This window comes from Cibotium barometz, chromosome 44 (genome assembly GCF_041138505.1).
Source record: "Cibotium barometz isolate CiBa-2024 chromosome 44, ASM4113850v1, whole genome shotgun sequence".
Lineage (NCBI taxonomy): Eukaryota > Viridiplantae > Streptophyta > Polypodiopsida > Cyatheales > Cibotiaceae > Cibotium > Cibotium barometz.
The window spans coordinates 42,960,157-43,032,245 of record NC_141089.1 but is presented as its reverse complement, the minus strand read 5'-3'; the positions used below and the strand labels follow the sequence as shown (position 1 = coordinate 43,032,245).

Below are 72,089 nucleotides of genomic sequence, written 5' to 3'. Positions count from 1 at the left end.
AACACTGAGCTAAAGCCTATACAAATGCCCCACAAACAACACATCTACCATATGCAAAGGGGCTAGAGGCAGTGGAACTTAGCTAAATCAACAAGAGATATTATGGGCTAATATAGCAAGAACACATCTCATGTGCCTTAGATCTAACAACACTGAGCTAAAGCCTATACAAATGCCCCACAAACAACACATCTACCATATGCAAAGGGGCCAGAGGTAGTGGAACTTAGCTAAATCAACAAGAGATATTATGGGCTAATATAGCAAGAAGCTCTAAGCTCATGATAACCCATATCTTGCTGACTTGCTAGAAATTAGACTTGTCACATTCATGATTGCATATACTTTACAAGTGATGGAAGTGGGAGCATTCAAAAGAGTCACAAGGTGGCTATGAGGACATAAAGGCTGATGATGATGGTTAAGTATAGAACGATTTGGTATCTAGCATGCCTAGAGGGTGCTATTTCTCGCCATCAAGCAATATGCTGACATCTACAGAGCCTCACCACGGCACCTTAGAATTGATCCTTTGTACATGCCAATATCAAGGAAAGGAGAGCCCGAGACTCACATTTCATTTATAACTTTCCTTACTTTGAGCATAGCAGGTTTGACACTCTAAAAAAGCAAAGTTATTTTATGCTCACAACATCACGTGCATGGAGGGACATCCCTAATCTAGCCATAGTTGCCACCGTTAAGTTTTTTTAAGTTGGTCATGGTTCTGATTGACATACAGAGGACGACTATGCTCAACCAAGAAGGAATGATGTTTGATCTTAACATAGGGCCCTCGAATGTTTGATCTTAACATAGGGCACTCGAATGGTGGTATCATGTACTATTATCACAGGCTTCGATGTCTTCCATTATACATGCTTATAACTTTTGAAGACATGATCGACACAAACTTTTGGAAGACACTTTACTTTCTAAGAAGAACCCTTCAAGTTCTTCAAACAAGGAAGAGCTACTATAAGGAATACCTAGAGGAGGATGCCCTATGGCAATAGATTTCAAGGACGATGGATCCTACATTAGGTAGGGGGATGTTAACTCCATTTTGAAATCTAAGAAGGACCCTTCAAGTTCTCCAAACAAGGAAGAGCTACTATAAAGAATACCTAGAGGAGGATGCCCTATGATAATAGATTTCAAGCACGAAGGAATCTACATCAGGTAGGGGGATGTTAACCCCATTTTGAGGTTGACATAGCATCTCTCTATTACATATGAGAGATAGCATAATAAGTATCATACTTGATGTAGATTCTGAGGACAATATCTACATCATCCAGGTGGGGGGGGGGGGGGATATTAACCCCATTTTGAGGTTAACTTAGCATCTCTCTGTTACATATGAGAGATAACATAATAAATGTCATAAAATGACACTATAAAAGTTGTGATTATAATAACGACTGGCCATGCCCAAGCCTAAGTAGCTTTTATAATCATTTGGTGCATCTCTTTTTAAGTTTTGCGAATAAGGGCCATATGTAAATACCAATTTCTCATAATGTAAAGGGAATCCCCTTTGTGCCAATTAAAGCTTGTGCTTATCTGCTTGCTCTCTTGTGTGTCTATGGTGCATGTGATAGAGAGAGACAAAGAGATAGAGAGAGAAAAGAAAAGATATATTAACGTCTATAGAAGGCCAGGTTGGCCTATGAGACAAATCTGTATACAACAAGTCCATGTCATGAGTATCATGGAAAGAAAAACTAAAATGAAAAGGTAATCCTAGTCATATGTAGCTCACTATGCAATCACTCTCTAGCATGCTATAGATGTATAATCATAATAGGTTGTATACTAATAATTCCACCCAGTGGAGATGGCGGGTGTAGTACATCATACATGGGGCATGGGGCGAGGAGGACTCTCACATTTGTTGTGCCCTGGTGTAGCCTCTAGACTCTCTCCTCCATAGCTCTGTGGTATCGTGCCTAGACCTAGGCAGATTGGGCCTGATGGAGTAGTGGTGGTCTGCATCCAGGTAGTTGTGTAGTCTCCTGGTAGCTCTAATCTCTGAGGCTCTCTGTAGTGTGAGCCCTCGTCGATACAAGGGGAGGGGGATGTGGCTCATTGATAGGCCTGAAGAAGCTAGTGATCTGTGGGGCTGGGATCTCTAGCTTTGCACCTATAGAAGCCTCTCTATGCTGGTGTAGCTCTAGGAGGAAAAGGCCTAAGCATCTCTAATTACCATACTCCATCACCCAGCTAAGTGGGCCAAAACAGTCTCAGAACAAGCATTGGTATCTCCCTATTATGATCTCATAATATATAGGGCATCTACATATGTAATTCTCCTTTGTCTCTACATCTTTGTGTTTGCATACTCTATCCTCTCTAAGGGTCCATTCTGCTATCCCTGCCTCAATCTCTGGAGTGTGAGAGGAAACTTTGATCTGACCAATAGTCACCCTCATAGCGTGAGATGTATATCCATATAGGATGGGCGTCTGACAAATCCATCCTCTCTGTGAATCTAAGGAAATGATCTCTGTACTACATCTTGGTGGGAAGGAGACCTGACCAAGTCTCCCTGCTAGTGTGCATTTGGATCAAATCCTATCTCAAAACTCTCTTCCTCTCCTCTCAAGAGAGTGTAAAGCACGGGGAGTCATCATCATACTAGAAGGGTAGTAATCTACCATGTTAAGCCCATGTGTTGAGAACCACTCATCTACTGCAGCATGCCATGATGGGTTATGGCCCTTTGTGGCAATACTCTATGAGGACTCCATGGCCAAGCGGGGTAGTCTCTCTGGATCCATGCCTCTGATGTGTTTGATGTAGAATATGGTCTGAAATAGATCCTCTACTATCATGGGGGGAACTGCAAGCTTTGCTTTGACGATCTCATGTGGTACTGATGGTTTGCTCTGCGAATTATCCTAGAGATCATGAGGATCTTTGGTCTCTCCATCCAATGCCAATCATATGTGGAGAGGTTAGGGGTCCATACCCATGCTGCATACATCATAGGTGGGGTGACTAAGGTGTCAAATAGCCATCCCTTCGTGCAAGGCTCCTGGAAGTCAGCCTGATGACACTGTCGCTCCATCAATGCAAGGGCAGCATAACCTCGGGTGAGCTTGTCTTGTGAGATGCCTGATCACGATACACCTCAATGCCACAACTCACCTTATCCATGGTACCCTTGAATGTGCTTACATGCATGCAAGCCAAGGCAGGAGAAACAGTAAAACATAATGCAAAAGAACACACTTTAAAATGGGTAGAAGAACATGTTTTGAAGCAAAAAAAAAACGGAAGCAAAACCTTCTAAACCCAAGAAAAACAAGGGGCAAAAAACTATCTAAACAAAGGTAGAAATAAAGAACATGGGAATGGAGCCTATGGACAACCTAACCCCAAAAGAGACAAAAGATACACATGATGCGAATGCAACCACCTCAAGGGCTAACCCTGAAACCACAAAACCAACGAGTAAGACAGAGAACAAAAAAGTAAAAAAGAAAGTTCATTCTCATCGCATGGGCAGACATAATGAAAACCTGATGATCCAAGGAAAATCAAAAGATGAAACAAGTTCTAGTACGTCACTTTAGTGAGGACGAAACAAGTTTTGATTCATCACTTAGTGTACCTCATAGACCAATCAAGAAATAGAACTTGCTCAACCATCCCATATTAAAAATTATGATCACATGACATATGCGGAACACAAAAAGCGAGCTCAAGAAAGCATGCTTAGCATTGTTGAATATTATACAAGATCACCGGTTGTGATAGAACCTCATAATGTCAAACCTAAAAAAGCAATCGAATACAAAAACTAGAAGAGTATCGCTTCCCCTTTCAAGAGGAAGACGTGCTTCCTACAGAGATGAACTCATCAACAAGCCAAGAAGAGTCCCTAGAGGAAGATTGCATGAATAATGTAGTTGAAAAAGCACGTGAGGAATTTGATGAATCCCTTACTAAATTAAAGCAGTCTCTCAAATCCTCATTTGGAGGAGCGCTCTTCTCTCGTGGAAAGCTAGCATAGCTTCAGTCCTTGCACCTTTAAAGGCTAACCATGAGTTATACCAAGACATAAAGTGCTATGTAGAACAGGTCTATAAGGATTCACAAGTTTTCAAACATATCTCACTTAGAGTTGTCAAAGCAAGTGTACCATTGTACACAATGGGCACTCTTGAAAATGCTAAGAGCCAAGAAGAGGATGAACGTAAATGGGAATATGAAACCGAAATGGGAATTGAAGCTGAAACCAAAACTGAAACTTTCATAGTTCCACTTGAAGATTCTATCAGGGTATGGTTAGATTTCCCTATGGGCAATGATGTTAAGCACAAACGCTAATGGCACGGAAGCGGTAAAGCTGTTTACGCCTTTATAGAATGCCACACTTCCACACACGCATGCAAACACACCAGAACACCAGACCAAAGAGCATGAACAAGACTTATATTTCAGAAAGGACCTTGACCTTTATAGAGGTGGATATCCCAAAATATCCCAGACACCAGCTTCACCAAGCACCCGCTCGCAATCAGCCCTCTCCAGCTCTTGGTCGCTCCCTATCCGTTCCTTCTTGGTTCTCTGCACCCGACCTCTTCGTTCTCTGTTCAGCACCTCAGCTGAAGGTCACTCTCTCCTACACCACCAGCACACTGCCAGTCCTTCGTCTCGCACAAGCCTGCAACTGCTTCCACTGCAGCTATCACCAGTCCATCTCAAACCACAAGGCGTCAACTTGCAAGAGCACCTCACCCGTGCTTTCTCTCGCTGCAGCTGTAACACAAAGCTCCTCTAAACAACACCAGGTGGCCATCTCACCCTTTTCGCTGTCTCCAGCCCCTCACCTTACAACTGGTGCCTTCCACACCAGCTTCCACTAGCTCCCACAAGCTCCCACACGTCGGCTCCTTCAGCCAACCTCATACAGTTGGCCTCCTTCTTTTGTTTGACGCCCGAGCGGCTCCCCTTCCAGCCGTTAATCACCAACCGTAGCCCACGCCTGTCCTCTGTACTTGGTTCCTCCAGCTGCTGCTCCTCTCAGCCACCCAAACCAAAAGCCACCCAAAAACACACCCCCAGCGCTTCTTCACACCTCTTGCAGCTCTCCCCTGTACTTGTAGCTACCCACGCTCCAAAACCTCTCCGGCTGTGCTTCTCCTGTACAGTCACCAGCCATCTCCAATAGCTAGGCGACCAACTACTCTGCTTCCTCTGCAGCGCCACAGCAAAATCGTCGCCTTTCTGGACCCGGCTCCAGGCTTTCGAAGAGGTCACTCCTTCCACCAGCGCTCCTCTCATACAGCTCCCCTTCTCTCCTTTTCTGCAGCGCCTCGCACCAGGCAGCTATGAGGCCCCCAGAAAGTCTGTAGCTGCGCCAATTGTTTTTTTGCCTTCGCTTGCTACACAGTAGCACCTGCCCTTCGAGGCGTTCTCTGCAGCCTCCTGCTACGCTCGAGGCCCCCACCCACCACTGCAACAACACGGGGTCTTTACTTTATCTGCATCTCGCGCATCTCCCGCCAGCTCCACGCTTTCCACAAGTTTCTGGACTCCTTTGCTGGCGCCCTCTCAAAGCTCCACGCAGCATGCTTTTTTGGCCACCTTCATATCATAATTTTCATTTTGCTTAAAACCTATGGATGGCCACCATTACATTTTATCCTTTTACACCAAAGCTCAAAGCTACTTTATCCCCTTCATCTTTATTTGCCCTTGTCCACATACTTCAAATGCGACCTTCCAAGTACCCATTGTTTTTTGACGCGCCCACACATATTCAGACATCCGAGCAGCTGACATCTTCTCTAGCCGACCACGCTCCGGACAAGCTGTGTTTCCAAAATTTGATCATTTTTCCTGCATGCATGTATACTTCCATCAAAACCCTGTGCTTGATTGCCGCATCCACGACGCCCACACTGAGTCAATGGGTGCTCCCATGACTTTATTACAACACGAACATCACTCATGTACACATGTACAAGTTGAGGTTGAGGTTCCCCAAAAACTTCACACATATTTAGCAACCCCCTTTTTTCTGCTGAGACATTTATGTCCAGCAGCTGCACAAACAGAAACCATTTATCCCCCTGTATCAAACAGAAATCTTGGTGCATCTACCTTCCAATCCCTCAAGCATTTTCCTCCATCAAACAACCATTGATACACCCTGTTATGACCTTCTACTTTCAGCAACCCCCTGGGCTCTTTATATATGGCCTCACCACCATCCACTGTTGCACTTCCTCCTCCAGACCAGCTCACATAATCTTGTGGTGACGGAGACAACCACTCCTCACCTCTACTCCCCTCTGACACATCTGATCCCCACTCATAATCATATTCCGAAATAACAGACATCTCATCATCAACTCCCATCTCATGGTCACAATCCAACTTGCAGCCTACATCATTGGCTTCCAACCCTTCCTCTGGACTAACTGCCAGACTCAAACTATAACCAAACCACTCATCCATATGCTGAGCATCCACATGTGGTGTGTCCTTCATAAACCCACTTCCCTTCAGCCCATCAACATCACACACAGCAACTTCATGCACTGTAGACTCATCATTGTCGCTTTCCTGCAGTTTCTCTAGCTTCAAGACCATTGGCGATCCTTCAAGATTCTCCACATCTTGCACAGGCATCTCTACCAAGTCCAAGCTCCCCAAACTACCAGGCAAAGCATCTTGGTCCCCCTGACCACTACTACTGACAACTGACGACTTGTTCTCTTGGGCATGACAAGGAATACACACCTTATGATCAGCATCCGCACATCCAAAATCCATCACGTCATCATCCAAAGGAGCATCCAGCTCACCATCAGTCACACCATCACTCTCTTCATGCACAACTGGCATGCAAGTATTTGTTTCCTTCTCCAAGGAAGCCAACTTCAACAGATCATCTAGTGCATTATCCAGAACACTGTCCAGCTCACCATCCACACTCTCACAGGCTGCAATATCCAACTCATCACCTGGATCATCAACACATACTCCATCCATAGTACCTTTATTAGTGACACCTTGATCATCACACGCCACCTTGACTGGCTGAAGTACTGGCACCTGCAATTCATTACTCTTTTCTAAATCAAAAAGATCATCCAAGTCATATCCATGCTCAAACTCATCAGGCTCCACGGCACTAGCATCACTTTCACAATCCACAGCACCATCAATAACCTTATCCTTCTCCTCCTCACCTTCTGAAGGCTCTTTAGGGCTAATTCCAGAAACCTTATCCTTATCCATTTCCACCCCAACAGATTAATCTGTCCCATACCCTGCTCTGCAAATGTGACCTTATGGGCTTCACAAACATTGGGCCGAATTGCATCTTTCACCTGCATATTAGGACCACTCATTCCCAAAGACAATTGATATATGCCACCATTAGCTTTGGCTGGTCTCTCACATTGTGGACTGATATGACCCCACTCACCACAATTCCGGCATTGCACATCACTCAGATACCCTCTCCCTCTTTCAATATCTGCTGAATTTCCTCCAGAACCAGATGATGCATCAGTCTTCCTTCCCATATCACCCATGCCTCTTCCTCTTCCTGTAGACTCTATCCAATTCACGCTTAAAGACTTCATGAGCTCCACTGCTTCATGAACCTCTCTCTTCAAAGAATCCTCCTGTTTAGAAACATTAGCTCTGGCATCTTCACAAACCTCTTTGGCTCTTCCTGCATTCCCAACTGCCTCAGACGCTTCACCTTCCACTCCTTCTCACGAGCAATTCTGACAGCCTCTTCAAAGCTATCCAGGTTCTTCAGTTCCACCTTCAAACGGATTGTTGGCTCCAGACCAGCCCACAAACTGCTCTCTCTTTATCATCTGCGGGGGTACTTCAGGAATCAAAGCCTCACACCATAGACTCCACAGTCTACCAAACTCTATCAGATACTGATCCACATCCTGACCATCCTTCTGCTGAATGTTACACAACTCCTTCCACACTTCATTCGGACTCTTCACATGGACAAACTGTGCCAAAAAGGCAGCTCTGACTACACGCGGTACTCAGGATCCTGTCGATGAACATTCTTGTGTGCAGTCACAAACATCTGTAGCCATGTTTTTGCATCACCCTGCAAGCAATAAGTCAAAATATGAAAGAGGATCTCCGGGGTTGCCCTGTCTTTCATCAAAGCTGTAAACTGCATCTTCTCTTGAAACTTGGTTGCATTCTCCTGTGGCAATCCCCAATACTCCGGAAAATCCTGAGCCATCTTTCCAAATCTTTCTTCACATAGCCCTTGTTCTCTTTCACAAACCAGAGGAAATCTGCTCCTCTGTGGTGGAGGCACCAAAAAGTGATGGCACGGAAGCGGTAAAGCTGTTTACGCCTTTATAGAATGCCACACTTCCACACATGCATGCAAACACACCAGAACACCAGACCAAAGAGCATGAACAAGGCTTATATTTCAGAAAGAACCTTGACCTTTACAGAGGTGGATATCCCAAAATATCCCACACACCAGCTTCACCAAGCACCCGCTCGCAATTAGCCCTCTCCAGCTCCTGGTTGCTCCCTATCCGTTCCTTCTTGGTTCTCTGCAGACCTCTTCGTTCTCTGTTCAGCACCTCAGCTGTCTGAAGGTCACTCTCTCCTACACCACCAGCACACTGCCAGTCCTTCGTCTCGCACAAGCTTGCAACTGCTTCCACTGCAGCTATCACCAGTCCCTCTCAAACCACAAGGCGTCAACTTGCAAGAGCACCTCACCCGTGCTTTCTCTCGCTGCAGCTGTAACACAAAGCTCCTCTAAACAACACCAGGTGGCCATCTCACCCTTTTCGCTGTCTCCAGCCCGTCACCTTACAACTGGTGCCTTCCACACCAGCTTCCACTAGCTCCCACAAGCTCCCACACGTCGGCTCCTTCAGCCAACCTCATACAGTTGGCCTCCTTCTTTTGTTTTACGCCCGAGCGGCTCCCCTTCTAGCCGTTAATCACCAGCCGCCGCAGCCCACGCCTGTCCTCTGTACTTGGTTCCTCCAGCTCTGCTGCTCCTCTCAGCGACCCAAACTAAAAGCCACCCAAAAACACACCCCCAGTGCTTCTTCACACCTCTTGCAGCTCTCCCTTGTACTTGTAGCTACCCACGCTAGAAAACCTCTCCGGCTGTGCTTCTCCTGTACAGTCACCAGCCATCTCCAACAGCTAGGCGACCAACTACTCTGCTTCCTCTGCAGCGCCACAGCAAAATCGTCGCCTTTCTGGACCCGGCTCCAGGCTTTCGAAGAGGTCACTCCTTCCAGCGCTCCTCTCATACAGCTCCCCTTCTCTCCTTTTCTGCAGCGCCTCGCACCAGGCAGCTATGAGGCCCCCAGAAAGTCTGTAGCTGCGCCAGTTGTTTTTTTGCCTTCGCTTGCTACACAGTAGCACCTGCCCTTCGAGGCCTTCTCTGCAGCCTCCTGCTACGCTCGAGGCCCCCCCCACCACTGCAACAACACGGCGTCTTTACTTTATCTGCATCTCGCGCATCTCCCGCCAGCTCCACGCTTTCCACAAGTTTCTGGACTCCTTTGCTGGCGCCCTCTCAAAGCTCCACGCAGCATGCTTTTTTGGCCACCTTCATATCATAATTTTCATTTTGCTTAAAACCTATGGATGGCCACCATTACATTTTATCCTTTTACACCAAAGCTCAAAGCTACTTTATCCCCTTCATCTTTATTTGCCGTTGTCCACATACTTCAAATGCGACCTTCCAAGTACCCATTGTTTTTTGACGCGCCCACACATATTCAGACATCCGAGCAGCTGACATCTTCTCCAGCCGACCACGCTCCGGACAAGCTGTGTTTCCAAAATCTGATCATTTTTCCTGCATGTATACTTCCATCAAAACCCTGTGCTTGATTGCCGCATCCACGACGCCCACACTGAGTCAATGGGTGCTCCCATGACTTTATTACAACACGAACATCACTCATGTACACATGTACAAGTTGAGGTTGAGGTTCCCCAAAAACTTCACACATATTTAGCAACCCCCTTTTTTCTGCTGAGACATTTATGTCCAGCAGCTGCACAAACAGAAACCATTTATCCCCCTGTATCAAACAGAAATCTTGGTGCATCTACCTTCCAATCCCTCAAGCATTTTCCTCCATCAAACAACCATTGATACACCCTGTTATGACCTTCTACTTTCAGCAACCCCCTGGGCTCTTTATATATGGCCTCACCACCATCCACTGTTGCACTTCCTCCTCCAGACTAGCTCACATAATCTTGTGACGGAGACAACCACTCCTCACCTCTACTCCCCTCTGACACATCTGATCCCCACTCATAATCATATTCCGAAATAACAGACATCTCATCATCAACTCCCATCTCATGGTCACAATCCAACTTGCAGCCTACATCATTGGCTTCCAACCCTTCCTCTGGACTAACTGCCAGACTCAAACTATAACCAAACCACTCATCCATATGCTGAGCATCCACATGTGGTGTGTCCTTCATAAACCCACTTCCCTTCAGCCCATCAACATCACACACAGCAACTTCATGCACTGTAGACTCATCATTGTCGCTTTCCTGCAGTTTCTCTAGCTTCAAGACCATTGGCGATCCTTCAAGATTCTTCTTGCACAGGCATCTCTACCAAGTCCAAGCTCCCCAACCTACCAGGAAAAGCATCTTGGTCCCCCTGATCAACAACAATAGCCTCACATGCATCCCCACTACCTACTGACAACTAACGACTTGTTCTCTTGGGCATGACAAGGAATACACACCTTATGATCAACATCCGCACATCCAAAATCCATCACGTCATCATCCAAAGGAGCATCCAGCTCACCATCAGTCACACCATCACTCTCTTCATGCACAACTGGCATGCAAGTATTTGTTTCCTTCTCCAAGGAAGCCAACTTCAACATATCATCTAGTGCATTATCCAGAACACTGTCCAGCTCACCATCCACACTCTCACAGGCTGCAATATCCAACTCATCACCTGGATCATCAACACATACTCCATCCATAGTACCTTTATTAGCGACACCTTGATCATCACACTCCACCTTGACTGGCTGAAGTACTAGCACCTGCAATTCATTACTCTTTTCTAAATCAAAAAGATCATCCAAGTCATATCCATGCTCAAACTCATTAGGCTCCACGGCACTAGCATCACTTTCACAATCCACAGCACCATCAATAACCTTATCCTTCTCCTCCTCACCTTCTGAAGGCTCTTTAGGGCTGATTCCAGAAACCTTATCCTTCTCCATTTCCACCCCAACAGATTAATCTGTCCCATACCCTGCTCTGCAAATGTGACCTTATGGGCTTCACAAACATTGGGCTGAATAGCATCTTTCACCTGCATATTAGGACCACTCATTCCCAAAGACAATTGATATATGCCACCATTAGCTTTGGCTGGTCTCTCACATTGTGGACTGATATGACCCCACTCACCACAATTCCGGCATTGCACATCACTCAGATACCCTCTCCCTCTTCCAATATCTGCTGAATTTCCTCCAGAACCAGATGATGCATCAGTCTTCCTTCCCATATCACCCATGCCTCTTCCTCTTCCTGTAGACTCTATCCAATTCATGCTTAAAGACTTCATGAGCTCCACTGCTTCATGAACCTCTCTCTTCAAAGAATCCTCCTGTTTAGAAACATTAGCAGCTTTTCTTCCAGGATGCATACTCTCAATCTCTGGCATCTTCACAAACCTCTTTGGCTCTTTCTGCATTCCCAACTGCCTCAGACGCTTCACCTTCCACTCCTTCTCACGAGCAATTCTGATAGCCTCTTCAAAGCTATCCAGGTTCTTCAGTTCCACCTTCAAACAGATCGTTGGCTCCAGACCAGCCACAAACCGCTCTCTCTTTATCATCTGCGGGCGGGGGTACTTCAGGAATCAAAGCCTCACACCATAGACTCCACAGTCTACCAAACTCTATCAGATACTGATCCACATCCTGACCATCCTTCTGCTGAATGTTACACAACTCCTTCGACACTTCATTCGGACTCTTCACATGGACAAACTGTGCCAAAAAGGCAGCTCTGACTACACGCGATACTCAGGATCCTGTCGATGAACATTCTTGTGTGCAGTCACAAACATCTGTAGCCATGTTTTTGCATCACCCTGCAAGCAATAAGTCAAAATCTGAAAGAGGATCTCCGGCGGGGTTGCCCTGTCTTTCATCAAAGCTGTAAACTCCATCTTCTCCAGAAACCTGGTTGCATTCTCCTGTGGCAATCCCCAATACTCCGGAAAATCCTGAGCCATCTTTCCAAATCTTTCTTCACACAGCCCTTGTTCTGTTTCACAAACCAGAGGAAATCTGCTCCTCTGTGGTGGAGGCACCAAAAAGTGATGGCACGGAAGCGGTAAAGCTGTTTACGCCTTTATAGAATGCCACACTTCCACACATGCATGCAAACACACCAGAACACCAGACCAAAGAGCATGAACAAGACTTATATTTCAGAAAGAACCTTGACCTTTACAGAGGTGGATATCCCAAAATATCCCACACACCAGCTTCACCAAGCACCCGCTCGCAATTAGCCCTCTCCAGCTCCTGGTTGCTCCCTATCCGTTCCTTCTTGGTTCTCTGCAGACCTCTTCGTTCTCTGTTCAGCACCTCAGCTGTCTGAAGGTCACTCTCTCCTACACCACCAGCACACTGCCAGTCCTTCGTCTCGCACAAGCCTGCAACTGCTTCCACTGCAGCTATCACCAGTCCCTCTCAAACCACAAGGCGTCAACTTGCAAGAGCACCTCACCCGTGCTTTCTCTCGCTGCAGCTGTAACACAAAGCTCCTCTAAACAACACCAGGTGGCCATCTCACCCTTTTCGCTGTCTCCAGCCCGTCACCTTACAACTGGTGCCTTCCACACCAGCTTCCACTAGCTCCCACAAGCTCCCACACGTCGGCTCCTTCAGCCAACCTCATACAGTTGGCCTCCTTCTTTTGTTTTACGCCCGAGCGGCTCCCCTTCCAGCCGTTAATCACCAGCCGCCGCAGCCCACGCCTGTCCTCTGTACTTGGTTCCTCTAGCTCTGCTGCTCCTCTCAGCGACCCAAACCAAAAGCCACCCAAAAACACACCCCCAGTGCTTCTTCACACCTCTTGCAGCTCTCCCTTGTACTTGTAGCTACCCACGCTAGAAAACCTCTCCGGCTGTGCTTCTCCTGTACAATCACCAGCCATCTCCAACAGCTAGGTGACCAACTACTCTGCTTCCTCTGCAGTGCCACAGCAAGGTCGTCGCCTTTCTGGACCCGGCTCCAGGCTTTCGAAGAGGTCACTCCTTCCAGCGCTCCTCTCATACAGCTCCCCTTCTCTCCTTTTCTGCAGCGCCTCGCACCAGGCAGCTATGAGGCCCCCAGAAAGTCTGTAGCTGCGCCAGTTGTTTTTTTGCCTTCGCTTGCTACACAGTAGCACCTGCCCTTCGAGGCCTTCTCTGCAGCCTCCTGCTACGCTCGAGGCCCCCCCCACCACTGCAACAACACGGCGTCTTTACTTTATCTGCATCTCGCGCATCTCCCGCCAGCTCCACGCTTTCCACAAGTTTCTGGACTCCTTTGCTGGCGCCCTCTCAAAGCTCCACGCAGCATGCTTTTTTGGCCACCTTCATATCATAATTTTCATTTTGCTTAAAACTTATGGATGGCCACCATTACATTTTATCCTTTTACACCAAAGCTCAAAGCTACTTTATCCCCTTCATCTTTATTTGCCCTTGTCCACATACTTCAAATGCGACCTTCCAAGTACCCATTGTTTTTTGATGCGCCCACACATATTCAGACATCCGAGCAGCTGACATCTTCTCCAGCCGACCACGCTCCGGACAAGCTGTGTTTCCAAAATCTGATCATTTTTCCTGCATGTATACTTCCATCAAAACCCTGTGCTTGATTGCCGCATCCACGACGCCCACACTGAGTCAATGGGTGCTCCCATGACTTTATTACAACACGAACATCACTCATGTACACATGTACAAGTTGAGGTTGAGGTTCCCCAAAAACTTCACACAACGCGCATTGATTAGCCCTCAAGCTAGTCTCATAACAACATGAAAATAGACACTTGGGTGTCATTAGGATAACCTAAAATCATCCTTGAAGACAATGGTCTTGCAAGAGGTGCCAATGGACAAAAAATTGAAGTTCCAAGTTGCTTTAGCTATGCTACTCAAACAATCAGTGGAAAAGTAGAATTTAGATTCTATGTTACCCCAGATCCCCTTGAGTATGATCTCATTCTTGGTGGAACTTGGATACGTGACTCGTGGTATTCAATTGATGAATCCATACAAATAGTCACCTTGAACACTCCAATAAGCATTGTGAAATTGCTATTGTTACGGGAAGAAGAGACGTTGGAGGAACTGGAACTTCCAACATATCTTACTATCCCAAGAATTACGGTTGGATTGGAGCTTTCCAATAAAATCACCAGAATCGAAGCACAAATTTATCCACAACGAGAGCACAATCTCATGACCCTTGAGTTATGGGATTTGTTAGGTCAACCAACACTCATGGCTCATCCTCCTGAAAGAATTCCATTCACACAAGACTTGAACATGCCATGTTTGGGGTAATTTGAACAAATAATGTATATAGAATCTAACCCCCTTATGTGTAAGTTTTTTGTGGGGGTTGAGTAGTTTTTTGTGGGGGTTGAGTATGTGTTGGAAGCAGATGTAATCTTGGGGCATAAATGGACTATTGTTGTCCAAGCACCACTGTGCTTTGCTAGTGATAAGGTCATCATGATGGTCAACGACACAAAGTTGACAATACCATACTGCACAAAAGAGAATCCAACCCTAATGGATTTCTATGATGATAAACGTAAAAAGCTACAAGCCTCTTCCTTGAAAGCCCTCTACATGAAGACCTACTAGCTCCGTCAATGACCAACTTGGACAAAGCATCTACTCCTCTGACTCCATCTTTCACCAATAAGAGAAAGAGCTTCTATTTCCAATGTCAAAACCTATCCATCAACAGCCACTCTTGAAGAAGTCCCCCATGCACAACATCTATTTCTAAAAAGGACCTCAAAGGAAAATCCTCGACCTCGACAATTCCTCATCAACAAACCTCACCACCCAAAGGTGAAAGCTGCATGCTCAAAAATCTCAACATCATTAACCAACACCACTCCACAAGAGACACAAGCCTCATCTCAAAACCGAACATTAGCGCCAACTAATGTGAAGGAGGGTCCTAAATCTTCCACTTCAACCAAAAAGAAAACTCCACCATGACAACCAAAATTAAGGTATCTATTAACCCATTCCTAGGGTTAACAAGAGCTACCACCATTATCTTACATCAAGGACTCAAGGTAGATACATCGAAAGGTCATACATTCAAGGTATGAAGCAATGGTGTCCAAAGCTACAACTTGGACGGGCGCTCATAATGGTCTGATGGAATACTTAAGGCGATTTCCGTTTCAAGAGTGTGTGATAGCAAGTTAGGATGAAGTCCCAAGTGATGTACTTCATGGATATATTATGAGAGTAGTCATTGTTATAATAGCATTAGGCCTCTTATGTAATAGCATTAGGCCTCTTATGAGCCTAAAGTGCCCGACCGGCCACAGTTTAAGTGAGTGTGAACACTTATGTGTAAGAATATGGCACATCAAAAACACATACAGTAAGAGAAAGTACAATAGACAATGCAATAGAGAGAATGGATAGAATTTTAAAATTCTAATTATACTAAACAAGAGATAGGTACAATATGATGGTGATGTCTACCCGTGCGCTCTAGTGTAGGGCATAGATTGCGATCTAGACAGACTCTGGATGGAGGGCGTACTAAGAGTATAGGGAATATATGCTCACAAGCATTGGATACCTTTACTTGTGCCAACTATGTCCATTTATAGTGCTACATGTGGTGCGATGGACGCGTCCAAGACGTGGGTGGCTACAGTACATTGACGCAGCTCATCGCCCGCATATTCATAACGCGTCCCCACAAACCACTGCCCACTAATGATGAACTTAGTTCCCCCAAGGGATACCATTTCAGGCCGGGGCACCCCTCACATCTCCTAACCATCAATAGTCACAACTACAACCCTTTCCAGCATCTAAGCTGGATATGTGCACCAGTGGCTTCTTCTCATAATGGGGGCCGTACAAATGTGCACCACACATCAATGTGAGATACATGCTGAGAGGTGGGCATTGAACATATACTAACATTATGGCCATGTATATAAGTGAATTTATCTCATAATACAACATACTCTCCCATTGTGCAATAGGGTCTTTCTCTTGCTAATCTCTCTCTCTCTAATGCATGCTAGTGAGTGTGTGTGAGTGATGTGAGGTGAGGAGGAGAGACGAGTACACGTAGTCCAACGCGGTAGTGTAACAACACTTATGGGAGGTGCAGTAGAATTGCTTCTCAAAGAGTTGTGGAGCTTGGAGACCTCAAGGGTTATGAGCTCGCCATTGGAAAGATCCTCACGAGGGACAGTTGCGGTTCACCTGGTAATCTCTTGTTGGATGTGTTTCAAGGGAGGTTAGGGTGAGCCATAACATTATTCGCGTCAGCCCCGAGGAGTTATCCCTTGGCTTTTTCCATCGTTTTTCTCTAATCTACACATTACCCATTGCCCATTGTCTTGATTAATGGTTTCCCATGAAAAAGATGTGGATTAATGGAGATTTGTGTGTGGTTGTGTGTAAAATAGCTCTCTCTTTTGTTTTGTAAACAATGCTTTGTTGCTTAATTTTTAGCTTAATTTGTTGTTTTTGTTGTTGATAATGTTGTTTTTAATGTTCCTAGGGCTTGCACATAGAGTGTATTAGGTTTAGTTTGCATCCATTGCATCAAACAATGCAATAGAATGTAATTTTTAGTGAATGTTAGCTCTCTTTTAGTGTTAAACATAGAACTAGAATCATTAATTTTAGCTTAATTTGTGTGTTTTTTGTTGGAATTGTATGCAATAAAGTGTTAGCAACCATTAGGAGTAGCTTAATCATTGAAAAAATTTCTCCAAAACATAAAAAAAACTCTTAAAAATGACTAATTTCTCTTAATTGACTAGTTTTTATCATTACGGATGATTAATTTCCAAACAGAACTCGGTTAGAATTGTGAGAGGACCAAGTGTGCCATTCTACACATTGGGTACTTTTTAAAAAAGCTGAGAGCCAAAAAGAGGACCAAAGTGAATGGGAATATGAAATAGAAACTTAAAACATTGATGGTTCCTCTTGAAGATTCTATCATGGTATGGTTAGATTTCCCTAAAGGCAATGATGTTAAGCGCAAACATGCATTGATTAGTCCTCGAGCTAGTCATAACATCATGATGACAATAGACACTTGGGTGTCATTGGGACAACCTAAAATCATCCGTACAGACAATGGTCTTGTAAGAGGAGCTAAAGGACAAAACATTGAGAAGTTCCCAGTTACTTCTTTAGCTATGCTACTCAAACAATCGGTAGAGATGTGGAATTTAGATTCCATGTTACCACAGATCCCCTTGAGTATGATGTCGTCCTTGGTGGAACTTAGATATGTGACTCATTGTATTCAATTGATGAATCCATGCAAATAGTCACCTTGAACACTCCTGGAGGCATTGTACAATGCTTACAGGAGGAAGAGACCTTGGAGGAGCTGGAACTTCCAACATATCTTACTGAAAAGAACCCTAGGATTCTGGTTGGATTGGAACTTTCTAATAAAATCACTACAGCTCAAGCATAGCTTTATCCAACATGAGAACACAATCTCATGACCCTTGAGTTATGGGATTTGTTAGGTCAACCAACACTTACGGCTCATTCTAAAAGCATTCCATTTACACAAGACTTAAACATGCCATGTTTGGGGTACTTTGAACATAAAATGTATATTGAAACTAACTCCCTTACTTGAAAGTTTTTTGTGGTTGAATATGTGTTGGAAGCATATTTGATCTTGGGGCATAAATGGACTATCAGTGCTACCCAAGCAGATTTGATCTTGGGGCAGATTTGATCTTGGGGCATAAATGGACTATCAGTGCTACCCAAGCACCACTTTGCTTTGCTAGTGATAGGGTCATCATGATGGTCAACGGCACAAAGTTATCAATATCATATTGCAAGGAAAAGGATCCAACCCTAATGGATTTCTATGATGCTGAATGCAAAAAGTTACAAGCCTCTTCCATGAAAGCCCCTCTACACAATGACCTCCTATCTACGTCAACGACCAAGCATCTACTCCTTAAATCCCATCCTCACCAATGAAGTTTGATGCCAAAACCTATCGACAACTATTCTAGAAGAAGTTTCCCATGCGCAACCATCTATCTCTAACAAGGAACTCAAAGGAAAAGCCTCGGAGCCTATGCCTCTTCATCGACAAATCTCACCAAAGGAGACAACTACATGCTCGAAAGCCTCATCATTGATAGCCACTTCACATGAGACTCTAGCCTTATCATCATCAAAAATACCTATGAGTCTCAAACCTATAGCCTCAGCGCCAACTAATGTGAAAGGAGGACTCATAACCTTCCACTTTAAACAAAAATAAAAATCCACCAAGGCAACAAAAATCAAGGTATCTTAATGGTATCAACATGTGGGTGGAGAAGCAACTACTTGTTGCTCAAGGCTACTATGAAGGTGCCAATCAAATTTGGGTGCCTCGATAGTCAAAGCCTCTTCCTCAACGCAGTACTCAGAGGCCAAGGAAAAATAAAAGTACTCCATAACACCGTCCACAAAAGCCTATGTGAGTTCCTCAAAGAACTCCACCAAATCAACAAGTGTGGGCACCAAAAACATTACTACAAGCACAAGGATACTACCAAAGTAATACCAAAGCTTGGATTTCCAAGCACATCAAAAAGTCCCCTAAGCATGTTCAAAGAAAAAAACATCAACACCAAAGGCATGAGCCACACCAATTTATAATGTTCATCAAAGATGGGTGCCTGTGCATGTGCTTCAACAACAAGAATACTATGATGGTAATCCCATCATATCGTTGCCAAAATCAAAGATGGGTGCCTGTGCATGTGCTTCAACAACAAGAGTACTATGATGGTAATCCCATCATATCGTTGCCAAAATCAAACAAAGTGAAGACAACCTCGCTATTGACTTTAACCCCAACAGCTTCACCTAAAGTTCGACAAGAATGGAGACCCAAACAACACCAAGTAAGTCACTCAACCACTCTTGTGCATTCAGTACCTACACAAGAGCTTGTGTGTTAAAGCAACCCTAATGGTGACCAACTAGCAGTCTTATCTACTGCCTTGACAACATTTGAGCCAAAAAATCAGGAATCAATTCCCACATCTACACAACGGAGACTTATGAGCTCATCAAAGACAAACTCACAATGCTCTTTTCACCCCTCTAGATGTGAAGTATAAGTGCAAAAGCTACGAGGCAGACATAAGGAGAGCAGCCACAAGAACCTATTGCTCGCAAGGTGGTAACCCAAAAAAAACAAACAAACACAAGGGAGTCACACATATGGCCTACCTAAAAGTGGTAGAATAACACAAACAACTCCCAAGGATCTTAAATAGCCATTCCATTTTTGTTAAGCTTATAGCTTACTATTATTTTGGCTAAGCTAATGTAGCAGTTGCTCCATGAGTACATATCCATACTCATGCACTGGAGGATATTTACACCAAAGCCTCACCATCGATAACTTCCAGGTACATCTTTAGATGGGGGGGGCATGGTGGGCGAAAGCCTAGTCAATGGTACAACCCATCACCTTGAAACTTTCTTTCAAATTGCAAATCTCTCTAAACAAAAATCTTCACAACACAATGATCTCTAATCCTTAATAGAGATATCTTAGCCTCGCAAGTCGATGTAATTCTTTCAAGTTTCACCAATGAGTAGCTACGTCAACACAGAGTAGTTCAATAAGAGTCTATATGACTCACTTCTTGTACTTCATGTGTATCTGCTTCCTAAGAGCACTTGAATATACACAAAAGCATAAAAATCATATGGGAAGAAGCATGCAGGAATAGGTCCTACCCAACAATAGGTCCTACCCAACAACATTTGACAAGAATCCTGCCACACAAAGGGACTTCATCGAAGGCAAATCATATGGGAAGAAGCATGCAGGAATAGGTCCTACCCAACAACATTTGACAAGAATCCTACCACACAAAGGGGCTTCATCGAGAAGGCAAATTTCTTCAAATAATGAATGTCGCTTTAATGAATCAAATGAGGAATTGAGAATCACCATCTCGTTCTGATGATTATGTTTATGTTCCCATGGATAATTCCCTCTCTTCTCTCCCACTAACGCAAATCACATGTAACCTTGCTTATGATCGCCAAAACAAAGTGAACCAAAAACAAACAAAAAAACATGCTCACACAAATATAAAAATGTAATCACTTACAAAAAACCCCACCCCCACTCCGTTAGGAATTCACAATAAACCACTAACCTTTTCATTCATTAACTAGCTTTTCTTATTCCTTCCAAAGGAACAAAGACCATTGAAGGTCACTCAACATCAAAGCCATCTACAAGCTTGTCAATTCTTCCCACACAAAAGTCTTCAACGCGATCATCACGAGGATGCGATTGCCATCACGAAGGGGGGAATGTTAACCCCCTATTCCTAGGGTTAATAAGTGATACCACCATTATATTACATCAAGGAGTCAAGGTAGATACACCAAAAGGTCATACATTCAAGATATGAAGCAATGGTATCCAAGGCTACAGCTTGGACAGGCGCCCATGATGGTCCGATGGAATACTTAAGGTAATTCCCAATTCAAGAGCATGTGATAGAAAGTTAGGATGAATTCTCAAGTAATGTAATTCATGGATATATTATGAGAGTAGTCATTGTAATAGCATTAGGCCTCTTATGAGCCTAAAGTGCCCGGATGGCCACAGTTTAAGTGAGTATGAACACTTATGGCCACAGTTTAAGTGAGTATGAACACTTATGGCCATGTATATAAGTGAATTTCTCTCATAATACAACATACTCTCCCATTTTACAATAGAGTCTTGCTCTTGCTAACCCCCTTATCAATCTCTCTCTCTAATACATGCTAGTGAGTGTGTGTGAGTGATGTGAGGTGAGAGGAGGGATAAGTACACGTAGTGCAATGTGGTGGTGTAACAATTCTCATAGGAGGTGTGGTGGAATTGCTTCTCAACAAGGAGTTGTAGAGCTTGGAGACCTCAAGGGTTACGAGCTCGGCCATTGGAAAGATCCTCATAATAGTTACGGTTCACCAGGTAATCTCTTGTTGGATGTGTTTTAAGGGTGGCTAGGGTGAGCCATAACAGTATTTTAATGGTATCAAAATGTGGGTGAAGAAGTAGCTACTTATAGCCCAAGGCTACTATGAAGGTGTCGATCCAATTTGGGTAACTTGATTCAAAGCCTCTTCCTCAATGCAACACTCAGAGGCCAAGGAAGAATAAAAGTACTCTACAACATTGTCTACAAAAACCTATGCGCGAATTCCTCAAAGAACTCCAACATCTCAACAAGTGTGGGTACCAAAAAGATTGGTGTAAGCACAAGGGTACTACCAAGGTAATACCAAAGATTGGATTCCCAACAAGCGCATCAAAAAGTCCCCTAAGTTTGCACAAAGAAAAACACCTCAGTACCAAAAGCATCAGCCACCAATTCATAATGTTCATCAAAGATGGGTGCCTATGCACGTGCTTCAAGAACAAGGGTATTATAATGGAAACATCATATGGTTGCCAAGAGCGAACAAAAGGAAGAACGCTTCACCAATACATTCAATCCCAAAAGCTTCACCTAAAGTTTGACAAGAATGGAGGCCCAAGCAAGCTACTAAGCCCATCTCGTGTATACGAAGTATACACATGAGCTTGCGTAATCTGTCAACCCCAATGGCAACCAACCAAAAGCTATACCACCGACTCGACAACAATTAAATAAAAAATTCAATTCCCATATGAGCACATCAAGGACAAACTCAAAATGCTCTTCTCACCCCTTTGGATGAAAAGCATGAGTGCACAAGCTATGTGACAAACATAAGAACCTATTCTCTCAAAAAGAGGAGTAGCCACAAGAACCTGTTGCTCGCAAGGTGGTAACAACCAAGAAGAAGAAGAAGAAGAAGAAGAAGAAAAGAGACAAAAACACAAAGGAGTTGGCCTACCTAAAAATGGTAGATATCATAAGAAACTCCTAACGATCTTCAATAGCCAATACATTTTTGTTAAGCTTATAGCTTACTATTCTTTTGGATGTAGCAGATACTCCATGAGTACATATCCATACTCATGCACTGGAGAACATTTGCACCAACTCCTCAACATCGATAACTTTCCTCGTACATCTCTGGATGGGGGGGCCATGGTGGGCGAAAGCCTGGTCAATGGTACAACCCATCGCCTAGAATTTTCCTTCAAATTGCAAACCTCTCCAAATGAAACTTAAATCTTCACATCACATGAATGTCTAATACTCAGTGAAGAATTCTCAAATAGCCTCACAAGTCGATGTAATTCTTTCATGCCCCACCAACCAGTGGCTACTTCAACAAGCAATAGCTCAATAAGAGCCCATTTGGCTCTTTCCCATAGAGTACTTAAATATACATAAAAACATTAAAAACACATGGGAAGAAGCATGCAAGAACAGGCCCTACTTAACAACATTTGACAAGAATCCTGCCACAAAAAGGGACATCAACGAAGGCCAATTTCTTCAAATAATGAATGTCGCTTGCTTATATTTTTTGAAGTGTATAACTACCTTACACCCTATTGCCTTCATATAAAAAAACCTTGTAACGTATTGAAGGTTTTCTTCTATGTGCCTACCTCTCAGATAATTATTGCAATGATTCCTCACTTGTGATACAACCATCCCTTTTGTAACATAAGTGTTTGTGGAAGCGTGTTTATGAATTAATTGATTGCAATTAGTACCTAATCAAAGACAAACCCATGTTCAAAATGTTTCTTCTTCATTCTCTGTTGTAGAGGGATGACCTAATCTACCATGTATTACTAAAGAATTTCTCCTAAATTCCCAATGACTTAATGATGACTGACTGATCAATGAAAGAATATGGTTAAAGCCTAGACTCCTATTTATAGTGTCTAATGTTGGTGAGTTGGCTACAAGCTCTACTAACCATAATAATAGTGTCTAATGTTGGTGAGTTGGCTACAAGCTCTACTAACCATAATAATATTGTCCAACCAAGTGTATTCACCCAATAACTTTGTTCATTGGACATCGGGACAAGATTACAAAGACCTGACAGAATAGCCCTTACAAACACATGAATCCAGCCATGTACTCGACCTTTGGGCTAGTCAATGGTAGAAGCATGTCCATGGGAGAGTGTGTGCGTGATGTCTCCTCTTGCTCAAATTGGAGAATTGGTGCAAATGGTGCTCCCATTACTCCAACCCGATATGATACTTCTAGTGAAGTCACTCTTTGCTCCACACACCAGTCCAAACTCTAATAGCATGGCTACTTTACGTACCAAAATGACGTATCCACTACTACCTCCTCAGGATTACCTCCTCAGGAACTACGAGCATTGGAACTAATCCCTCTGGCTTGGATGCTTAGGTAGCATGGTAGACGTGTTGAAATAATACACCAAAATACCATGTGACATTGGGGATACGAGCATCTGGTCGTTTGGTTTATAGCCAACTTGGTGTGAGCACTCTAGGTGTTAACAACCTCTTAGTTAGAGTCCAAAGATAGGGTTTAATGCCTATAAAAGGGTACTGTACTTGGTGGTTCATTCATCTCATTCTCATTCATTCATTATACAATCACCTTGTGTTGTGCCCAGCTTGCTCTCTCTTCTTCTTCCTCCTCAACCATGGAGAGATTTCATTCTCCATAGCTCCATGGTTGAAGCTGTGATTACCAACATGGTATTAGAGCCATGATTTTCAATTTTTAATCTCTACTTATCATCCACTCCACTCTCTTTCAACATGATTAGCTTCATCTTATCATTTGAACTAATCATAATTAGTAGCTAATCACTTTTTTTTACCATTTTTCCTTTTCCTTTTGCAAAAACGCAACTCTAGCCTCAGTTGGTCTTTTGATTGGTCCTCCCTCCACACATAACATCTTGGCAAACCCTCTTAGGACCTCAAAGCCAAAGATTACCAAAAACCGAGCGAGGACCCAAACCGAGTGGCAAGAGACCGAGCAAGGTGTTTTGACAGTGTCATTTAGAACTCGTAGTCATATCTTAAAGTTTTAGATTCTCAAAGAAAGTGCATACACAAGCCTAGTAATGGAATTCTCCCTCATAAGCACAACACAGCAACAACTTACAACATAGCAACAACTTATTGACATTAGCAAAAGAAACTTATATTGTCTCAATCAAGAAAGCGCAAACATAATTCAAAATGCGACTCAATTTAATGAACCAAAAAAGGAATGACAACATATAACCATCTATAAGACACTAGAAGAAGAAATTACAGATGTCCCAAAAGTTACTGACTTATCTATGGCGCAAACCTAATTTTTGCTTTACATAATTTCTTGCTTCCCTGCAATTTTCACATTTCTGCAATGGATCAAAAAATCCAACCAAATGCCAAACATCCCTTATACATTCCTTCTATATAACACTAGTAGAAGGAATATTGCGGTGTCCCGAGAGTGCTTGACTAAGCTCTAACTTTGTAATTGCAGCTTGGTGCATAAATTTGTGTATTGCAGATTGCAAACCAAACACCCTAATGAACACAAAATATATATGCTCACATGGCACGTATGACTCTTTTTTCAGATCCCTCAAAGCAAACTCTAGACAAGAGCACCTTGGAAATTTGCATACATTAACCGCAAAGGAGATTCCAGATTTCTTTGAACCAGTTGTTGAAATCCAAAAAATGTGTGACTCTGCTTGACTGACAACTGTACGCACTACCTCTCCTTCCATTATAAGTGCTCTGTTAATGCAATCTTGGCTTGCCTTGCTTTCCTTCCATCTTACAATGTGGCCATCACCTCTGCTCGTTGGGCGAACATTGCATGGTGTTGTCTGAATATTGGAAACACTGTGTTTTACACCCTCCAAAATAAAACCCGCGTTGATGCATTTGGTTGTCTCTTCCGCAGACAAACATGTGCCTGGAGCTGGCCCACAAGACTTTTGAATCTGCTCATCCACTCTAGCTGAATGAATTACACTCGATGGACAAAAGTAGAACATCTGCCAACTCTCCTTATCCTTATACTAGACGTCCTTTGAAGCAAGGTGCAGGAATACCCTTCAGTGGCCCTTCTTTCTTGTCAAGAACGAAAGCTCCATAGCGTTTAGCTCTCCCTTCCAAAATACCCCAGCATGTAGATTGACATTTGGGTGGTGTTCTCCGGATAGCCCATTCTTTCACATCAACCTCACTTTCTTTTGGGGTCCCATGAATGCATGAAGCACCCCCTTTTGGTCTTGGAACATGAATAGTAACGTTCTCATATTCTGGCCGATGACTATCTGTATCAAGTATAATTTTTGCATCCATTTTTATTCTCTTGCGCATCACACTTTTTAGGAGTGTCCTCTGAACATCTGGAGCAACAATATCTTGTTCCTCCAACACAGTTGATGCAAAGTCCACAAGATTTTTTTTTGCTCGAACCCTTCGTCTCCGGACATAAATCTTTTCTTAATTTGATTTAAACTCGGCCCAGACCCCTCATGTCTTCCTATCGAGTAGGCCTAATAATGGGCACTTTGCAAGACTGACATGGCAAGGTCTGCAGAGAACAAGCTAACTTGTTGAGCGTATCCCAAAGCTGCTCGCATGGATGCATGCTTAGACTTTGAGAGATTAACCGTAGGCACAAATGGACCTCCACCCCCTTGTGTCAATACCCATTTTGCCCAGTGAAATCCCCGCACATCCCACCAAGATAACCATGTCTCTAATGAATGTAGCTCTGTCTCATGCGCATGTCCCAAACTCCAAAATGTAACAAGTTTGTCCTTTGCTGATGCGGCTGACACTTCACTTGGTGCATCTCTCCACCGTCAACACAAATCCTTATGCTCTTCTTGAAATTGTGGTTTGATATAAACTCGTGTATGTTCCAGCATACTCTTTTCCCAGTGAAAAGAACACGAGCGTTCCTTGAACATCATCACATTCCTTTTACCTTTATTGAAAACAGTACGCACTGCAAGCCAATTTCCTTGTGCCTCATCAGCCATGAAACCTGCAAACTCTACACTCTCAATTCCACATTGCTGCAACCTTTCATTCATCAAAGTCCAAAATAAAACCTGTGCATTTGTATTCTCCACCTTGAACTCACCTACTACAATTGTAAGCAATTCTCTGACAAAAGGGTGATAAACATGTGCACTCTCATTGTGGTCCAGCCACTTGTCCTGTGCACATGATCAAAGTGGACAAATTGTTTCTCTAATGGTCCACCCAGCCTCATTTGATTAACCAAGTCGATCCCACTTCCAGGACCCACAGAGGACATCTTAAATACATGAGACTCCACATTGCTTGCCAGCTGGTTTGGAAATAAAAGGCTATGAAAGAAAGGGTATCGCCTATTTGTTTTCTCCTTAAGATCCAGTAATGCTTCGAGCCCAAATCTTGAGTTTCAAAAAAATGTAAACAAAGTTTAGACCTAACCTTTTTCTTTGTACAAGAGGTGTAACTCTTTCCAGAAGCTGCTCGACCCCCAAATCTCCCATATCAGGAGTGATATCAGTGTCATCAAAGAGTGATATCAGGAGTGATATCGGTGTCATCAAAGAGTGATATCAGGAGTGATATCAGTGTCATCAAAGAGCATGTCCATAATTATATCTTGAGCTACACCTGTCTCAACCTTTTTACACTTTGCATAAAGGTCATGGGAAGCTCTATCTTGCACCAAAGTATACACAAAAGTCTCATTTGTTTTCGACACCCCAACTGCCACTGGTGGATGCCTGTGACTACCTTGATGTATGACACATCTTGTTTTGTAGTAGTTCTATCTGTAGGGTAGCAATAATAAATAGAAGACTCACACACAGCCAAGCATTCCGGTAAAGTAGAGCAATGTCGACAAACTAAAGTGCCGATTTCAGAACTTAAAAACCCAATTCTGGGCACCTATTTAAGTTTTCCCTTTCATTGAGACTGATTGCTTCCCTTCGTCCGCTCATAATATGGGCACTCCACATTACAACATCTTAGATGCCCCCCACACGAACTATGCCTAACAACACCATCAAAACATTCCTTTGTACATGTGTTATACTCCACCCACACATGACCATCATATCTTTGCTCCATCCCAGCCATTGGCTTACCTTGTGGTGCAATAGGGAGCTCAAAAACAATATCCCCATCGTACTGTGATGGAGGTTCATTAACTTTCCTAACTTCAGATGCATTCATTAAAGCATTGAGAAGAGTGTCATTAACAGGCAATCGTCTAATCAGAGACAAGATACTGAGAACTTTATTTTCTATGGGTGTCTCTAAACTAGATAGACAGGGTTCAAGGATTGATGGAGAGTTCCCAAAAAAGAAAAAGAGGGATTTTTTACTGATGAGAATATCTGCCCACCATCATCTCTACCATGTACAACATCCTTGGAATGTAGAGATAAAGTAGACACAGTGCATTCCCTTGGCATTGTTGCAGTAAGTTTAAATGCATAAACACCATCAGCTAGCTTTATCCTAGGCACTACACTGCTTTGATTCTCCATTGATAAGTTATTATTACCTGAGGAGAAGTACTCTTGAAGCTCTCTCTCTGTCAAAATAACATCTTCTGAATCAAAACGGACGGATAAAATTTTCAAAGAGCCAAAGCAAAGAATATCAATGACGTGCACCATTTTGCTTGCGAGATGTAGCTATTGACAAATGTCTGAAAATATATAAAGCAGGCCAAAATCATTCTCCCTTTTCGAGATATGAGTACTGATATTTTTCAAATATGATTGCATTTAAAACCGAATATTTGCACCACTAGTATATGTCTTTTTCAAATAACTGAAGAATGATTACGATGCATTTAATGACTATATTCACCACTAATATACGCTTGTACAATCAATTCATAGCATTTCAATGCATAATAATTTAAAAAAAATACATATATAAATAATACATAATATATACCAATCTCTATTCATAGCTCTCACTCTAACTCTATATATATCCTTTTCAAATAGCTGATTAATGAGTACGATGCATTTATTGAATATATTCGCCACTAACTAAAAGCATTCTTTCACATGGTGGCAAGAGGACCCCTACTGCTCTTACACGCATACCTAATCGCATAGCATATTCTCAAAATTGCGGGGTCGTCTCCCGCCAACACCTCTTCGCTCTGCTCTTCTTTTTTCGCCTCTACTTGCTCTTTTCTCAGCTGCAGGGCCTGATTGTTTCCCTCTTCCTTTGTCTTCGCACCCGGGTTGTTGCTACAGTGCTGCTCGACAAAACCGGCATTTACATGTAATTTTACCGGTGCTGGATTTCAGAAAAACCGGCTTCCTCTTCCGCGAACCCCTTCTGCACTGCCGCGGCCCCTTCTTCTGCACTGCTAGGTGAGCTGCGGCCCCTTCTTCTCCGTGTTATGCACTCCCCTTAGCCCCTTGCCACCAAGGGCAAGAAAGCCCATACGCTGGCATGAGTGTGTAGCCGGCGCAACAGTGTGGGTGGAATATGAAGCCGAGGGCATGAGTGTGTAGCTGGCGGAGTAGTGTGAGGGCAAGAAAGCCCATACGCTGGCGTATGGGCTTTCTTGCTCTTGGTGGGAAGGAGCTAAGACCCACGTATATTATGCGATGGCCGAGTTGGAAGAGACTAGTGTCTTTGAGATTGAGCACGAGACAAGCATCCGGGGCTTGCTGGCACCATCACACGCTTAGACATACCCCATGGTGGTTTCTTTATGTCCTTAAGCTATGCAAGCCCCGTTTGCCACAGCCTGTGCAATGAGCTTGCAACTAAAATACACGCAATTGTTGTTTCTGTGGGCTATCGGCTCGCCCCCGAGCACCGCCTTCCTGCAGCTTTTGAAGATGGGTTCTCGGCTCTTCTCTGGCTCAAGGGGCAGGCCTCCGTGAACCCAGTTCCGAGCCATGGCTGGCCTTATATGCAGACTTCACCAAGGTGTTCATTGCAAGGGTAAGCTCAGGAGCTTCTATCGTGCACCAGGTGGCGTTGCAAGGGGCCACACAGGATCTGAAGCCTCTGGATCTTCGAGGGTTGGTTCTTGTGGTGCCGTTTTTGGGCAGACAAGTGAGAACTCAATCATAGGTGGAATTAGAGAAGAGCTCGGCATTGCCGTTTGCAGGGCTGCGATAATTGTTGGCGCTCAGCCTGCCCAAGGCGTTCTCCAATGTAATGGGGCCGCAAGCCCCGCGGGTGGACAATTCCATGACTTGGCCGCCTTCTCTGCTGGTTATTGGTGGGAGGGACATACTAGCTGCAGGAACTCCAGAAGGCCGGCAAGGAGGTGAGGGTGGCCAGGTTTGAACAGGCCGACCACTTTATGTCCGAACAGTTTCATGATCTCATGGGTGGACGAGATCACCACGTTTGTACGTGCTTGAGTATGGGATAAGAAGCAGCCGTGGGTGTGTGCGTGTCCATCAGAGGGCATCCATGGGCTTGTGTGGGAACAAGGTGTGAAGGGTGAGTGCATGTGTAGGTGGAATATGAAGCCGAGGGCATGAGTGTGTAGCCGGCACAGCAGTGTGAGGGCAGGAAAGCCCATACGCCAGCGTATGGGCTTTCTTGCCCTTGGTGGGGCTTGCCACCAAGGGCAAGAAAGCCCATATGAAGCCCATATGCCAGCGTATGGGCTTTCTTGCCCTTGGTGGGAAGGAGCTAAGACCCTGTGCTTGGTTTCAGCCTCGACTGCATCACGTATATTATGCATGTAAGGTTTGGTATAGAAAAGTGCAAGTCAATAGCTATCCTTATGGAGCCTCACCTGCATCTCTGTCTTGTTGATGTAAGTGAAGAGTTTGATGTTCATACTCATTGTGGGTTGCCTCATCTATTTACTAGCAACAAAAACCACGCAGATATTCAATGTCTAGTTTCAATTTTACTTGCATATTTATGCAGTGGCCAAGCACAAAATACTAGACATTATTAAAAAGACTTCGTGCTACATACAAAAGGCACCCTAGATTGTTATTTTTTTTCCCTAATGGGGATTGGACCATGTTAATTGCATGTCCATACAGAGTTGGATTGGATCAATGATTTCTCATTCCACTAGTGAGAACTACTTATAATTGGATAGTGCTTGTGTTTCTTATCTCTAGCAAGAAATAACCCATAGAGGCTACATCTACTTACGTTTATAGGGTAACCTTCTCTACTATAGTAGATTGTGTATGGACATGCAGGCTACTTCATGATCTCCTACTAGCTCAAGACACTCCTATGACTAACTACATTGATAGTCAAATAGCACTTGTAGTTACAAAAGCCCCAGTATTTCATGCTCAAACGAAATGCATAGTAATGTATTATCATTATGTGTGAGAGATGATTCTAGCAAGGGAGATACATTTAACATATTGTCCAACAAAAGACAATGTGTCAAACATCTTTACAGAAGTCTTACCTTGATCCAAGTTTGAAGCTTTCAACAAAGATTTAGGGCATGGTTTCCTTATTGCCACAAGGGCAAGAAAGCCCATACGCCAGTGTATGGGCTTTCTTGCCCTTGGTGGCAAGTTGCTAAGGCCACAGACAATGAGACCTTAGCCCCTTGCCACCAAGGGAAAGAAAGCCCATACGCCAGCGTATGGGCTTTCTTGCCCTTGGTGGCAAGAAGCTAAGGCCACAAACAGCCCCTTGCCACCAAGGGCAAGAAAGCCCATACGCCAATGTATGGTCTTTCTTGCCCTTGGTGGCAAGAAAGCCCATACATTGGCGTATGGGCATGATAGGTAAATTTAATAGGAGTGAGTAGAGGAGTTTAGGATGCTTGCCACAATGACCATGATCTTGATTACCTCATGGCCATTTTGTGGCCATGATCTTAATTTTCTGACACCAATATAATCTTATCTGAAATGTTAGGGAATAATCATGCCTCCACGAAAGAGACAACAAGCAAAAAAACATAGGGAGTTCGGGTCTCTTACAGTAAGATAGTAGCTTGTTTGGCGAACTCAGGATGGGTTGTTTGTCTTGCCTCCATTTCAGGTGATTCTATGAGTCACAAATATGTAAATAGGATTGTTAGGTACTTGTGAATAAGATTGTTAGGTAATTGTCAATGTTTAAAATGTATTTCTTTCTGTCAGGGGACTCTCCCTCGTGGGTGGAGAAATATGCCCCGCGGTGTGAGCTGGGGAGATTGTGCGTAGATTCATAGTTGAGGACTTAGCCTTCATGGATGAGGTTACGATTGAGGGTATTGCCGTAGAGGTATTTGACATGGTTATTGTACACTTAGTTTTCTTGGTGCTTTGTTGTTCTTGATAAGTTTGTGACATGTCTCTATTTTTTGTCATTATTGTGTGACAGATGGATGCCTTCTACTTGTACATGCTACGACGTCGAGGCTACATAGCTTCTTTATGTCTTCAGGAGAGTGCCACATTACGACATGATCATGGTGTGCAGTTCTCGCGGCATGTCATTCGTCACTATTTACCAGATACTGCGAGGGTATTGGAGGCTGGCGAGGAGGCACATTTGAGATCAAGTGTGCAGCGGAGTGTCGGATTTGTGCGATGCTTTCTAGAGGCTCTTTGTCCTCCCGATGGAGGATTGGCTTTGGAGATGGGTAGTGGTACAACCCCTTTGATGCGTGCATGCATTGCATCTGGCCGCCCCTGTTATTCTTTTGATAGTGACCCTGACATTGTTGGTCGCATTCTACACCCTTTGGTAGAGGGACCTTCTGCAGGTACTAGAGATTGGTCCAGCTCAGACGAGGAGATTTCAGAGATTGAGCTAGTGGATGATGCATATGGCTGCCCTTTTGATTAGTATGGTTACTACTATTGACTTGTGTTTTGTCATGGTTTGTCAAGGTTACTACTATTGACTTATTTAGGACATTATATGCACTCTAGGATGATATGCTTTTGTGTGTGAGTTTTTGCCATGTGCTTTGAAATGTTAATGAAATGCAGTTTATAAAATTCTTACTGTAGTGTACTACCATGTTATGCGGAGGAAGTTGCAAGGGAGATGAGCAAGGATGCCTCCTATGATACAATCAAGACAAAAACCAATAAAGGGAGAAGAGTGGAATGTTGTTTTGTAGATGATGAGTGTGGAGAAGAGAGGGTGTGAAGTGTATTGAGCTTTTGGTGTTGTGTTAAGACAATGACTATTGTGCTAAGACTATGAGTATTGTATGGGTTGGTTTGAAAAATTTGATAACCTCGGGTCTTTTAATCTCTATCATATGGTTTAATTATCAAATTTGAGCATGCATGGAGTGTTTTTTTGTCGCTTCAAGTCGTGGTGTAGTAAGGTTTAAGAGTTTTCAATAAACAATTAGAGTAGATAAGAGGTGTGATTTTGGTTCTATAGTGGTTGAATTCTATCACTTCTCTTCGTGTTGCTCTTTTTTACTGCTCCGCTCGGTCTTTGCATGCTCGATTTCTGTCTCTGCTCGGTTCATGCATGCTCGGTTTAAAGTTAAACTCCTCAAAGTCCACACCTCAAAAAGCTTGCTCCAATTTGACCTAGATCACACGATTTTGACGTCAATCAACGTAGCAAATCTAGATTAAAATCACAAATTCGTCTTCATCGCTTTGAATGGGCACGATTCCTCTTAGCTATAGTTACTCTATAGTAAGAGTAACAAGCTCATGAAATTTGAGCTTTTTTTGTGCAAAGGAGAAACCGGGAGGAGCAAATCAAAAAAATGCAAAACATAATCTTTATTGGAGAAATTTGGCGCCTCTACTTCAAATCAATCTAATTGCTCTTGGGACTTAATAATTGAGTCAAAAAGCTATGCGCAACCCAAATCTTGAAGCAAAATAATCAAAGAAGGAGGAGATTAAGGCAAATCATCATTTTTAACTTTTTGTCATTAAATAGGTAATTAGTTCTAATTCTACTCATCAATTAATATCATTAAGGATTCAATCACACCATTGGGGACTTTTTATTACTTTCCAAAGCTTCACATTGAGAAAGCCCCTTGATTTCCCCCTCCAACAGTGCTCTCTAAATCAAGGTTTTTTCTCTCAATTAGCAAAAAATTACATTCACTAATATCTTAATTAGTGCTAATCATATGAGGTTTTTAGTGTCATTAATGGTTTATATCTCACATTCAAGTGTTGCTAAACCTCTGTAAAGCATCAAATTAGGTTTTACCCTTGATTTGAGTGGTCAATGTGTTAATCCAAAATCGGGTATAAATTTGTAATAGCTGTTACAGCTTGTCCATCTGTCCTTTTGTGGGTTAATTGGGGATGCCTAATTACCACTATGTTCGTAGCATGGCACTTGGGTGATTCTAAATATTCCATGTGTAGGACATATGAAATTAGAGATGGCTAGAACTAAGTGTTGGATTTAATGCTTATGTGTTGTTGTGTGCTTTTAGCATGTGTTGCTAATTTGTAATGTGTTTAAATGGACGACCTGTGTAGGTTGGTGAGATTGACGAGCTTTGTAATGTGTTTGAAAGGACAACATGTGTAGGTTGGCGAGATTTGACGAGCTTTGTGCTCTTAAGCCAAATTGGCTGGGACGACGTGATGACGATGATATGGCGTGAGCTATTACCAAGACGGTTCTCATTTTGGTATTTTGGTTGTAGTATCTACTATGAGATTTTTGTATCGTTTTATTGGCCGCCCACTTTTGATGCACTTGGGCGTGGACCTATAGCAACCCACTTTTGTTATACTTGGGTGTGGACTTATTGATTTTTGTTGCACGTGAATTAGCCTTTGGGGTTCTTTATATAATTTTCCTTTAGTGATTTAGGTAGGAAGAATTTATCTATACCTGTGTTAGAAACAACCCCCATTTTTGTAAAGGACAAGCCCATGCATAAGCATGCATCTATTTTTGGATTATGGGCTATTTTTATTAATAAAGCATAAATACTCAAGAAGTGGGAGGATGCCGATACTCCTTGAGGGGGCGCCCAATACACTCTCATGTGTTTATGTTAATTACGATTTTATGCTATCTTGGTAATAATTGCATAATCCGTTTGAATATCAAGTGATATGTCTCCCCAAGATCCAAATTCCTGTCAGCGGTATCAAAGCTTTGGGGGAAGAGAAGCTGAAAAATATTTAGTACAAGAAGAAGGAATTTTTTAGAAAAAAAATCAAGGCTTCAAAGGGGCCTCAAATTCTTGAAGTTGTGACCAAAAGAAAGCTGGAAAACAAAGGGTACATAAAGCAACAAAAAATACTTTTTCAAAGGTTGGAGCTTTTATGGTTTTTATGCAACTAATTAAAGTACTCATTTTCTAGGCCTTCAAAAGGTGTCAAAACAAGGCTTAAATGCTTAACTAAAGGCTTCACAAAGGCTCTAACTAAAGCCTAAACAAAAAGCTTAGTTATAAGCCTACTCTAGGCTCTTCCAACTAGCCTCTACAAGCTCAAAAAAGCATGCAAAGGAGAAAAACCAAAAAGCATGTAGGTTGGGTACTCATAAGCTCTGTAAATCTAGAAATTACATCGAAATGAAGATCTGATCCGTTGGATACGTCCAAAATGGTCTCTTGCACAAAACTTTTACCCTGCTTGCAAGCTTTCGTCAAGGATCAAGCAAGTTGAATTTGCAACAGTTGTTGTAAACTTGAATAAATCCATCCATAATTCCCATCTTCTTTTACTCATAAAAAGCTTCAAAGCTAAGAGAAAACTTATGTGTGGAGCTCTTTTAAGCCAAAAATCCTTAAATCTTTTGAAGCTCAAGTTCTCTTCCGGTACTCAATATTTTTTCACCGATCGACTTTTCAACGCTTCACCGCTACTTTCGAATATTTTGGAGATTGCATTGGACAGCCACATCACTGTTCTATTTTTCTACGGATTACATGAACTTCACAATTACTATCAAGACTAGGAACTACTATAAATATTTCTAAACTTTTGCTATTTTTATTTATTTCTCATCATTTATGACAAGTTTCCTACATCCCCGTCTATTCAAGAGCAACTCACTACTTTGCAAGCACAATTTGTCAATAAATGCACTCATAGAATTACATTAGAAGACCAATTGAAACATCGCAAATGGCACAGGCATGATATTGAAAGCAGTAGTGACAAGGATTCTATTCGTCGAGCTATCAAAGCAACTTTAGATGCTCAAACAGCTCTGAAAGAATCTCGCATTAGTCGCAAGGCTTTCTCTTTTTAAAATTTTGATGGAAAGAAGGATGCACACACTATTTTAGCTTAGCTTAGCCAGTTCGATTACTATTTTTCAAGAGAGAAATTTCCAAGAAAGACAAGGTCAAGCGCACTGCAAATCATTTGATTCAGAATGCCACTTTATGGTGAAATGCTACCAAGGATGGGCAACATAAACTTCGTACTTGGGAGGATTTTCAACATGAAATTAAGACACTTTCTACCTCCTCGGTATACAAGGCCAAAGCCCGATAGCATTGGGACACTTTTAGACACTTAAAAGGGGAGGATGTCCAAACTTACATTGAAAAACTTTGTGCATGAAAAGAAGCTTAAAAAAGAAAGTTTATTTCAAGGTTGGATCCAAAGATTAGAGCGGAGGTTAACATGTTTCGTTCTCATACTCTTGCCACTACTAAATCTCTTGCTTTGAATTGTGATGTGCCGCCATTCCAACAAGAGAATCGTACTTCTAAATTCTCCAAAGCTTTGACATCTTCTAGTGGTTTAAAAGCGTTCTTCATTCAAATGACCTTTTTACAAGGGTCAAGATTAAAGAAGCCAGCAATTAATAAAGATTGGTACGAGTCATAATGGAGCAAGTAGAGAACCAAAGAAGACATATGTTCCGAATTCGATGACTCGAGATATAAAGGCGAAGAATATCCAATGTTACATTTGTCATCAAAAGGGGCACTATGCTAATAGGTTTCCAAGCAACAACAAGAAGCCAATTTCTCAGCTTAACATGGTGGATGGTAATGAAGACACTGGCACTAGAGACGATAATGATTCTTACAATGATGACTACGAGCCAAAGTCTGATGGTAACAAGTTTAACGATAAATCTGATCAAGAAGGTAATTTTAACATTAATCCTCGTTCTTTTTCACCACACACTTTACTTAAAATAAAAGGAAAAATTTAACATAAAGAAATCGCAATCTTGCATGACGATGATAGTACACATGATGTTATTTCTGAACGTCTTACACATGATTTTTATCTTAACATGATTCCTTCTCGTTTTAAATGTGTTTCAAAATCAAAAGTATAATTAGACGAAAAGAAAGTGAATAATCTTGTTTTGTCTATTGCATAATTTTCTAATGAACGCATTTTCTTAATAACACCTTTGTATAGTATTAACATGATTTTGACAATGTCTTTTAGACATCAATACACACAACATATTGATTATGCAAAGCACACAATGTCTTTTATGCATCGTGGTAAGAATTTTTGTTAAGGAAATTTTGAAGGTAAGGATCAACCTCTTTTAAGCCATACTCAAGCCAAGAGGGCTTGAGTAAGAGAGAAAACTTTCTTAATTTTGGTTAACCAGCTTAGTACCGAAGAACTCTCTCCCAGGGATACATCACGTGACTATTTTCTTTCTAAATTTTTTGATTGTTTCCTCAATGAGTTACCTCCTAGACTACCTAGTGCACGTCTTGAGGATCATCAAATAGACATTATTCTTAGAACTGCACGGCCTTGTAGAGTACCTTATAGAGTTAATCCTCTAGAGCAAAGAGAAATTAATACTCGAATCGAGAATTTTCTTTCTCAAGGACTTATTAGACCAAGTAGTTCACCATCTAGAGAACCAGTCCTTCTTGTAAAGAAGAAAAATGATACTTATTGTATGTGTGTAGACTATAGGGCTCTCAATAAGAACACTGTCAAGAATAGATTTCTGATTCCTAGAGTTAATGATCTACTCAATGAATTAAGGAGAGCCAATGTCTTTAGCAAAATTGATCTAAAATTCAGATATTGTCAAGTAACAATGTCAAGCAATAATGAGATCTCTACAAAACTGCTTTTAGAACTCAAACTGGTCACTTTGAGTTTTTAGTAATGCCATTCAGTCTTACTAATGCTCCTGCGACTATTACTCGTATGATAAATAGGATCTTTCTTAGCCATCAAAACTTTGTGGTTATCTTTTTCGATGATATCTTAGTTTTTAGTAAGTCTAAAGAAGAGCACGAAAAGAACTTGAAAATTGTATTCAATTTACTTAAGGAAAATGAACCCTACCTTAATCCAGAAAAGAGTAGTTTCTTCCAGAGTGAGATTGAGTATTTGGGACATATAGTTTCTGCTAAGGGAATCCATGCTAATCCCAAGAAAATAGAAACTATTACGTCTTGGCCGTCGTGACCTAAGAATCTTCATGAGTTACGATCTTTTCTAGGATTGTAGTGTTACAATTACCTGATTTTTCACGTCCTTTTTTTCTGGTTGTAACCGATGCTAGTAGTAAGGCATTGGTGCTGCGTTAATATGCAAGATGGTCATCCTATTGCTTTTGAGAGTAAGAAATTTTCATCCAGCTAAAAGTAAGTATAGCACCTAGCGTTGTCTGCTGTAGTCCATGCATTAAAAATTTGGAAACATTATTCGATGGACTGAGAGTTTCTTATAAGAACTGATCTCTCAGCAGAGTATCAATATTTGCTTTCTCAACCACTTATTTCGGATAGACATATCAAATGGATACCTTTTATTCAAAGTTTTGAGCCTATTATTCAATACCAACCTGATAAAGAAAACATACTTGTTGACGCTTTGAGGAGAAGACCTTCCATTCAAAATATATCTGTGCGATCGAGAATATATCTTTTGATTCTATCCATGAGACTTGTAACCAAGACCCTAACTTTATTGACATTTGGTCTAGATTGAGAGAAAATCATTGGAACTCTTTTGCTGAGTATTCCTACGATGATGGATATCTTTTCTTTCAAAAAATATTATGCATTACTCGACCCTTTAGACATTCTATTCTAAAGAAATTACATTAACCACCTTATGCGGAACATCAAGGTGTTTCATGTATATTCTAGACCATCTTTAGTGACTTTATTGGCCTAAAATGAAATATGATGTAGCTAGATTTATTTCTGAATGTAATATTTGTCAAAAAGTAAAAAGTTACAAGGGTAAGAAACTTGGTTTGCTTATGCCTCTTCCAATTCCTAATACTCCTTGGGAACATATTTCTATGGATTTTATCACTGGTTTTCCCATGACTGCAAGCCATAATGACATGATTTGGACTATTGTTGATAGATTTAACAAATAGGCATATTTTCTTCCTTATAAAAAGACTCTTATTGCATATCAAGCTGCACACTTGTTTGTTAAATAGATTTTCACATATCATGACTTACCCACAAGCGATTGTTTCTGATAGAGATTCTAAGTTTTGCAGTGATTTTTACAATGTTTGATAATTTAGACACTAAATTAAATTTTTTCACTCCATTTTATCCTGAATCTAATGATCAAACTGAAGTAGCAAATAACACAATATTGGATTTACTTCGTGTCTATATCTCATCACAACTTAAACAATGAGATACTAGTATATTCATATTTTACAATTTGCATCATACACATTCATCCACTGGAAAAGCACCTTTTACAATTGTGTATGACAAAGTTCTACCTACACCAATCACTCGTTTATCACACACTACTGAAGCTGCATATTAATTCACTATTGATTTTACTTCTATTCATAATCATGTTCATAATGCTATTTCTAAAGCACAAGAGCAATACACTAAATAGGCTAATAAGAAAAGAAAGCATATGGTTTTTCAAGTAGGTCAATATGTTTTGTTTTGTATTGAAAAGAGACATCTTAAAAGATATGAGATTAACCCTATTGTTAACTCCTTGTTTTTATAGTCCTTTTCAAATTACTCATAAGATTAATGACCTAGCATATAAGCTTTCACATCCTTCTCATCGGAGAATTCATCATAATTCTTTCCATATTGTCTTTTGAGACCTTATAGGGGACCACTCTCTACACATCCTGTATATGAGGAAGCACCTAATCTTGTTGACCAGGTAGAAGAACTTCAACCTGAGGCTATTATTGACCATGAGACCACTACTACTCGCACAAGTACAATGTATAATACATATTTTTTGACCTTTAAAAATCCTCCTCTCAAAAATGCTAAATGGATGCATGAGCGATTTTTTCGCGCCTATCCAAACCTCACCTAATCATACTTTCAAACACGGACTAGTTGATATGACGCAATTGAGAATAGTTGCTATATCAAGCAAGAGGGATGTTACAGTTTGTCCATACGTCTTTCTGTGGTTAATTGTGGATACCTAATTACCACTATGTTCATAGCATGACACTTGGGTGATTCCGAATATTCCATGTGCAAGACATATGAAATTAGGGATAGCTAGAACTAAGTGTTGGATTTAATGCTTATATGGTGTTGTGTACTTTTAACATGTGTTGCTAATTTGTAATGTGTTTGAATGGATAACTTGTGTAGGTTGGTAAGATTGACGAGCTTTGTGCTCGTAAGCCGAAATTGCTAGAACGTAATGGCGGTGATATGGCATGAGCTATTACTAGGACAATTCTCATTTTGGTATTTTGACCGTAGTATCTACGACAAGAATTTTGGTATCGTTGTTGACCGCCCACTTTTAATGTACTTAGACGTAGACCTATTGGGCCGCCCACTTTTGTTATACTTAGGCATGGATTTATTGATTTTTGTTATACTTAGGCATGGATTTATTGATTTTTGTTGCACATGAATTAACCCTTGGGATTCTTTATTTAATTTTCTTTTAGTGATTTAGATAAAAGAATTTATCTAAGCTTATGTTAGAAGAAACTTCCCTTTTTGTAAAGAGCAAGCTCATGCATAAGTATGCATCTATTTTTTACTTATGGACTATTTTTATTAATAAAGTATAAATACTCAAAAAGTAGGAGGATATCGACATTTCTTAAGGGAGGATAGATTGCACCCAATACTCTCTCATGTGTTTATTTTAATTACAATTTTATGCTATCTTACTCATGGTAATAATTAAAGTTTATATTTTAATCCGTTTGAATAGTAAGTGATGTCTCTCCCCAAGATCCAAATTCCTGTCATTAGCATTCCTTGAGACAATGGGTTTTTTGAGCTTATGTACTTCATGTACCTCATCTATCATACTCATAAATCACTTGTACAAGAACAAGACACTAGCCCCATCGATAAGACTAAGACCCCATTAAGCAGATTTAACGTATTATCATCTTAAAGGTATATGTATCATTATCATGTCAAGCTTCATGAACACATTGAGAATATGATCCATCTTTGCATACATAGACTTTATTACACAATGAAATCAAGGATGAAGAAGATCAAGAGCTACATTGACATTACCAGCTACATCAAGAAGCTCTTCATCAACATATTGGTCATCAAGGAGAGACTCTCCCTTTATTTCAAATTTCTATTTTATGTTGAGTCAAGGATTCTCTCCCTAGGTCGTCCCCCAAAATCTGTATCTTTTGGACTTTTTAGGTTTGTTATATAGCCTTAATGTTATAAAAGGCATAGAGGGCTTCCTAAACCAGCCAAGACAAGCCCACCTGTGGTCACCCTTCTATCCTAAGTGAAATGTAATCATAACTATATGTCTAGCATCTGTTATCATTGATTGGCATTGTAAACCACCATGAATAAGACTTACGGGCATTTGGATGGTGATCATAAACAGCCTAGAGCTAGAGTAGTCATGGATATTTTGTTGAGGGAGGGTGTTGAAATAATACACCAAAATATCATGTGACATTGGAGAGTATCCGATCATTAGGTTTATAGCCAACTTGGTGTGAACAACCTCTTAGTTAGAGTCAAAAGATAGGGTTTAATGCCGATAAAAGGATATTGTACTTGGTGGTTCATTCATCTCATTCTCATTCATTCATAATACAATCACCTTGTGTTGTGCCCAATTTGCTCTCTTCTTCTTCCTCCTCAACCATGGAGACATTTCATCCTCCATAGCTCCATGGTTGAACCTGTGATTGTCAACAGACACCACTATGGAATCGCTCGTCTCTCATCATCCTCCTTGGATTTGGAGAGAAAAATCTGAAGTTCACTTACTGACTATCCTCGCGGAAATTGGAATGGACTCTACGATGGATTGTTGTCCATCTGTCTAAATCACCTCCAAGCCTAGTAGTGTTTGCTCTTGGGCTCATCTACTAACTTGGAACTCTGTCATCGATACCACTTCCATCACTCCCTCCTGTTGAGCTTCATCTATGGATGGACTTACCACACTATGTGGATCTCTTGTCGGCAAGCTGCTAACTTGTTCTCCAACAACTGGATGGACTTACCACTGTATGTGCTACCTTTCTTGCTTGGATCTCTTGTCAGTAAGCTGTATACTTGTTCTCCAACAGCTGGATAAACTCCTCAACCCTCTCTATCTTGTGTGGAATATGGTGCCTCTATGCTCTTGTAGAGATCGATGTTGGTGGACCATGCTCTCTCCCAAGAAACCAAAGAGCTCTCTACCATCTGCCAAAACTCCATGTTCTGTACCTGCCACAGATGTACTTGAAGAAAGCAAACTCATCCTTGCGCAATGGAGGAAGGGTGGGTATAGGCAACAGAGGATGCCCCACAGTGGGCTCCAACAGTGCCATGCACTCTGAACCATGCCAAGTATTTTTATGGTCCTGACCATACCTGCTTGATGCATGTATCTTCAACCAATACTCCTAAAGTTCATTATACACTGACAACAATTCCTTCACTAGTTCCTCCACCTGCTTTTCCAAACACAGCTTCTGTAACTCACTCAGTTTAGAGTGACCATTCGACCTCCCAGCTGCAGCAAGAATACTCGAAAGCAATAAGAACGGAGCGTCATTCTTAGGATCCAACTGAAAACAACAAAGAGCTGCTCGTACTCCCCGTTTTATATCACCATGATTTCTGCAGGAACCAAGTAAGCTCAACCATGCCAAGTAAATTTTGTCAACAGGCATACTACAAATCAGGTCTTCTGCTTCCTCCAGATGTCCTGCACGACCAAGAAGATCAACCATGCACACATAATGATCAGACCTGTATGCTAAACCATAATCTCTGACCATAGACGAGAAATAACGTCTGCCATCATCTACCCGTCCAGAATGACAGCATGCCGTAAGGACACTGATAAAGGTGACCTCATCTGGCTTAATGCCCTCTACCTGCATCTGAGCAAAGAGCTTCAAACCAGCTTTGCTTTCACCACACTGGGCACACCCTGCAATCACAGCAGTCCAAGAGACTACATCTCGATGGTGCATTCTACTAAAGACAATTTTGACACTCTCTATGCTCCCACATCTCCCGTACATGCTAAGAAGACCATTTCCCACGGCGAGATCTGCTTCCAAGTTACCTGCAACAATAGAAGCATGGATCTTCTGCCCCTCTTCTATAGTTGCCAGATTGGCACATGCAGCAAGAAGACAGGTGAAGGTAATCTTGTCCGGCCTCACACCCTGAAGCTCCATTTTCCAGAAAAGATCCACAGCCTCATTGGCTTGCCCATTCTGGACATAAGCTGCAATCATGGCACTCCAAGAGACTAAGTTTTTCTGATGCATCATGTCAAAAACAAACTTCGCATTATCCAAACTGCCACACTTGCCATACATATTGACAAGGGCATTCTGTAGGATGCAATCTTCCTCATAACCAGTGCATATTGAAAGTGTATGTAACTGCAGGCCAAGTTCTAGGGATCCTAGACTGGTGCAGGCATCAAGAACAGTTACAAATGTCACTTTATTTGGTTTGATGCGCTCAAGCTGCATTCGGTTGAAGTAATCCATAGCCTCCTTCCCATGCCCATTCTGAACTAATGCTGAAATCAAGGCATTCCAAGAGATCACATTCCGGTTAGGCATTCTTTCAAACAGACTCAATGCCTCATCCATGCTCCCACTTTGGCCACAGACGGTCATTAATGAGTTCCATGAGGCCACGTTCTGCTGAGACATTGTGCTGAATATATCTCTTGCTTCATCCAGAAGACCACATTTTCCATACATATTGACTAGTGCATTACCCACATACACATTTTCCACATAGCCACTATTAGCAATGGCATCATGGATTTCCTTGCCCTCTTTCAAGGCTCCAAGGTTAGTGCATGCATCAAGAGCACACACAATGGTTAAGTGGTTTGGCTTTACTCCTTCACGCTGCATCTGACAAAACATTTCCAAAGCCTCTTTATCATGTCCATCGTGGGAGCACGCCCCTATCAGAGCAGTCCAAGAAACCACATCCCGCTCAGATATTTGATCAAATACAAGCCTTGCACTACAAAAATCTCCACATTTAGCATACATGTTAACGAGGGCATTTCCAACATTAACATCTTGCTCATATTTGCAATCCATGATTGCAGCATGGATCTGTTGCCCTTCTGCTAGAGCTCCTAGGTGAGCGCATGCAGTGAGAGCAGAGATGAAGGTAACCTTGTCTGGCTTGATGCCTTCAGCCTGCATTCTATAAAAGAGACCCAAAGCATCCTCACAATGCCCATTTCGGGCGTAGGCTGCAATCATTGCACTCCAAGAGATCACATTGCACTCCTGCATTCTGCCAAACATCACTTTTGCACCCTCTAAGTTTCCACATTTGGCATGCATATTGATAAGTGCATTTCCCACCGGATCATCTCTATCATATCCGGTGTCAACGATGGTAGCATGGATTTTGTGCCCTTCATCCAAATTCGCCATACTAGAGCATGCATCTAGGGCGGTAAGAAGAGAGATTCTGTTTGGTTGAATGCCTTCGTGCTGCATTTGAATAAACAGATCCAAAGCCTCTTTGCATCGCCCATGCTGGATAGAAGCTCCAATCATGCCATTCCAAGAAACCACATCCCGACATGGCATTCTGATGAAGATCCCCTTAGCATCATCCAAGCTCCCATTTTGAGAAAATGCACGAACCAATATGTTCCATGAATACTGGTTAGGGTAGGGCATCTTGTGAAAAGCTGTTCCTGCATCGTGCAGGCTCCCGCAATTCCCATACATTTGGACAAGGCAATTAGTCATGAAAGTGTTACCATCATATCCACATGCTATAATTCTAGCATGCACAAGTCTACCATCAGAAAGGGACTTAGACTTGCCATGATGCGTCAAAAGAGATGGAAAGGCATCAAAACTCTCTATCTTGTTGCACAGATGATCGAGCTCTACCTCCCCACAGTTTTCCATACATGGTATGCCCTTTAGGTGTACGATCTCTAGGTCCTCCATGTGTAAGACCTTGCCATGATGCTTCAAAAGAGATGGAAAGGCATCAAAACACTCTACCTGGTTGCACCGATCATCGAGCTGGGCCTCACCGCAGTTATCCATCCATGATGTGACCTCCTGGTGTACGACCTCTGGGGCCTCCCGGTGTACGACCTCTTTCTCCGACAGAAAACAAGTGTGTTGCATGGAAACATCCACTAGGGTTGCAGCCCTTTCTGCGCTTTTGATAAATAGAGATCCCCTCCTTGCTATGCGACATTGAACACAGACAATTGTCGCTGTGCCAGTCTGCAGGTGAAGCTTCGATGACAAGGGTGTATCTGGAGTCCAAGGAAAACCGGGCCAAGGAGGAGCGGAGCAAAGAAGGGGAACCATAGCTATGGCACCATTTGCATAGCAGGCGTCACATGCAAGAAACTGTTAATCGAACGAACAGTTAACTGCCTTAGCGCTGATCATGTATATGTACTTTTTGCGTGCATGTCAATTCTTTGTTTGATGATTCTTCATCTTCATTATGCTAGGGTCCTCAGAGGCTCTGCCGGCAAAGCCAAGTATCCTACATCAAATCCAGTTCAGCAGCCACATGACAAGCACACCGAGTCAGAGCCTTATGTCTACTTATGTCTACACAAGACTCCTCCGTTTCTAGCAAAAAAGAGGACAAAACTTTTTGAAGTCTTTGTGACCATTGCAATAGGAAACGCATACATCAATGTGTGTTCCTGGAACCGCTCGAAGAGTTTGTGAGAATGGAATGTTTGAAGGGTCTGTTTGCATTGGAAAAAGAAGGCACTCTCAATCATTTACACTTCCAGATGGTGATCACTCTCATGGCTCCATCACTCATAAGCATTGGTAAGATTATCAAAAGGTACTTAGGTGGGGACTTCTTCAAACCAGAAGGCGCTAAGTAATGTGCAGAGGTCTCCATCAAATAAGAATGCATACATATCTTGGATTATTCCAAATACCGGAAATGGGATGAGTAGAAGAAGGTCCTCTGCAATATGGAAAGTGATGAAGCTCCCTCACCTTACACAATGCATAGATATAGATGAAATCTTCTTCATGGATACTCCTAGTGGTGGTAGGTACTTCACTCCAATGCATGGCCACAACAACATCAATGAAGATGACTCTGACAGAAATGGAGATGCATCCCATGATGATTCCAATGAACATGATGCACAACCGGGTACTCAAAGCAATCCCATCATCATTGATGATGGTGGGGAAACTGCTAATAACCAGTAAGACTTCAGTCAAGCATATCTCTCTGTTTGGGAGAAAACTGAGAGATTCAAAAAAGGCATTGTTGATGGTGAATTCATGTCATTGTCACCGAGTGTTTGTAAATATGTTGGCCTTTTAGAGGAAGACGCATGCTTTATGTAGTGATGTTAGTTTTTGGATGCTTTCATAAGAATTGTGTGGTCAGTGTTAGTTTTTCCTATTTTGGTTTCTCTCTTTCGGTTGGATAGAAGTACTTTCTTATGCAATGTGTGGTGTACATGGCTGTTATATGCACATTATGTGTGCACATGCTAGGAGGCTAACCCACATTAGGCTTGTGAGCATGAGAGCATGGGAACAAGCTCTAGTGGAGCATGGGTTAGGACTAACCTTAAGGGTTGAGGTTAGGACTAACCTTAAGGGTTGAGGTTAGGGTCAGGCATCCAAGGGTCACACATGGAAAATGGAGAGTCAAGAGTCACTTGAGAGCCTCCTATATAATAGGGGCATGGGGCACACTCAAGGGATGGAGGCTAGGTTATGTTATGTTCTCTTGTGCTGCAGAGGATTATAACTACTCACCTACCATTTCACACTATATCTACATGCTGCTAGATTGGAATCATACCTCTTGGTGGTATGGGACATCAAGGTAAAGATATGAGGTACTTCATTTTAATTTATGTGTGCATCCCTTAGGCTCGGGGGTGGTCGAGTGGATGAGTTTATGCCTGATTTATGCATGTTTATGCATAACAATTATCTAGAGAGAACATAGGGTTTTAAAAGTGGTATCAGAATCTCTAGTTAATTGTTATTATTTTTTCTTTCTTATTTTAATTTTTGGTAATTTTTTAAAGTAAAATTTAATATTTACTAAATAAAATATTATTTTATTGATTTATTTTGATGATTATCATATGGATCGTTGATATGGCGGTTGAAACGCGTGTTTCTTCTATTCAATGGACGAATCGACGTTGCGGGAAAATTTCGTGAGTTTAGTGCTATTTTTTTCAATTATTTTGGGTTTAAAATAAGCATTTGTGGAATTTTTACCAAAATACCGCACATTTTATTGCAGATATTTGTGGTATAGTAAATTCTTTGAATTTTTATAATTTTTTAGAATTTTTCAGAGCATTTTTATGAAAAAAATATATTTTTATGCATTTTGGCGGGTTTTCTGCGGAGATGTTATCGATTTTCTGCCAATTTTCTACTGAAATGTAGTGTGGGGCAGCCAATTGATGCATTGAATACTCTCCCGTGTGCGTGGGACCCTCTTCTCCTTTCCACGGAGATGTTATCGATTTTCTACCAATTTTCTGCTGAAATGCAGTGTGGGGCAGCCAATTGATGCATTGAATGCTCTCCCGTGTGCGTGGGACCCTCTTCTCCTTTCAAATCTGAATTTCTCTTCTATTTTTCTCTCTCGCGTGTGACGCCTCTTATAAGGCACAAATTGATTAAATTTTAATCATAATTAAACTTTAATTATGATTAAGATAATCTTAATTAATGGTTAATCCTCCTCTTTGTTAACAGAGAAGGAGAGGTGGAGAAAGAGAGAAGATGGGAGATGAATGGAAGAGAGGAGAGAGGAGAGAGGAGGGGGCTCCTCCCTCTCAGGATAAATCGCGCATGGGGGGAGGCTGCGCTGCAACGCTGGGCGAAAAATCGCCACCCCCCAAAAATATTTTTTTAAAGGTTTTTAAAACCTTTGCTTTAAAATCTTTATTTAAAGCCTTTAAATATATAAAAGAAGAGTCTTTTTTCAAAAAAAGCTTTTCTCAAAAAAGCTTTAAAAAAAGGAAAAAAGAGATTTGGTTACCTGAAAACTTTTCTTTTTTCATTGAATTTTTTTTTCTAGGAATCTCTTGGCTTTCCGCATTCCCCGAAAACCTATTGGCTTTCCGAATTCTGGGAAATCTTTTGACCTTTCGAATTCCAGAAACTTTTGACCTTTCACATTCCAAATTTTTTTTTGTCTTTTCATTTTTCCGAAAGTGTTGGCTTTCTGTATTCCGGGAAAACTATTGGGATTCCGAAATTTTTTGACCTTTCGTATTCTAATGCGTTCGGGGTAAATTAAAAATTTCAAAAAATTCTTGAAAATTAGTGAAAATTTAGACAAAGATTATTTTAATTTTTTAGAAAATGTGGGGTTGGTGTTTGGCATGTGGTGTGTCCATTCGAGCGCTCGTGACCATTTAAATTCCTTTAAAATATATATATATTTTTTTGACCCAAAATTTTAAAAAATCCATTAAAATTATAAATTTTTATTGGATTTGAGAATTGTTGTGGACAGAATTGGAAATTTCATGAACGATGGGATTCTCAAGAGAAATTAGAAATTTTCTAGAAATTATTTAAAAATCCTAGAATTGGTATTTTTTAAAAAATATCAATGGTTTTTTGGTAAATCTAATTACTAAATTTTTTTAGAAAAATATAGGTTGGAATGCCATAAGATAGGTTTGGTGGAATTCAAAATTATCGTATTTTGAGGCCTATAAAATTAGGAGAAAAAATAGAAAAACATTATGATTATTTTTACTCGAGAATTTAATATTTTCGAGGGTTATTTAATGTTGAAGTATGTTTTCTCGTACTACTAGCATTAGATAGATGCACGTTATTCCAAATATATCTCGTATTAGTAGATATTACTGTTTGGATTAATTCTAAACGATGTTTTCATGATTTTTTACCATTGTTTAGCCTTTTTTTTTTGGACATGTTCCTTAATTTCTTCAATGATGGCTAGAATCTGCGTTCAAAGTGTTTTTCACGTTTGACAGTTTTCCATGATAATTTATTTTGCACTTGTTTAAGTGTGGTCTGTGCTTAATTTCTTAAGCCTAAGACAAATTCTATCATGGGTTAGTTGATATGTTTGTTTTGGTGAATTTATTGGATGTTTTTCAAGTTTTATATGGACTCATCAGGTTCTACCTAGATCACTTGTGTCTAGGGGTTTTTTAATGAGTGCTACACACATGTGTTTCACTTTCTTACTTTGGAGTTTTGCTTGAACGACACCACATTCATATACTCCGGTTTGATGAGTTGGCCACCAATTTTAATGTTTCTTTTGGCATTATTAATGACCATTAGATGGCATGCATTGATTTTTATGATCAACTATGGTTTTCATGGATTCAAGGAGCTTCTACACTTTTATCCATGGTTTTATAAGGATCTTTTGATCTTTTGGATAATATCATGTGCTTTGAAGATAGCATTTGCCTTCGTTTTTTACACATAATTTTGGAGTATATTCTTGTACTCTTGTACATATTCCAACTTGGATACCTAGTTGCTTATGTATCTAGGTGAGTTATTTTTCTACCCTAGCTTTATTGTGTTTATTGGGTAGTTATTATTAGAAAGGCGTCAATAATTCAAAATTCTTTTCTAATGATGTACTCGGAAGAGTTATTCCTTGATGTGGTCTCATGAATATAGAGACAGGTTTTAGTATGTGAAAGTCTGGGATAAGGCCATCTTATTCCTTTTATACATGATTTTATTCATTTTTCCTAAACGGCATACTAGGGAGTTTCAAATTACTAAGGTATGTATGGGTGGTATCATGGTGGTATGGGATGCTAGCGATTCCTCGCATATATTATCTTACGAGATAATTTTGGCTCAAGATTGTTGCTTTGCTTACATCACTTGGCATAGTGACCTTAACATTCAAAGACAATCTCATTTTTTGACTTCACTTGAAGTTTTAGTGTAAGCATTCTTTAGATAAACTTCTTTTATCGATAGCCTATATGTTTTGATGAGTGTAATCTCGTCGGCATATTCATTTGTTGAAATCTCTTTCTTTAGAGTTCAACGAGTTTATCTTGTTGTGTTCGGATTAAGGAAACTTGGAATCTTCTTTTCTTGGCATTTCTTTCTCTAGTTCCGTACTTTAAGTGATTTATACAGTCCACCTAATGGTTTACAGATGTACATATGTGATTCATCGAGACGTTGATGACTCCTTATGTTGATATGGGTAACTCAGGATGTTGATGATTCCCTATGCAGATGTAGGTACGTCAGGCCGCCGATGAATCCCTAGTTCATGTCGCGTTAATGCCATCTTTTCCTAATTTATTCTGAATGGTTTACAAAACAAGGAAACTACTTGAAGCATGAATTCCTCTGATCATCCACAGCCTGATGGGCAAAAAGAGCGTGTGAATCAGATTATAGAGAATATGCTTTGTGCATATGTCTCTGGAAAAGCATCAAATTTGAAAAAGTAACTTCCAATGATGGAAAAGTAACTTCCAATGATGGAATTTGCCTATAACACTTCTAAACATACGGCTATTGGTTTTAGTCCGTTCATGCTTATGTATAGGTATCAACCCAGGGCACCTATTGATATCGGTCTTAAGGACATTGAGCTTGACGTATCGAGGGATTTCTTACGTGATATACAAGAAATGCTAACCAAAGCTCGGGATTCTATCAAGAGTGCTCAAGATTAGGTACGGTTCTATGTTGATAGAGGATGATCAACTTGGTCTTTTGAACCAGGAGCATTGGTTTATTTAAAAGTTCCTAAAGACTCTCAGACTTTGTCAAAAGAAAAATGGCCGAAATTATCTCCTAGATATTGTGGTCCATTTCGAATTATACGTCGGATTGGCACGATTACGTATGAACTAAAACTACCTCCACATGTTAGAGTTCATCCAGTCTTTCATGTCAATAGATTGAAAGGGAAACTGGGGGGTGAGGATAACACAATTACTCCTTAAGAACTCGTTGAAGATGAGAATTTATCCTATGTTCCACATGAACCTGAAAAGATACTTTAATTCAGGGAAAAGAAACTTTGTAGTTGACTAATCCCTGAGGTTAAATTAGAGGTGGAAAGATAGGGAAATAGAGGATTAGACTTGGGAGTCGGTTGAGAATGTTCAATGCAGATTTCTTTCTTTTCATCGCAAGAGTGCAATGTTTTAAGAGAGGGAAAGTATGTTATATGCACATTATGTGTGCACATACTAGGAGACTAACCCACATTAGGCTTGTGAGCATGAGAGCATGTGACCAAACTCTAGTGGAGCATGGGTTAGGACTAACCTTAAGGGTTGAGGTTAGGGTCAGGCATCCAAGGGTCTGTTAGAATTCGTGGTGCTCATGCTAGATCAAGTATGTGGAGGAGAGGGACTCACAAAATATAAGAAAAATATCTTGCTTATTAAGTTGTTTATGAATACAACTAGGCCTTGCTCAATACAAATTGCCTTCTAGCTCCACCTTTAAATAGGTGAGCTAGTGGATCTTAAGTCCCTTCACACACACACCCTTCTCTTTCCCTTCTACACCTTAGTCTCTTAATACCCCCCCTCAATACCAACTATGAAAGTAGATTGGAATAGGTGGTATTGGACATAGGTTGCCTTTATAACATTAGGCATACAAGGATGTCATGGTGGTGTGGTTATCTAGGACTTACAACTATGTTCCTAGAGCCTTAGAGGCTAATACAATGATGCCATCTAAGTCTTTATTTGTTGTCGATGAAGATGTACACCTCAATGATGGTACACCCCACTCTTTGTGCTTGCTTGAACTTTTATAGTTGACATGCTTTAGACATACATGCCATTGCTTCCACATGCTTTCCACCTTGACGATTCTCACACAATGATCAAAACAAGGCTGCCACCCTTGCTTAAGTGGTTTGCACATAGATGTTTCTTCAACATGCTTGATGCTTCCTTGAATACCATACCTCCTCCATGGGCAATGAGGCCCTTCCTTGTTAGAGTAATGGTTATGAGGTAGATTTATATGGGAAAGGGAAAGGGAGGGTCTTACCACTTGCCTTATGGATTGGTCAAGGGCAGTGTCTACTCCATAATTACAACAAAAGCTTTTGTGCATGTTGGTTACATGATACCCATTAGGGTTTGAAGGTACAAACTTAATGAAAGTGAGCAAGTGGTTGAGGTAAATGCTCAAACCAATAAGGTACATAATTCTTCGCTCAAGAAGGAGAGGGCATGGTTCATAATGTTGCCTATGCCTCTTACAAAGACAATGCCAAGAGATGCTTAAAACCATGACAAACAACAAGATAGAGCACTTAGTGATATTATGCTCAACCTTACAACTCATCTTAGAAGATGAAAATGTTGAATATGCAGCGGAATAACATGGATTGGGCTTGGGAAATGAGAGCATATGGCTTATGACATGCCTATGCCTCTTACAAACAAGAGCCTCAAGGGTGATACACAAAAACATTAAAGATGAGCACTTAGTGTACATGTGCCCAACTTTAAACCACTCAAAAACTAAGTTTGTTGATGAAAGACCAGAATCTAATCATTGGCTTATGGGATGAAGACAATGGCTTATGGTTGCACCATTTCTCCTTAGTGTACATGTGCCCAACTTTAAACCACTCAAAAACTAAGTTTGTTGATGAAAAACCAGAATCTAATCATTGGCTTATGGGATGAAGACAATGGCTTATGGTTGCACCATTTCTCCTTGGAAGCTTGCCAAGGTAAGCATAGAAGCGAGTTGACAGTGAAGACTTATAATGTGGCACTTATGGTGTGTGCCCGGCCTCCAATGTTGATGAAGAAGAGCCTCCTTAATGTTAAAGACCTCCTCCTTTGATGGTTAAAACCACATTAGTGTTAAGCAACACTTTATTTGATGATTAAGATCACCATTAGTGTTTAAAAAATACAATTAGTACTTAAGAGTATATTTTTAGCGTCTAATGACACTTGTATTGGTGATTAGATTCACCATTAGTGTTTAATATTACTCTTAGTGTTTAAAAACACTTTGGAATAACTCCCCTTTGCTGGATTAGAAGCCTCATTTAGTGTTAATCAATACTATTAGTGCTCTCATAAGCACACTTTGAAGAGCTTTGAGAACTTGAAGATGATGAGGAAGCTTGATGACGTTTTGATGAGTGAGACTTATGAATGCCTCATGGTTGGCCACCACTTCAAAATCAAGAATAAGATCAGCAAACAAGCCCTCACAAGATCACTTAGGTGATTAGGGAAAAGAGAGGAGGATTAGAGCAAGAAAAGAAAAAGTTTTGAAGCTTTAATGGAGAGCTTCAAAAGAGTTGAGGGAGTGCTGCCTGGTTTTTCTACTGTAGCGCGCGCGAGGATGCACCATTGGACATGAAATTCAATCTGGATGCTCCTGAGACAATGGGCTTCAAAAGCCCTAAGCCCATGGTTCTAATGATCAACTGTAGGCATCGTATTTCTGTACGACCACGACTACAGCCAGAATATGCGCTGGCCTGCACATGCGACAATGCCGCGATGGAAAACGCACGATTCAGCTAATGATCTGTACGACAGCATGCACCCGGATGTCCTCTACATTTCCCTTGAAGAAATCTCGGCAAGTTGTTACCTCCACGAGCTGCTAGAGCTCCTCCACTGCCAAGGGCTTCAGCTCCACAAGTGAAAGGATAAGGAAAAGTGAAGCAAAATGACCTATTCTACACCACAAAGGGGCCTAATCAACCAAAGCTCTGATACCATGTTAGAATTCGTGGTGCTCATGCTAGATCAAGTATGTGAAGGAGAGGGACTCACAAAATACAAGAAAAATATCTTGCTTATTAAGTTGTTTATGAATACAACTAGGCCTTGCTCAAATATACAAATTGCCTTCTAGCTCCACCTTTAAATAGGTGAGCTAGTGGACCTTAAGTCCCTTCACACACACACCCTTCTCTTCCCCTTCTACATAACCTTAGTCTCTTAATAGGGTCACACATGGAAAATGGAGAGTCAAGAGTCATTTGAGAGCCCTCCTATATAATAAGGGCATGGGGCACACTCAAGGGATGGAGGCTAGGTTATGTTATGTTCTCTTGTGCAGAGGATTATAACTACTCACCTACCATTTCACACTATATCTACATGCTGCTGGATTGGAGTCATACCTCTTGGTGGTATGGGACATCAAGGTAAAGGTATGAGGTACTTCATTTTAATTCATGTGTCCCTTGGGCTCGGGGGTGGTCGAGTGGATGAGTTTATGCCTGATTTATGCATGTTTATGCATAACAATTATCTAGAGAGATCTTAGGGTTTTAACAATGGCTGTAAAATTTTCTTGCAATAAATTGTTCTCTCTTTGGATTTTATCCATCTCATATTTTTTTATTCAATTTTGTAACTTTTCCTTGTGCCCGCTAAAAGTGGGCAACTAATTAATAGACACTTGAAAAAAAAAAGCGTCAATATCACACTAGAAAAAAAAGAGTCACTATAGCCATTAATCTCATTTTTAAAGCCACTACAAATCATTGTTATTTTACTCACCCTCCATAAATTAGCTATTGGAAGGGTTCTCCAAGAGTGATTTAACAATTCCTGGTCCTCATTGTTGCAATGATCTCCTCTTTGATCCTTCTGTTGGTTATGTTGGATGTCTCGAGTGGTTTGTGCCTTTTGTTTTGGAAAGATTGGGTGTGGATAGTGTGTTTTTCTTCTCCATGGAGTGTTGGTCTCTACTTGTTTCGCTTGGACTTGTTATCTTGGCTCAATAAGGAAGGCCATTCATGCAATTTCCTCATCAGCTAGGCTCAACAAAACTTAAAAATAGTCCTAGGAAACTAGTCCTAGTCTTAAGCAAGTGTGTACACAAATTTTTTCACTTACCCATTTTGGTATTAAGCTCAGGGTAAGGCTGCTTTATAAATTCTAGTGATGTCTTACTTTTACATGCAAGTAAGAGGTGGAAAAGCACCTTATGATAGGTTGGGCAAGTGAAACCATTTTAACTTAATGACCATGTCCTTGTGCTACCAATCTCGGGTGTTGAAGATGCTACCAATTCTAGAGAGGTGTGGATGGTTGAATAAGATAGCCAATGAAGAGACCACCAATCCACATGCTTTGGTCTTATTGGAGATAGGGGTTGGTTGGCCAATTGTGTTAGGAATCATGTCAAATACATGTGGTGTAATATTAGGGGGTGAAACCACTTGATGTGAGGGCGAAAAAGTGCTTGATGTGAGGCCTCGTCTTTGGGTTTGTTGGTTGGTTAGGCCTAAACAAGGAAAGATGACTCGTGGCTCGCTTGCCAATTCATTCTCCAAGAAATTAGAGACTGGGGTGCTTGTTGCTCTTTGGTGGTGAGGTTCTTGTTGTGATGGTGAAGGTAGTAGAAGAAGAGAAAATTTATCCCATGAAGGTAGTAGAAGAAGAGTAGTTGTGGTGAAGGTAGTAGAAGAAGAGAAAAAGTATCCCATGAAGAACCACAAGGATTTTTTCTTGTACATGTTAAGAGGTTCTTACATGCTCAAAGTGGATCCAAGCCATGGATTGCACTATGACCAAGCTTTCACCCACCATATTCCCCCCATCTAGAGATGTGCTTGGATGATTGTAAATTATGATGCTCAATGCATGTGGTAGCTATTATGGGTGCGTGTGTATGCAAGGTGTGTTTGTGATGTGCAAAGCCCTTGTCAAAATTTTTCCTTGAAAGATGAGATCTTGCACATTGGGTGGATAAGTGAGTTGCTAATTCATGGATAGGTAAGGATATTGGTCTCTTCTTGTGTGTTTGGAGGTGGTGCCACATTGAAGATAGGCCCCTTGTTGCCATATATATAGGCAGTGATGTGTGTGAACACACTTAGGACCGCCGGGGCACTTTTTTCCTCTTTAGGAGGTTTTTTCCCCCGGCTTGTATATATGCCCATTATTCTAGGGTTAACGAATCTTTGTACATTGACACAATCTAATACACTGTGTGTTGTGTGCATTCTTGCTTCTTCTTCTCCAAGCTTTGTGTGCTTTCCTGCAACCCTAATTCCAACAATTGGTATAAGAGCAGGCATCGACTCCCAAGGCTACGCCGCTAGTACCCTCTGACTAACGTTCTCCGATTGAGGTGAGCTTTCACAAGCGCTTGCAGGTCCCTATACTCTGCAAATAAACCCGTAGGGCTTTGCATTCTCAGAAATTGCATCTGAGGACGTTTCGGGATCCATTTTTGCATTACAAGTTCTGTACAGGTGTTTTCGTAATTTTGTGCAAAAATTTTGACAATGCAGTTTTCTGCAAAACAGGCATACCTATTCTATTATGGACCGTGCTACATAGCACAAGTTGTTTTTTGTTCAGTCTTTGCTTCATTACAGGTAGCTTTTGCATCAGTTTCAGTCAGTGGCCATGGCTGATAACAGCAATGATGTATTTCGCATGTTGTCTGCTGATGACAAACTGGATGGAGATAGCAACTACCCACTTTGGGCATACATGATGCAACATGTTTTGGTTGTAGACTTTTGCTTCCACATGGAGACTTGTTACTGAGGACAGATCTGATGTTGTCAAGTATGATACTTTAGTCAACAAGCTCTTGCAAGAAGCCCACAGTCTAGGCAAAACAAGGCTAGGCAACATGCAGTTGATCAGGCATTTGTTGCTACCCAGCAAAGAAGAAGTGGTAAGGCAGCCCCTTCCACTGTTTCTTCTCCTATTAGTAGGTCTGCAACTTCTTCTCCTTCCACAAGTAGCAACAATAGGTCTCAGAAGGCTCTTGATAAAGGCAAGAAAAAAATCAGGTGCAACTATTGTAAGGCAACTGATCATGTCATTAAGAATTGCCCTAAGCTAAAGGCTAAAGAGGCAAAGAAGAAAGAATCAAATGCAACCACAATAGCGGATGCTTCTACAAATGCAGATTCTGCAAATGTTGTAAGGCAACTGATCATGTCATTAAGAATTGCCCTAAGCTAAAGGCTAAAGAGGCAAAGAAGAAAGAGTCAAATGCAGCCACAATAGCGGATGCTTCTACAAATGCAGATTCTGCAAATGTTGTGCAGGATACAGAATGGGCGTTTAGCGTGTATTGCCAGTATGACCCATCTGTACATGATGCATGTTTGGCAATTTCTATTGACTCCGATGTATGGTATTTACAATGGTGCTACAAAGCACATTACCTCGCATCATGATATGTTCACTTGTCTTGAGGCTGTCTCTAATGGGAATACTGTCACATATGCCAATAATGCTTCTTACCCAGTGAAGGGCGTTGGTAAAATTATTCTTGCTGCTACAAATGGCAGCGCTTTCACACTTTCAGATGCTTTGTATGTGCCAGGGATAAAGAAGAATCTATTGTCTGTCTCTGTGCTTCCTAGACTTGGACTTGTAGTCAAATTTATGGATGATAGATGTACTATTCATGATTTGACTTCTGGTGATATGATTATTGCATCTGGCACCTTGTTTCATGGGCTGTATAGGCTCAATTCTTATGACAAGTGTGTGGAAGATTCAGCAAATGCAGTTTCTGGGTGATGAAAAGACATTTTCAGATGCAAAACTATGGCATGCTCATTTTGGTCATCTGAACTTTGCTAGTTTGCTGCGTTTGCAGAAATTTGATATGGTTACTTCATTGCCCCCTCTTGAGGCACCATTAAAACATGTTTGTGAAGGCTGTATTTTGGGCAAAATGCAGCGTTCTGTGTTTCCAAAGGATGGTTCTGTGCGGGCCACTCGTAAAAATTACAACTTGTACATAGTGATGTATGTGGGCCTATGCAAACTCCATCATTTGGTAAACACTTGTACTTCATGACTTTCATTGATGATTACTCAAGGCATGCATGGGTATATCCACTGATGGCAAAGTCCGAAGTGTTTTTGTACTTCAAACTGTTTTTGCTTATGGTTGAAAATGTATCCAATTGTACCGTGGGCACCCTCCATTCTGATTGAGGGGGGGAGTACATGTCTAAAGAGTTTGATGCATTTCTGGCTAGTCGTGGGATAAAACACCAATGTACAGTGTCGTATACCCCTCATCAAAATGGTGTTGTTGAGAGGAAAAACAGGTCACTTATGGAGATGGCACGATGTATGGTCAAGAGCCAAGCTTTGCCACATGCGTTTTGGCTTGAGGCTATCATATGTGCTGTATATGTACTCAACAGGTGTCCCACTAAGGCCTTGCAGTCTGTTACTCCATACGAAGCTTGGCATGGAGGAAGCCTTCTATTGGTCACTTGCGTGTCTTTGGTTGCTTGGCCTATGCTTTAGTGCCTGTGCAACAACGTAGAAAATTGGATGATAAGGCTATCATGCATTTTTGTTGGTTATAGTGCTGAGAGCAAGGGTTACAGATTGTATGATCCGCAGAAGTCAAAGCGTATCTTGATTAGTTAAGATGTTGTTTTTGTGGAAGATGCTATGCAGCCTTTGTTATAATGTACCAAAGAGACAGGGGTGAGCTCGCGGTATGTATTTGATACGTTGTTGCCTCTATTTACAGGTGGGAATTCAAATGTAAGTCCTAATGAGGCAAATATTCAGCCTATGCAAATTTCAAACGACATCATAGATCAGCCTATTTCTAATGCAGATTTACAGGATGTAATTTATGAGGATAGGACTGAAAATGAGCAGGCTAGAGGTATACCTAAATGGCTGGTGCAAACCTTGCGTGATAGTAAAACTGATGCACCTATGTCTAGTGGTACTCGTTCAAGTTTTCAGCATGCCTCTTATGCATCAGATTGTTATGCTTTGGCTGTGTCTAGTATGTGTGAAGGGGAAGAACCTCTTTCATTTGATGAGACACAAAAATCAAAAAATTGGTTGGCTGCAATGCAAAGTGAATAGGATGCTATAATAATGAAGAATGGTACATGGTCTTTGTGTGATTTGCTTATTGGTAAAAAGGTCATTGGATGTAAGTGGGTTTTTAAGTTGAAACGAAAGCCAAATGGCAGTGTTGATCGCTATAAGACTAGACTTGTTGTTGCAAAGGGTTATGCTCAAGAAAACGGCATTGATTTTGATGAGACCTTTGCTCCCACTTGTCAAATGACTACCATTCGTAGCATTTGTGCATTGGCAGCTCATAATGATTGGAATGTACATCAATTGGACATAAAGACTACGTTCTTGAATGGAGATTTGCATGAGGAGGTGTACGTATCGCAGCCTCGTGGTTTTGTTCAAAAAGGGCAAGAAAACAAAGTGTGCAAATTGAAAAAGGCTTTGTATGGTTTAAGGCAAGCTCCACGAGCTTGGTATGAAAAGATACATGCATATTTGACTGCACATGGTTTTCAGAATAGTCCAACAGAAAGCACTTTGTATGTTAAACGTGTGGATGATGTACATCTCATCATTGCTCTCTATGTCGATGACATGCTGCTCACAGGACCAAATGAGAGTCATATTGCTCATTTTAAGACTGATTTGAATGCCTCTTTTGAGATATCAGATTTGGGGCATTTGCATCATTATTTGGGGATACAATTTAAGCAATGTGATGGAGGTATTGCTTTGTGTCAGACAAAGTATATTGAGACATTGTTGCAGAGATTTGGCCTTGAAGACTGCAAGCCTATTGCTACTCCAATGGACACAGGTTTGAAGTTGAGTCTTCATGATGCTGGAGATCACTTTGATGTCACACTCTATCTCAGACACCTATTGGTTACCTCATTTATGTATGCATTACGAGGTCGGACATTTAGTTTGTAGTCTCATAAGTGAGCAGGTTTATGCATAGCCTAGGATCTCAGCATTGGAAGGCAGTTAAACGCATCTTTCGCTACTTGAGTGGCACCATAAATCTTGGGTTGTTTTATCCTAAGGGGGGATCGTTGCCGCCAGATTTACATGCTTTTTTGGACTCAGATTGGGCTGGTTGCTATGACACAAGAGTGTCCACAAGTGGTTTTTGTTTCATGCTCGGTAGCTCATGCATATCTTGGTTGAGCAAGAAGCAACCTATTGTGGCCACTTCTAGTTGTTGTGAAGCTGAGTACAGGGCAGCTTTCATAGCTACGGTTGAGTGTGTGTGGCTCAGACGGCTTATGGCGGCTGACTTGGGTGTTGGCTGCCACCTCTATCTACACTGATAGTCTGAGCACATTGGCAGTTGCGACGAGAAACCCAGTTTTTCATGCTCGCACAAAGCATGTTGAGGTGCATTATCACTATGTCAGGGAGAGACTCTCAGTAGGAGAGATCAGCTTGGCCTATGTGCCAACACAGGACAACCTCGCCAATCTTTTCACAAAGGCGCTTCCTCGTAAGAAGTTTGAAGCTTTCCGCCGGAAAGCTTTGGGCTTGCTCCCCTTTGTGGACTGATCTACTTCCGGCATGGCACTTCCCTATACATGAGTGCCAGCTCTCGTTCACACCATCACTCCAAGGGGGGATTTGTTGCCATATATATAGGCAGTGATGTGTGTGAACACACTTAGGACCACCAGGGCACTTTTTCCCTCTTTAGAAGGTTTTTTCCCTCGGCTTGAATATACGCCCATTATTCTAGGGCTAACGAATCTTTGTACATTGACACAATCTAATCCACTGTGTGTTGTGTGCATTCTTGCTTCTTCTTCTCCAAGCTTTGTGTGCTTTCCTGCAACCCTAATTCCAACACCCCTCATATGGAATGGTTGATGATTGGGGACTCATGGATGCGGGTGGTGATGAAGTGGTGAAGTTGAGGAAGAATCTCAAGAACAAGGGGTTGAAATGTCATGAAGTCGATAATCCCATGGAGGATAATGTGTGTGAGAATTAACAAAGTTTTGGGTGGGCTGTTGTTTTGGATAGGGTGGAGAAGTTGGTGGCTTAGCATTGGGATCACTCAGTGCTACTTCTTGTTGGGATTTGCTTCATCACCCAAACTACAAAAAGATCGTGCCTCATCAGCTTGCGGATCTTCTTCTCTTGAAGGTTAGGCCCACTCTATTTCCCTTCGAAGGAGTCTTCAAAGGTATCCTCTTCATCTGAAAGCTTATGGATTTGGAAAAAGGCATAGGCTCATAGCCATAACCACGTATTGGACTCCTCAACAATTAACCCTTACATGAGTATGCTCATAATAAACTAGCTCAGTATTTAACATGATATATCCACCTATAATATAAATAGCACTAGCATGGCCCCAAATTCATATACCAATAATCATATCCCATCAAAACTAATGTGGGTTCACCCACAATCACAACTAGGAGGATGCTGCAATGGTGTCTCATGAATACAATAAATAAATTGATCTTATACACATCTGCCATGTGCTAACTATAGAATATAAATTTCCACTATAAATTTAAATCTTGACTAATCTAAAATATTGTGTTAATTAAATATGAAAAATTCACACATTGAGACTAACACTCTACGTGACACCATGATTGGCATTCACACACCATGATCAACACTCGATTACCATCCTCAGACTGCTATCCATATGATACCTCAATGAGTATCCTTGCACTACTCAATACTTATTACTCACAAGCATCTCACAATTACATTGGTTGAACATTTTATTGGGCTCCTCAAACAATAATTAATCCTAACATAATTATGCACATAGGCATAAACACATATCACTAATAATACACTGGCTTTGTATTTAACATGATAAATCACCCGTGTAGCAAGGTCGGTTGAGGTCTTCGATTTAAATGGTGAGCTTCTGGTACGGTGGATGAGGGACCAAGGAAGCAGCCTATGAGTGAAGCGCTAGGTGACCTGTGATGAAGGATCCTAGAGCGTGCTGACCATACGGTGCTTGGGCTCTGGGTCGCCGAAGATACCCACGTGCGTTGGGGAAGATATTGGAACAAAGAGTACGAGTTGTTCTGAATTCAGGCATGGATGTGGTTGATTGACCTTGCTGCTCCTCAACGGATGAGTCCATGGCTCTTTTATATGGATCTGTTGGTTGATCTTGCTGATCTTCAATGGAGATTCCATTTTGATTTTTATAAGTGAAAATATTGCCGATTACTATGAGCTAGGAACTATCAAAAAGGCCCCTGAGTGGACAGGTGGTGAGCGTTCTGGTTGCCAATGATGCCAAAGGTACACCGATGAAGGAAAAATTAGAAATTAGGATTCAACCAGATATTTTTGGAGGATTATGATCAGTGACACTATGGTTTCATGAAATGATTGTTTTAAAGACAACTGATTCTGTGAAAAAGGTAATTTCATATTGGGTGTGTAAGTGGTGTGACTAGTTTTAAGTTTGCATGAGTATCCGGCTAGGGGACCTGGGAACTCTTTTCCCTGGTACCCGGGACAAAACCTAACCAAATTCTTAAATGGATCCCATCACTACAGTGGTTGGTGGGCGGTTGCTTAACCCACGGGACTGCATGGAGTTAGGCTAGACTGATAGGTCCCTAAAATGAGACTCAATTATGTTATAGTACGGTAGCTGAAGTAAATCTCGGATAAAAATTATTCTATGGAAAAGAGTCAACAGCTGTGCCTCTCAATGAGGAAAAAAGCGTTGGTCTCTATGATCCAAGTGCAATCTTTTCCTTGATCTGACTATGGGACTTATGGGTCCTTCATTGACTCTCCGTCAGCACAGCTGTTCCAACTTTATTAGATTAGTTCTCCACGATCTCATTCACAAGCTGGTCAAAATGCTTCCCCAGCATTCTTGACATAAAACAGTGATTTAAAAACATGTCATAAATATAGTTTCTATAACGAACTCTCGTCTTTCCATATTGTTCCACATCAATCCTCATTTATTTCATATGTATTCCCATTCTCATCACATCATTCTCCATCTCATCACATCTTTTCTCATTTATCCACATCAGATCTCATCCACTCGTCGCATCTACCCATATCCACATCTCATCACATCATATTCGTTCACATCACACATCACATCTATCTCCATTTACATCACATCACATTCATTCATATCCATCACATTCATTCGTTCATATCCACCACACATTATCATAACCATCCCATCACATACATTCTATACACATTATATCACATCACTTCTATCCACATCATATCTCATTCATACACATCTACACATCTCATCTCATTCATCCACATCCATCCAATCGCTCACATGTACGACTACTCACATCTATCCATACATTCATATCTATCACTTCACATCCACATATATTCATGTCACATCACATTCTTTCACATACATCCACATCCATTCTTCACATACACATTCACATCCATTCTTCACATCGATTCTTTCACATACTCATTCACATCCATTCTTCACATACACATTCACATCCATTTTCATCACATACATTCACATCCATTCTTTCACATACTCATTCACATCCATTCTTCACATACACATTCACATCCATTTTCATCACATACATTCACATCCATTCACCTCACATCTCATCACCTCTATTCACATCACATCCATCCATTTTCATCACATACATTCACATCCATTCACCTCACATCTCATCATCTCTATTCACATCGCATCCATCCATCCATTCATTCACACATCTATCTGATTCACATCACATCTATTCACCTCACATCTATCTGATTCACATCACATCTATTCACCTCAAATCTCATCACCTCTATTCACATCGCATCCATCCATCCATTCATTCACATCTAACTGATTCACATCACATCTATTCACCTCACATCTCATCACCTCTATTCACATCACATCCATCCATCCATTCATTCACATTTATTTGATTCACATCACATCTCATCACATCTATTCATAGAATTTAAACATAGAATTTAAGAGAATTCTAATTTTGATATAAAAATTCTTTATGCATCTATTTATGCATAAAAATCAATTTTAATGGGAATAACACTTTTGAAATAAAAATAATTCCTTTATGCATCTTTCTACACATAAAAATCAGATTTAATGAGAATAACACTTTTGAAATAAAAATAATTCCTTTATGCAACTCTCTATGCATAAAAATCAAATTTAATGAGAATAACTCTTTTGAAATAAAAAATAATTCTTTTATGCATCTCTTTATGCATAAAAATCAGATTTAATGAGAATAACATTTTTGAAATAAAAATAATTCTTTTATGCATCTCTCTATGCATAAAAATCAATTTTAATGAGAATAACACTTTTGAAATAAAAATAATTCTTTTATGCATCTCTCTATGCATAAAAATCAATTTTAATGAGAATAACACTTTTGAAATAAAAATAATTCCTTTATGCATCTCTCTATGCATAAAAATTAATTTTAATGAGAATAACACTTTTGAAATAAAAATAATTCGTTTATGCATCTTTCTATTGCATAAAAATCAATTTTAATAATTAATATCAGTGATATCCATGCATATTCATAGGTGAATATGTACATGGAGTAATCAGAATATTTCTTTTAGATGCAAAAATGGTGGGAATTACTCTTTTGGAATAACATAGAAACAAACTTTCTTTTCCACAAAATTTTAAAAAATTTCACCATAACCTCCTTTGTATAGCTGACCATTTCTCATTTTTATCATTCTTTAATTGACTTAAATTAACCCAAATTAGATTCATAGAACTCTAATCTACACAATTTTCTAAATTCAAGAGAGTAAACAATAAGAAGAGTTTAATTAATCCTTTAGTTAATCTTTCTAGGATTAAGAAAGGCTGGAATGTAAAGAAGAGAAGGGGGTGGCCTTTTCATCATCAAGGCATAGCATTTGAATTTAATTCAATTTACTGCAAAACATAAAAATCAAGAAAACCATAGATTTAAAATTAAACAAGTAAGAAAATTAACTTACATAGAGCTTGTAAGCTCTCCTTTGGCTTGAGGGATTGAGAGTTCTACTCTTGTTTGAAGCAAGAGTGGCCACCAATTCACTTTGGAGAGGATTAGGCCAAAAACAATTGAATTATTAAAAAATTTAATGTAAATGGCTCTTAGGACAGGAGTAGAGTAACAATGCATAAACACCATTAAGCTTTTACAAAGGGGGAGGCTTCTATTTATAGGAAAAAGTGAGCCTCTAACCAAGTAAACTGATTCTAGAATTTTCCAGATCAGTTTGGTTAATTTTTGACTATTTTTGGTCAATTTAGCTTACTTTTTGGATCTAGTTGAAACATGAGAGGAGAGATAAAAATATCTCATTATTTTTTAGTTTAAAACTCCTCCACACATGTGAAATAGGCGCCTCCTTCATGAGGGGAGATCCCCACACTGAGGTGTCAAAAATGCATCATTTCCTCTAAATATCTCTTAATTTTTAACTAATAAACCTTGTACTCAGTCAACTCTTCATCTTATGTGAGCATTTACTCATTTTTGGGGGGTTTTCTTTTATTCTTCAATTTATCTCCTCCCTACATTTGGATTAATCTTATTGGTCCATAGGAACCTTAATTGGACCATAATCTAAAAATTTCTAAAAATCTGGATCCTTAGGCTAAGGTCCTTTATACCTATTTTCCAATTGCACATTGAAAAGTTCTTTTTGAATTTTTATTTCAGGGGAAACCATTTTAGACACTAGGAGGATTTTTATATCCAAAAATATCTTAATTTTGAATTACCTCTCTCTAGACATTTTCTCTCTCTAGGCCAAAACAGGGTAAAACTAGGCCAAAACAAGGTAAAATAAGATCTTTCTTTTATTTCAGAGAGGGGAATAATTATAAGATCAGAAGGGGAGGTTCTTACCTGCACACCTCAAAAGCTAGAGGGAGGAATCTTACAGTTTTTTAGCAGCATAATGTGTCCAATAGCATAATGTCCCCACTACTAACCTTATGTGTTATAGTTTTAGTAACATAATGTGTTGTAGTTTTAGCAGCATAATGTGTCCAATAGCATAATGTCCCCACAACTAGCTACACGTGTGTGCTTGCTCTAAAATGGAAAGAAATTCACATTCTTGCACACATCTCAAATGTCATCCTTCCCTCAATCACACATGTCTGGCTATCAATTGATAAAGAGAAACTTCCCTATAAAAGGACTATTTATTTGCAAAAATAAGGATTGGGATTTTGTGCTTTCACATTGTTTCCGACAAACAGGAGCTGGTCATATGTAGAGCTTATACTTTCTTATTATTTTCAAAAGTTTTTACATGCGGCACTTCAATGGGAGCAAGACACTAATCACAACCATCACCACTCATTTATGCATGTTCATGGAGTATCTTTTGTGAGATCTTGTTTTTACTCTAAATTTATTAACGATAAAGACACCACCAACTTCATATGAGCCTTGAAAAAACATTAAAGAGCTTTTTATATCTTTCTTAGTAGTACTTTTATTTTATGCTCATGTAATTATGATGGCATGGATACTGACATGGATACTGATAGGCCATTATTTTATAAGCCCCTCCTCTAGCAAAAGTAGGAGGCAGCACAATCATTGATCATTTCTAATTCTCACCTCAAGGGGGATTTGTTGTATATTACTAAGGTTTAAAGTATAACGCTCAAAGGTATAAGGACACTCTTAAACCAAAAAAAAAATAGAATTGACATAGACAGGGATCTCTATTAAGATATCGAGCTCAACAGGCAAACATTAATGACTAGCCTAGTGGGTATAGTTTCCACACTTGTGCCATTGGCACGATTGGTGAGATTATGGTAATATGTGTGCCAGTGGATGAGATATCTAGCTCAACAAACAGACATTGATGACCAGCCTAGTGGCTCTATTGAGATATCGAGCTCAACAGCCGGACATTGATGACCAGCCTAGTGGGTGACAATTTCCACACTTATGCCACTGGCACGATTGGTGAGATTATGGTAATGTTGCTAGATGATAGGTTGTGTGATAGCCACATTTGGATTACTAGATTATGGCATAGTTATAGAGGACTCATATAGGTGCTATAAGACTTAAGTACTCCTAGACTCAAGGCCTAAAAAGTTTTTAAGTTCCATGTGGTCAAGTCTCGGCTCTAGGTCTCAAATCCTAAAGTTTCTCTTTTAAGATATGGACTCAGGATTTAGAAGTTATCTTATGATAAAATCATAATGAGGTGTAGTACGATTAAGTCCTAGAGAGAAGATGTAGGACACAAGTCTTAGAGGTGTAGTAGGATCACTATCTTAGAATAAAGTATTGTTAAAGCTTTAGGAACAAATTCTTAGAGGTGCTATTCTTCCGCATGTTCTTCTAAATAGTATTGAGCTTAATTAGTAGCTTTGAGACTTGGACATAGCTAGAGCTTGCTCTAAGACTATTAGAGGTGGTCATGTGCTCAAGTCTAAGAGAAGAAACTCTAAGACTCAAGTCCTAGAGGTGTTCAAGGATTCAACTCTAGGAAGACGAACTCTAGGACTCAAGTCTAAAAATAGCATCTCTAGGACTCAAGGTACTAGAGGTGCGTTCATGTGCTCAAGTCTAAGAAGAGCAGCTCTAGGACTCAAATCCTAGAGGTGTTCAAGGGATCAAGTCTAGGAAGATAAAATCTAGGACTCAAGTACATGTAGGACTTAATGTTGCTCTTCTATGATAGAGGTGAATCATACATCAAGGACTTAAGACTTGGAAGTGCTCCTAAATTCAAGTGCTAGTGAAGCTTGAGGACCCACAGCCATAGAGGTATATCGGTATTCTAGGACTCAAGTCCTCGAATTCTAGATGTTTTGGACTCAAAAAATCTAGGTATTATCTTGGATGACTCAACACTACAGGCACTCTAAGATTCAATTCCCAAAGGTTCTATCCCTAGAGGTGTACCATCATGGGGTAGATTTAGCTATAGATGGCTCTTAAAATAAAGTCCTTAAGGTGCTCTTGGACTAAAGTTCTAAGGCTTTAGGCCTTAAGTATTGGAAAAACAACATTAGGAATCAAGTTCCTTAAGTACTTTAGGACTCAAGTATTGGAAAAGCAAGTTCCTTAAGTACTTTAGGACTCAAGTATTGGAAAAGCAATGTGTGATGAATATATTTCTTTAAGTAATTTAGGACTCAAGTCCTAGAGTTCATCTGGGACTCCAGTCTTGGAGGTGCTCTAAGACTCAAATCCTAGAGGCTTTCTAAGACTGAAGTCCTAGAGGTGCACCATTCACATTTCCTGAGTGTGCTCTAAAACTCAAGTCTTGGAGGTGCTCTAAGACTCAAATCCTAGAGGTTTTCTAAGACTCAAGTCCTAGAGGTGCACCATTCACATTTCCTGAGTGTGTTCTAAAACTCAAGAGCATGTTCTAGTAAAGGTGATTTAAGACTCAACTCAAGTCCTAGATGTGAATTAGTCTATTCTACCACATGGTGCGAATTTTAGGACTTTAGACAAACATAAATTCTTGGACTTGAGTAGAATTTGAGAGCCTAAGAATGGTATATTTGAAATTGTTTGATTTATGTATGGAGGCATAGAGAGAGAGACACACACACACACACACATGCACACACATACACGCACGTATGCACGCACACACATACACACACATAGATTATATGCTTACATGCCTAGTTTGTTCTTTTTCTATGATAATGAACTTTGTGTCTCACTATGATGGAGTCACACACACACAGAGAGAGAGAGAGAGAGAGAGAGAGAGAGAGAGAGAGAGAGAGAGAGAGAGAGAGTATTTTAACATACCTAGTTTGTTCTTTTTCTATGATAGTTATCAATAAACTTTGTATTTCACTATGATGATCTTGTGGGACAGCATGGTTGGGTATGTGATTGTGGCACATAGTAAAGTGTTTTCACTTATTTTTGTTAAGGAGTCTCAATCAGAGATGGTTGTGTATCCATATCTACAATAAAGTGTTTTAATGAAGATATTAGTCTACCTTTTCCAATGATGGATACAAGGGGATATGAACAAATGGTGTGTAAGAGTAGGTATTACAAAACTCTAAACATATTGCCCGTTCACTCTATGTCCGATTCTAGATACTGACAAGTCCTTGTGATCCTCCATAATGAGGGATTAATAGGACACCCTCTCAGCATATCGCAAAATGAAGCCTATTGATAACATCTTTGTTCATCCCAAAGAATCTCAAGTTGTTTTAATTCTTGTTTTGTCTTTGAACAAAAGGACACAAGCATTCCACTTAGCAAAGGAAAATAATGAGAAAAATATTTGAACCACATTTTTGTAGGAATCTCCCCAAGATGAGTATTGATAATACCTCAAAAAATGAATTACCTTGAATTCTATACGGTCAATCAACAATAACCCAATGATTGGTTGATTAGAAAGTCATAGGAAGGATAATATGAGGGTGCAAAATCATTGACCAATAAAGTCCATTCATACATAATAGGATCTTCCTCCAGATCCCTAGGCCGTTGATATAAACACAAATAGGATCTTCCTTCAAATCCCTAGGCCGTTGCTATAAACACAAATCCTCAAATCCAATCAAGCCTTAGAAGAGGTAAGTTTACCAACCAATAACAGGTCCATATTAGAACCATGACATCACAGGAAAATCTAGTGCAAGATAAAGCAATTGGGGAAAGCAAACGCAAAAGGATTGCCTAAAGTGTTGGTGGATATCAACATGGATGGATTAACATATTAACTCTCAAACAAACATCATGCATAAACATAAAGACTTGGAGATAAAGTGTGAAATGAAATATCATTCTATTAATTGTGTATTTTGGTCACATGTGCTTAGAAAAGAGTACATCTTATACAGAGTTGAAAAAATAACCACACGTTGCATTGTTACATGTGTAATGTGTGTTGCACCATATTTGCTAATAATCTGTATGAATATTATAACCTAAGATATCCAGGATAATCTAATGGTAGTGTATTATGATGTAATATCCAGGTACCAAGTGTGTTGTGAATGTTAAAGAAAGCACAATTGTAGTTGTTTTGCGAGCTAGCAATTCTATCCATAGATGGGAAAGACATATGCCCTAGTGTTAAAAGCATAGTCAATGGTAATCCATGGCAACAAGTGTGAAAGATAGGATTTATGTGAGGTAAAGTGTTTATGAAGAGTCATTGTGGATAAATCTTTATCCACAATGACTTTGTGGATAAAGATTTATCCACAATGACTCTTCATAAACACTTTACCTCACATAAATCCTATCTTTCACACTTGTTGCCATGGATTACCATTTAGATATTAGCGCTATTAGGTAGATTGCACACAATCACTTCTTTATTACTCACCTTGGCACATTCTCTCTCATATATCATGCCACTCTATTTAACCCCATTTTCACATTTTCTTATTTAGCATTCTCACTCTCATATATCATGCCACTCTATTTAACCCCATTTTCACCTTTTCTTATTTAGCATTCAAAGTTGTTTTCATCTTACGCACACACTAAGTCACACACACACACACACTAAGTCACACACACACACCATGGACTGAACATCAACAAATCCCCATATAAAGAAGCTCATTTCAAAGAAAAGGACATCAAACCCCCTAGAGACATTTGAAGAGACATACATCCTTGTCAAATAAGCCTCACATCTATTAGGTGATGATCTCATCAAAAATTTTAAAGGAGCTATGAATCTTTCTACAATAAAGGTAAAGAATGGTACATTCTTCTAACAGAATGTTATGCTATTTCAAGATCCAAAGATTGCACCTATCCTGATAGGTTGGGATTCACATAGCTCCAAAAACAATCAATTTAGGGTCTTCATATTCCAAAGATTGCACCTATCTTGATAGGTTGGGATTCACATAGCTCCAAAAACGATCAATTTAGGGTCTTCATATTCCAATGGGTCTTGGATTACATCACCTCACATCATGAGAATGATATCACTAATAGTGCCATCATCACTATGCCTAATGGTACATATATGGAGATTCCTAAAGCACATCCAAGCAGCACTACATCTACAAAAAAGTACACTTCATGTACAAAACTTAAGCAAAAGTTACAATCAATATGCCAAGTCAACAACACAAATTGTGGTAGTGTCCTCTTTGATGTCATCATGCTTAGGCAACCAGCCCATGCACTTGCCTTGTTGATTTCACATAGTACTAGGATTGCTGCAATAAAATTTTAACAGGATTGCTGCAATACAATTTCAACAAGATTGCATTGCAAAAAGCCAAGTTAACAATGCCATAGAAGAGTTAAGGGAATGCTACCATGAACCATCATCAACAAAAGGTATTGTGCGCATATGCCTTCAACTATAATTGCTAGTCATCCATTACCCCTGGAAATCCAAGGTGACAGCCTGGACTTGGTTTTTGCAAAACATGCTCTAGTGTCAATGCAATCCTAAGTTTCATAAGCCTTTATGGTGATGCTCCAACGCCGTTCTTTAGACCTACAGTTGGTGAGGTTTCCACACTCTAAATTTCAACTAATTTACAATTTAAGAAAGGGTGCATTGGCATGTTTGCAGCTAAGAACCCTTATTTTCTAAGACTAACTCTTATTTTCAAAGAACCCTTATTTTCTAAGATTAAGTCTTAAGCATTGGACAAAAGTTTAGCTTATGTTCATTGGCATGTTTGCACCTAAGAACTCTTATTTTCTAAGATTCTCTTAAGCGTTAGCAGCTTGAAGATCCATCTTTACAAATGGTGCAAAAACTAGCAGGATTCATTTAGAAAATCTCCACCCCAACAAGCATTGAGCCATTGAAAAGCATGTAGACAAGTGTTGAGATGCATCCAAGGTACTCAAGAGCAGGATTCCTAAAACGCTCTCAGTCATTGGAAAGCATGTATGTGAACGTTGAGATACATCCAAGGTACTCAAGAGTACAGCATCACCTATGTTGCAGATAAATCCATCTTTACAAATGGTGTAAACCAATAGGATTCATTTAGAAAATCTCCACCCCAACAAGCCTAGAGTCATTAAAAAGCATGTATGCGAGTGTTGAGATGCATCCAAGGTACTCAAGAGCAAGATCTCTAATACGCCTTGAGTCATTGGAAAGCATGTATGTGAGCATTGAGATACATCCAAGGTACTCAAGAGTACAACATCACTGATACGGTGATCCTTTTTGTACATCTTAAAGAAATAATTAAATCCTCACAATATACATCAATTATTAAAAGAGAGACTTGAAATTGAATTAAAAATCAATTAACGTGACTTGTTATCATTAAACAAAGAAAAATTAAATAAATAAAATAGCAAACATCATCAAAGGTTATGGTAGAGAGTACCACACAAAGAAGAACAACAGACTGGGTGCAATCCCCCCCCGCAAACGTGTGTGGCTTCACTCCCAGACGTGGTAGCCAACATGAAGCTTTTGCCAAAAATAGAGCTCTTTACTTTTTACAAAAATGACCAATCCTTCTAGAGGATGTTCACACACATCTAGTGTGTACCAAAAATAATAGTGAAGTTTTAGTTCACACACAATACACCCGTGCACATTAGTGTACATAAATATTCAAGTACAAATAAATGGCACGCGACCAACCAAAAATAATGAAGTATAACTCATAAATGTCAAGGCGATATAAACACCCATGCACATGAAAAAATCCACGCAACACCTCGTTCGGTGACCCTTG

General features: G+C 40.6%; 1 protein-coding gene across 1 annotated transcript; it reads right to left on the bottom strand.

Annotated features, from left to right (window-relative positions):
* Positions 1-40,675: 40,675 nt before the first annotated feature.
* LOC147613312 (pentatricopeptide repeat-containing protein At2g03380, mitochondrial-like) lies at positions 40,676-45,209 on the bottom strand. Its single transcript, XM_086782598.1, has one exon. The coding sequence runs from the start codon at positions 44,922-44,924 to the stop codon at positions 41,994-41,996; it is 2,931 nt and encodes a 976-aa protein (XP_086638724.1). The 5' UTR covers positions 44,925-45,209; the 3' UTR covers positions 40,676-41,993.
* Between the last annotated feature and the right edge of the window lie 26,880 nt (positions 45,210-72,089).

What these genes read in the sequence shown, in the direction of transcription:
- LOC147613312 (XM_086782598.1), bottom strand. Translation starts at nt 44,924, where the DNA reads ATGGTTCCCCTTCTTTGCTCCGCTCCTCCTTGGCCCGGTTTTCCTTGG.